We start from the raw sequence: 72,089 nt of genomic DNA on the forward strand, positions 1-72,089 counted from the left end.
CAGACATTATTGCATAGAGTTCGCTTTCATAAGCAGAATAGTTCTACTGAGCTGCATCAAGCTTCTTGCTTTCAAATGCAATCGGCCGTCCGTCTTGTAAAAATAGGACTGCTCCAATAGCACGGTCACTGGCATCCGTTTCCAAAACGAATGGTTGCAAAGGATCTACAATAGCCAGTATAGGAGCTGTAGCTAATGCATCCTTGAGCGTATCGAAACTGTGCTGTTGAGTGGATCCCCACTGAAAAGCTTTACCTTTGCATTTTAGTTGATCCGTCACATAGGAACAGCAATTTGAGCATAGTTTTTAATGAACCTTCGGTAAAAACCTGCAAATCCTAAATATATATGTAGTTCTTCTAGATTTTTAGGAGGAGGCCATTTCCTGATGGTATCGGCTTTGGATTGATCCATGTATAGGCCGTTAGATGAAATAACATGCCCTAAATAATGAATTTCATATTTTAGAAAATCACATTTAGATTCCTTGGCATATAACTTGTTTGTGTGTAACAACTCAAACACCTGCCTGAGATGTTGTAAGTGTTCTTCTTCAGAAGCACTATAGACTAGGATGTCATCGAGGAAAACAATGACAAATTTGCCCAAATATGGCTTCAAGACACTATCCATAAGTGTCATGAATGCTGTGGGTGCATTGGTTAACCCAAAGAGCATTACCAAAAACTCGTAGTGTCCAAACCGTGTTTGGAATGCAGTTTTAGGTATATCAGCAAGTCGAATACGGACTTGATGATATCCTGACTGCAAGTCTATCTTCGTAAAAATGCGAGCATGAGTGAGCTTATCAAACAACTCATCTACTCTTGGCAATGGGTATTTGTTCTTAACTGTAACCGCATTTACGCCTCGGTAGTCTACGCACATGCGCATACTACCGTCCTTTTTCTTCACTAAGACGATAGGCGAAGCCCATGGTGAAGAACTGGGTTGTATAAACCCTCTGCTAAGGTAGTCAAAAAGCTAACGTTCCACCTCAGCAGCCTCTGAATAACTCATATAATAAGGTGGTTTACTAGCAGGTTTACAGCCTGCAGCCACGTCAATGCTATGTTGTACTGATTGTGTCGGTGGTAATCCTGATGGCAAATCATTAGGAAATACATCTTGAAATTCCTTTAATAATTTTTGTAATTGACTAGCAACGTTTGCTTGTTTAGCATTAACAATTGGTGGAATAGAGGAGAGAGAAGCATGCGGCATTGAGGAATGTTCAACAGACTCAATGTTAGAAAGAAAATGAGACAGTGAGTAACACAAGAAAACCTGATCTATTTCATTATCAGAAACGAGCTGCATAAGCTCAGCGATACAAATCAGTGGCGATGAAGGTATATCTTTTTCTCCTAACAACAACACATGTGTGCCATGGGATTCAAACATCAAGCTGTTGTGCTCATAGCTACGCTTCAATGATGGTCCTAGGCTATGCAACCACTCCCTACCAAGAACCACATAAGCCCTTTCCATGTTCATAACCTGAAAATCCAAACAGGTAGAGTACCTTGTACTTCCAATGGAATAGCTCGGCATTGAGTATCCCATATTTCAGTATCATGTCCATTCATCATTACTACCTTGTAGTGGTGGGTACTCGGAGTTTGAGGCAGTTTAAGTTTTTTCACCAATCCGTAATTGATCAAATTGTGAGTAGCACCATCATCTACCAACATGTGCACCTTGTGCCCTTGCAAATATCCGTGCATATGTACTAACTCATGTGGTCCAAAGGTTGGTTGCCACATGGAACTGTGAGATGACATTCATGCACCACCTCAGTGTGTGTTACTTCCACTGTAGAGAATCTTGAGGAAGACTCAAGAGGCAGCAGTTGCACCGTACGCACTGCTATCTCTTTTCCCTGAGCAACAGATTTCCCCTTGGGACAATCCTTTTTGCCATGACCTCTTCCTAAACATTGAAAACATAACTTTTATTTCTTGGCTTTATCAAAATCCTCACGAGAAAGAGGACGCCTGGACCCCTTGGGTTTTTTAGATGCATATGAATTAGCAACTAGAAATTTTCTTTTATTGTGCCCATACTGAGTGCGTGCATTACCATGTATGCTAGCAGGAACGTGACTATTATGTGTTTTATTCTCATCAGGATCATCATGAATATGTGCTTTCACTATGGCTTCCTCAAGTGTTTTAGGGTCTTGGGTCTTGACATACTTCTTAAGCTCGGGTGTCAGACCTCGTATGAACCCCCGTACTTGTTGAAAGGTATCCAAGCCTTCCAACTTGAGGATAATGTCCCAATAGTGAGAGATATATTCAAGGAGTGATGGGTATTGGCGCATGGAACATGTGTCCCAAGCCGTCCAATTCCGATCGGCCTCGTTTGTAGGAAAAAATTCCTTGCTAAACATTGCTTCAAAAGCTTCCCAACTCTGTGGTATGATGTTCTTCTCCTTGAGAGACATCCACCATTTGTAGGCCTTTCCTTCCAGAGTTAAGCTCGTTTGTAGAACTCTGACTGCATCCGGAGTACGCCATAAGGCGTGAATTCCATCCCAATTGCTGAGAAAGATATAGCATCCTTATTGCGGTCTCGGTCTTCTCCCTTAAAAATTGGTGGTTTAGTGTTCTTTAACAATTCATCCACCTCTTTGGCAGTGAGAGTATGTAACGTATCAACATTTGGGCCTTGCCCTAGATTAGAAATTCCCTGCTCTTGTGTGGCAACGTGCTCATGCATATGGGTGTCAACAGGACTCTTTGACTGCTGATACATTAATTGAATTACTAATGTGGATAGTTTAGTAACATTTTCATTTAAAGCTTTGAAATTTTCATCCATGACTATCATGCGTGTCTGAAGTGCATGAAATTCTTGAATATCGAGCAATTCGTAAGTATCTTCTCCTACCGTAGTGTGGCGGGTACTCTCCTTGAGAGGATCCGGCCGCTGGCCATCATTGGTAGGATCAGGAGTACTTTGCTCAAAATTAAATGTCATATTGATATCTAAATCCATGGCTACACAGTGCGGTGAAAGAAGTACTTAGAAAAAATACCTGATATTGAAAGCACTCGCAAAGTATAGGAGCCTTGCTAACTCCGTCAAAATCAAGAGTAGTCCGGTGGAAAGTGATTTGAATTGTCCGCCGTATATGGAATTCCACTAGTTCTTACGATAATTGATTGCACAGAAAACTTTTACTACAACTCCGCCAATTTGGTTGTCTTGAAATCTCCGAGTTTCTGCGTAATACGTAAGAAATTGTTATCGGAATGCGTATCGGATTCGTCGATGCCGTCCTTTCCGGCCTTGCTGTACTCGCACGTAGTGGAGTAGGGGGGGGTGGGGTACCCACTGTGGGTACCACCCCTTAAGCTTTAAAATTGTTGTGTATGGCCACTACCCCTAAGGGGGTGGGCGCCCTTCAAGTGGGAAGAAAGAACTCACAGTTGGCTATGGCGCCAAACGGGGAGCGCGCAGAGGCTTGGAGAGCTTGGGGTGGACGATGCGAAGCCTGAGGGGCTTCGGCCCTGTGTCGTAAAACCCCAGTAGGCCCTTGCTCCGCTAACGAGCCCGCGCGCCTGCGTTTTGGTGCTCCTGCACCCGGCGGCCCTCCCTTGCCAAGGTCGCGTGCCCACGGGCTGCGTCTTTGTCGACGACCTTGCTAAGGGGTGATCCCCACTGTGTTAGACCCCGACATGCAAGCCTTGAGTGGCTAGAAAGAACCACGCCCTTCCCCCTTTCCCAAAATAGACACAAGCTCTGATACTAGTGTAAGACAAGGGAAGCTAGAGCCTGAGAGTCCACCACCCAACCACCCATTATATAGGCAAGCCTCTGGCCCTTTGCCCTAGTTGGACTCCCCGTTCCACATCGCCTAGCTGGCCCTGCCCTTGTCTAGTTCGGCCTTGCCGGTGTCCTGACAAAGCACATGGAATTGCAGGTTGGCAAGCAATCAATTGCATCTCAATGGAGGTCGGGACTTTGAAGGCTTCAGAGCCTGTGAGTAAGCAAGCCATTTGGGCAGTGCCATTCAAAGGTGGAGTAGGAGCAACACACACAACTGCAACAGAGCAGTTGGAAGGGGAGGTAGCACCGAGTAACAAGGTCGTGAGCATTCCAAGTTGCAACACCAAGTCGGATAGGTAGCGCTGGCACACAACAGGCATAACGTGCACACACACACACACACACACACACACACACACACACACACACACACACACACACACACACACACACACACACACCCCTTCAGCCTCGCCCGTCAGAAGCCTACAGCTCTTGTCAGTTTATTGGCAACATTTGACAGTGAGTTAATTTTGTTTTAAAACAATTGAGCCCGCACACACTATTGTGTGCAAGGGTGCACTCCTATGACTGCCTCAACAAATCCTTCCCCCGATTTGTTTGACCCCCGAATCTTCGACTCCTCACCCCGAGCTTGAGTAGAAAGCTTCTTGAGTGAGAGAGTGAGAGTGAACAGGCTTTTGGTCATGGACATCAGACCTTTCAACATCGGTTTTTTGTTTAGCGGACTTGATATCGGCGAGCTCAACACCGGTTTTATCAGGATACAGTGAGTACTCCCGTCTGACGATGGGAGACGACATCAACATCGATGATTAGAGCCGTTCCGACACCGATTCTTGTGTTTCAACATCGGCTCCACAATACTTCCATTACGGGTGGATTTTCAATATTCGACCCGACATCGGTTTCAAGCGGACAACATTTTCCCCCAATCAAAAACTGTGCTTACGACATGCACGGGTGAGGTGCCTCTACCACAAAAGAGTGACACCCGGTATTGGCACCGAGCACTTTGATCATGCTTTACGGACGATTTTTGGCTACGGCATCCTTGGAGGATATTTTTCTAGCGTATTTCCTCCTTGTGGTGGAAATTGGTACAAAGCAACATCGACATGCAGGTTAGAAGGGGCTTTTCAGCCCGTTTACTCACATATTCTCCAGGTTTTCATACAGAACACTTTCATAGGCTATTCACTAGTCTTTTTGACAACAGTTTCCCCTCTGACAAATGCATTTTTGAGAGTAGATATCCCCGTAGCAGGATCACTCACTTTTACTGCATGCAGCAATTCTTGGGCATGTTTGAGCGCAATCACTCATGTACGTTGAGTTGCGGACACTGCCCATTATACTACGTGTGGAGCCATTTTTTGACTAGTTTGGCAGTTTTTCGCTCGTTCCTGAGACTCGGACCGAAAGAGCCCTTTCTAAGAGTGTGGCTTGTCCTTTTGTATCTGCATTAGCCTTTTGGACGGTCAATAACGTGAGGTTTTCTTTGAGCTATGGTATTCTTGAATGTTGAGATACCTTCAATGATGCAGGTAGTTGGAGTCATGTTACCATATACATGCGGTAGTGATGTGTGTGAACACATTTACGACAACCGGAGCATTTTTTCCGTCTTTAGGAGGTTTTTCCCCCCGTGCATTATATATACACCCATTCATTCTAGGGCTATCTATCTTTCCATTGCACACTAAGTAATATACTCTCTGTTGTGTGCCTTGATCTTCCTTTGTCTTCTTCGATCTGTGTGCATTTCCTTGCAACCATAATTCCAACAATTTCTATCAGAGCAGGTTGCATCCTCCCGGGCTTAGTCGCTAGCAGCTTCAACACATGTTTGCTCACTTTTTTCGTTTTCAGTGAGCTTTAGCGAGTGTTCGTAGGTCGATTTTTTTTTTGGGAGAGCTCGTGGAGCTTAGTCTGCTCAAATTTTTGATTTGGGCTCATTTCGGCCTTCCTTTTCCACTACAAGCAGGTCTGCACATGCAATTTTGTCATTTAGTGCAATTTTTTTTCAGTGCCGTTTTCTCCGTAATAGGTCCCATACAATTTACTGTAGGTTGTGCTATATCGCACGTGTTGGTCTCACTGAGTTTCTCCTCATTTGGGGCAGTTTTCACATCAGGTGCACACATTTTCCATGGCTGACAACAACACAGATGTGTTCAAGATGTTTGCTGTTGAGGACAGGTTGGATGGGGAAAATTACCCTATGTGGACTTACATGATGCAACATGTTCTTGTGTCAAAGGGCATCTAGAATATTGTATAGGGCATTGATGTACGTCCTGGTTTTGAGTATGTAGGCAATCATGAGGATGTTGCAGGTCTTGCTACAAGGATTGCTGTTGTTAGAGTTGTTTTGCCTACGGTAGAACAAGCTCGTTGGGATGTAAAGGATGCGCAGGCTCATGCATTGATTGTGTTGTCTGTAAAGCACACCATTACTCCTCACAGTTGTTCGGTGAATTTTGCAAAACAGGCTTGGGATATTCTGGTTGGCCTTTATGCAAGCGACAATGAGGTAAAAATTGCATTGCTGCGCGTAAAGAGCTGGAGTCGAAGATTATGCATGAGGAAGATGATATGGACACTTTCCTTGCGATTTCCTTGCTGGTGTCAAGGATATCAATGAGCAACTTACTTTTGCAGGTGAAGTCAGTTTAGACAATTCCCTTGTGCAGACTGTTCTTGATGCCTTACCATTTTCTTACCAGACTTTTGCTAATACTTGGAGACTTATCACCCAAGGAAATTTTGAAGCTGTCAAGTTTGATGCATTATGCACATTGCTATTGCAAGAGTTACTTTCCAAAAAAAATAGGACTAGACAATGTGCAGTAGAACATTCTTTTATTGCTTCTCAAAGAAAGGGTGGCAACAGCAATGCAACCACTTCTTATGGTTCTTCTGCGAGTGGAAAATCACATGTTCCTAATGCTTCTGCTGGCGGAAATTCGTCTGGAAATTTTGGTAATAAGGGGCAAAAGAAGATGCGTTGCCATTATTGTAAAGCTAATGATCGCTTGATCAAGCAGTGTCCTAAGTTGAAGGCCAAAGAGGCTAAGAAGAAAGAGGGTGGTTCCACTGCAAATGCTGGCTCCACTACAAATGCAACCATCGTTGAGTCTTCTGTGAAAGGAGATTGTGATGTTGATGTTGATGCAGAATAGGCTTTTAGTGCAGAGTGCACTTACAATCCTATTGTCCATGATGCATGCATGTCAGTTGCTGCAGATTCACATGTGTGGTATTTTGACAGTGGGGCTAGAAAGAACATTACCTCACATCGTGAATTGTTCACCTCTCTCGAGTCTGTCCCTCATGGGAATTCAGTCACTTGTGCCAACAATGCCTCTTATTTGGTTCAAGGAATTGAAAAGATTGTGCTTACTGCTACAAATGGCAGCTCTTTCACTCTTGTTGATGCACTTTATGTACCTAGGATCAAGAAGAATCTTTTGCCTGTATCCGCACTTGCTAGACTTGGACTTGTAATCAAATTTGTGGATGACAGATGTACAATTCATGATCTCAGTTTTGGTGATGAAATTGTTGCATCTGGCCTTTTGTGCCGTGGGATGTATAAGCTCACTTTGTATGATAAGTGTGGACAAAATTTTGCAAATGCAGTTGCAGATTCAAGGGCTGTTTCAGATGCAAAACTGTGGCATGTATGTTTCGAGCATCTGAATTTTGCGTGTTTGCTATGTTTGCAGAAATCTGATATGGTTGCTTCTTTTCTGCCTCTTGAAGCACCTGTCAAACACATTTGTGAAGGCTGTATTTTGGGTCAAATGCAGAGTTTTAAGTTTCCAAAGGATGGTTTGGTTAGGGCCACATGCAGGTTGCATAGTGATGTTTGTGGGCCCATGCAAACTCCGTCCTTGGAAAATTACCTTTACTTCGTGACTTTCATTGATGATTACTCCAAGCATGCATGGGTATTTCCACTTAAAGCGAAGTCCAAAGTTTTTATGTGCTTCAAATAATTTTTGGCTATGGCTGAAAATGTCTCGAAATGTACTATGGGCACCCTCCGTTTCGATCGAGGATGGGAGTATATGTCTCATGAATTTAATGAATTTTTGGCTAGTCGTGGGATAAAACACCAATGTAAAGTGCCTTATAGATCTCAGAAAAATGGTGCTGCGGAGAGGAAAAAAAGGTCACTTACGGAAATGACATGATGTATGGTCAAAAGTCAAGCTTTGCCGCATTCTTTTTGGCTTGATTCCATCATGTGTGCCACTTATGTACTAAAAAAGTGTCCTACAAAAGCTTTGCAATTTATTACTCCACATGAAGCATGGCATGATAGATAGCTTTCTATGGAGCACATACGTGTTTTTGGCTGTTTGGCAAATTGGATGATAAGGCTGTCAAATGAATTTTTGTTGGTTATAGTGCTAAAAGCAAAGGTTATAGGTTGTATCATCCGCAAACAAAGCGTATTCTGGTTTCACGGGATGTAGTGTTTGTGGAAGATTCTGTTCAACCCTTGTTGTCATATACTAGAGATAGTAATGTAAGCTCACAGGAAATTTATGACACTTTGTTGCCTCTTTTCAGTGGTGGAAGTTCAAATGTAAACTCCAATTGAGGCAAATGTAGAACCTATGGGGGTTTCTAAAAATGTTACAAATCAGCCTATTACTGATGCAGATGTACATGATGTACTTGATGAGGAAAGGGCTGAAAATGAGCAGGCTAGAGGTATGCCAAAAAAAAGTGCACACTTTGCGTGACAGTAAATTGGATGCACCTTTGTCTAGTCATACTTGTTCAGGTTCTTACCATGCTTCTGATGCATTAGATTGTTATGCTTCTAACTGGAACATTCAAGGGATTAGTTGGCTAAGCATGGGTGCCCAAGTGTGAATGGGGCGAGCTCATATGAAAATCAACTAAACCTAAAATTCACTCATTCTCTCATTTGTGCAATTGAAGAGTGCTCTTGCTCCATCTCCATCTTCTTCTTCTTCATCTCCCTGTGTGTGTATGCGAGAGAGAGAGAGAGAGAGAGAGAGAGAGAGAGAGAGAGAGAGAGAGAGAGAGAGAGAGAGAGCATTGCGACGACGGCACGACGGCGGCTCCTTCTTCTTCGCGGCAAGGAATTCTCCATGACAGCAAGCGTAGAGAGGTGAGCGACACACCATTGCCATCTTTGAGCTTACTAGTTTAGGCTAGTTGCGTTCTTGGAGCCATTTGTGGCTCGCATAGAGTGTATTGGAAAGTCCCTTGCATTGACACGTGCAACAGATGCGCACATGCCTTCCCATGATAGACTGGCCTTCCCTTTTCTTCTTTAATTAGTAGCGTCAAGGTTACTACCACCAATGGAATTCAATTTTGTTATTTGTTTATTGTGTTATATGAGAAAATTCCTCTTTAATTACAACCCCAAAAATATATCAACTAGGCCAAACTTGTGCAATGGTGTTCTAGCTGTCCTTGATCCTCTCAAAGACTCAACAAACCCATTGCACATAATGTTTTGGTACATATCTTGCCACTGCCATTGATTGCCACCCATCAATCACCAACCATGTATCTACAAGGCATTTTTTGACCACTTTTTGACAAGATATTTTGACAAAAAGAGAATATTTTGGCGAATGATTTTTTGGCTTTTCCATGACTGATTTTTTCAATCATGATGGCTTCTTTTCTGGCGGGGGCCTTATAAATGTGATTTTCTAGAATAAGAATTACAAGAGTAAATCAAGTTCCATACTAAACACATTTCCATGTCCATCTTCATGATTTTTTTCAATCATGATGGCTTCTCCTTTGGCGTGGGCCTTATAGATGTGATTTTCTAGAATAAGTTCCATACCAAACACATTTCCATGTCCATCTTCAAAGGCAAATTGTCAAATTGTAAAACTTTAGTAAATCATAAATGTAGGTCATATATTGCTTAAATAGGCTCAAAAGTTTTTAAAAATTCCATTTCAGGTATGTAATACAATTGTGAATCTTCTAGAATATCTCAATAAAGATTGATGGCATTCAATAGTGATTTAAACTCAACAATAATTTGCAACTTAATGCATAAACTTTTATTTTTAGAAAAATTCTTTCTTTTGGGTCCTTTGAAGTCAAATATGAGGTTTATCATTTTTTTCACACAAAGAAATCATACTTTCACGACTATTTCATATCGAGCTGGTGTATAGTTGCGAATGTATTGCCCATTGGGTTCTCTTGAGCGCTCATGCATTTTGCTGTGCTCTGTTTCCTGCTTAGCTTATTGACTTTTGTAATCTTGCACTATTGCTCCCAAAGCGTGCATTACTCCCTTTTCATCAGTGCGCTGAGCTCTGTGTGTCTCTCACAAGGTTTATCCGATGTAAGAGGGTAGGATTTTCAGAGTCATTGGTTTAGACATTCCTAAAACTTCAACTAGAAAACTAGAAAAATGAGAAGATTTTTTGGGATGAATTTGCTCAAAAATTGCATAAGTTGTGAGGGTCTTGATCATTTTTGTGCTTGATTTAAATGCAAAAACTTTGTTCATAATGCTTGAGATCTAGAGATTTTCCAAAGATACCAAATAAAGTTGTTTAACTCGGAAAATTCTTGTCATCATAAGCTCTTGTTTTCTCTTGCATATATGCATAACTATATGAGAGCACAAAAACATTGAATTACATACAGCTAGTGTGTCACAACTCTAGTTAGCAATTGCCACATCCTCGTGACAGTATCAAACTTGATCGAGTGTTCTAAGGTCTAGAGACCTTCTTTATATCCTTCTTGGAATGACGGGATTTCTTGGCTATTGTTTCGGATTGATGTTCATGGATATTTTCTAGCTTCTGAAGGACCTTGAGCATTCTGCTCCTTGGATTCTCTAGGTTCTTGAGCATCATGCTCTTGTCACCTTCTAAGAGAATCCCAAGTCTTATGTCGACTTCTTTTGCAGAGAGAAAAAATTTCCAAACTCTGCAAGCTTTTCTTGCAGGGCTTAGAGTTCCGCCTGCTTACTTCTCTTTTGGCTTATTATGGCTTCTTCCTGTATCTTCCCAGAGTTGTCCTTCTTTACAGAGAAAGTAGGAAAGAATTTTTTGGGCTAAGACTGGTTGAATTAGGAAAGATATGATTGATCATCCTTAAGACAGCTTGTCTCAAGACACCTCCAACTCCATGGTATATTTTGATGAATAATGATGGCTTTCCAGCCACGGATAAGTCAGGTACCCCCATGAACGATGAGTTTCTACTCCGTGTCATGTCTTGATGTTTCTACATAAGTTAGAATACCGTTTTTATCCTAGGGGAGCCACCCAGTTGTATGGGTAACTGGTTTGGTGTATGGGCACTCCGAACCTTGGGTGAGGGTTTATCCACCTCAGATTGTGAACAAGGAATGGGTGCCGTTTTTCACGCTTAGGTGGTCTTGAGACAAGAAAATTACTGGTCATGGTTCTTATGGACAATGTTTTAATTGACAGTACCTGTCTTAAGTTTAAAGATGTCTGCTTATGAAAAGAATGCTTTTCAATACTGTCTTTAATACTTGAAGGAATTACTGTGATGGAAAGTTAAAAAAAAACCATTATTTTAAATGTTAAAACAATGTGATAGTAATTAGAAAATAAAAGAATCATGTGTGAGTGCGGGGTGGTAAGTGGAGATTGACTAAGGTTGTTAATCATGGACGGGTGACCCTGATTAGTCAGGTAACTATCCATCCTTGTGCACTAAAAAGTTTAGAAAACTGAGTCCACCGGCGGCTGTGCCCTCACATATGTTAGGGGAAAAAAGTGTTGGTTGAGGATACCTTAGCTCAATATGTGGAAGTTATAGGGCCGAAGGACTTTTGGGATTGTTAATATGTTGTCTCGTTTTCCTTGCGATACAGAATTAGGTCTTCTTCTAAGGCTATAGACCCAAGCTATTGTCAATGGTAAAGGTCTATTCCTTGGAGTTTTCTTGTTTAGAGACTCTGCTTTTTATTAGGCCTAGAGACCTATCAAGGACCCCATCCTGCTTTTTGGTGTCGGTGGGTAGGGGACCTCATATTTGGTTTCGAAATGACGCAAGCCCAAGAATATCATTCAAAGACTTCAGAAGCACAAGACACACAAGGGGAAACAAAAGATTAGGAAATTTTTCCAAAGCCACAAAATCCACTTGTGGTAACAAAGGAGATACAATGACCACTACCTATACCTATCACTTCTGTGCAACAAGGATGATGTTCAACCTGTACTACCAAACCTTACAAACGGTGGCCACCGACATGTACAATGTGGCGATGCAAGAGCATGCACAAGACTAGAATGGAGTCTTAACAGTACAGGGTGAGCTCACAGAAGTTTATGCCGAGATTCATATGCTAAAAAATGAACAAGAGGAGCTGATCATAGAGGCCCAGATTGCCCGTCAAGAAGTGTAAGAATTACCAAGTAGCTACTCCTCGAAAAAGAAAAGTTAGCTGAAGCCTATGAAGAAATAACAATAACTAATTGGGCTATTGCAACTCATAAAGAAGTGATCTACAATTAGTCTTTACAAACATCTACAACCAAGAAGATGCATTAGAAAACCATCTGGCAGGCAAAAATACAACTAGTAAGTGCTAAGGATGAGCTAATGGCCCAATGCCACATTGTAGAGAAAATCAAGGATTGTATAGCACCTTTCAATGCCAGTTCAAGGATCTCAGAGCTAGAGCGGGCTGTTAGAGTGCAGGAGAGGATGCGGCAGGATGCCATTACAACCACCCTAGCTAGAGAAGAAGCTCTCTAAGCAGAAAATGCTATCGTAAAAAAGGAGAATGAAGATATGAAAGCACAAGTGGCTACATTAATGGCAAAGATGGATTGCAAGCAACAAGCTTTCCTAGACATAGGTGAACATGGAGACGATGATCAAGGTAAACAAGATGATAAACATAAACAAGAAGATGTCCAACAGGGACCACAATAAACCCATCAACAAGGGTCCTCCTCTCAAGACACTCACCCTACTACAAGCAAAGATTAGGGTAAGGGAAAACAACATGCAACCCAAAAGTTTCCAGAGAGAAAAAAATTTCAACAAAGAATATTAGAAGAAAGAAATGAACCCAAGACAAAAACAAAAAAGGCGTTTAGGCTAACATAAGAAACCATAGCTGAAATGAAGGAGAGAATAGCAGTAACATAGGAAGAGCACTAAAGGAAAGCGATGTAATGGGAGATATGACTCCTCTATTTTGTCAATTTGCTGCTCCTCAGACCCACTATCATAAATGAAGATTGGTATACCTATTCTCTCCCCTTCCCATTCTATCAACTTGTAGCTCCTCTAATACACTACCATAAATTAAGGCTAGTATACCCGTTCTCTCCCCTTCCCAATTGATAAAGAATGAATGCATTCAAAGGAAGGTTGCCATTGAGCAAGAGATGCTCAACCTCAAGAGAGACAACCCAAATGGAAACTGTCATGGCTTGATAAGCATCCAGAATATCAATTTCACATGGTGAGAGCATCTATGGCAAGAGAAAAAGATGTCACCTTCTGCCCAGTGCCTAGAGTGCGAACATGGATCCAATACAAAGCCATACAGAAACAACATCACAAAATTGGCTAAACTACTCAATTTTTCTAGGACCCAAAGACAAGAAAATAATGGATGAAAAGTACATGCTCAACACTCTACATGCAATTGTCAAAATATATGAAGGGATGTTGGGGGTAATCATAGCATAGCCTAATCGATCAAAGACCAACAAAATTATCAATCCTAGGATTGGCAACCCCGATAGGGCATGGAAGCACGAGCATCGGATGTATCAAATGAGAGGATTCATGAGTATGATCATCCAATGCAATAACGATTAGTCATTAATCACTAACTCTAATCACATCATCAACCAAGCATCTCCTACACACATTAAGCCCACCAAAGTCTGACTTACCATAGACTAGAAACCCAAAGCACACTAATTGCATTGGTGTTGGCCTCTCCAATCACCACATGCCAATCAAGGCACTTTATCAAAAGCTACACACACAAGGTGAATGGTGCTAGAGTTTCATAAAACCTATCCACACACAAGCACAAAGTAGGACACACACACTAGTTACAAGATTAAGAACTAACTTAATCAATCAAATTAGTGATGTTAAATATCACAAATCGAACGCTCATAGAAGGATAAGAGTGGTTAATAAGTAAGAAGTCATCACACATACTCAAATCTAGAATAATGAGAAAGGTGAAACTACTTCATGACATAATGGAATAGAAAAATTAAGACTAATGAGAAAGTAGAGATTAGATTAAGAAAGCTTCTCTAATTACAATGTATTAGCACTAGCCTCTTAAGCATGGGCATTAAGCTCAAGGCTAGGCCGTCCATAGAGTGAACACTCAAGAGAGAGAGAGATCTCAAAAGTGGATCCTCAAGAGTGGATACTCAAGAATGAAGCCTCCTTGCATAAAGGATTCCTTATAAAGGCTTTCACCACAATCCCTTCTACTATGGGTTTAAGTTTGAGCCCTCTAGTTAGCATATACAACTTTGGAACTCCCAATGAGCCCAAGACCTTTTACAGTGTGAGTCACATCCATACCATATTTCTTGCTTGATGCATAATCGGTGTAGCCTGTGTTAGCCGCTGCTAACATTCCCCCCTTCCTAATTTGGCGCACCTCCTCGTGTGCCGGTGAAGCAAAACACGGTGACATGGTAGAAAGCAAGTCCATGGAAGAAATGTTGAGCTGCAAAAGATAAGAACAAGTAATGAGCATCAAAGGCCAATAACAATATGAAGTACAATAAACAATCATGCAAAGTGAATTCTTTTGCTTTTAAAATATGGGTGAATCATAGTCAAAAACTAAACATATAAAGCAAAAAAGACACCTAAACTATCGTGAAGATTAAACCACTTGAAATTTCAGTTCTATGCATGAAACACAAGCAATCAGTTATGACCCTAGGCTAATGCAAGTTCATAAACCTACTAGCCTAAAAACTATGTGACCAATATTAATAAATCATTCAAGTCTATCATGTTCACGGGCTTTAAAAAAGCTCCTTATCTATTAGTACATTGTCACAACTTTTTTAAAGCTCATGGAAGTTTTGTTTTTGTCATTCATTGAAAAAAGTAAAATACATCACAAGGCTACCAACCCACGGCAAGTCTAGGTACGACTCTCGGCTCCTTGAACCCTCAAGAAGGTATTCCAAGAATCTACTAGCCTACCAAGGCGACGACTAACCCCTATCAGCCTAGGGTATCGGTTTAGGGCCTTGACCAAGTGAGCCAAGGTGATTCCCCTCACCACCTGCCAAGTGCCAATAAGGCGCTAGGTCTCACATGGACACAATGTAACATAGAAATGTTCTTTTCATGTGTCTAGTAGTATTTTTGCTACTTTTTCTAAACACTTTTTTGCTTCATTGTTTCATCCTTTTAGCACTTTTTTGTTTCTTCCAATATGAGATGTTTATGGCAGTTGGACTAAAGGACTAAAACCTAATCATAGCCGTAGGTCATGTTAAAAACGAATGGAGTATTAAGACTATCACTAAGAGTCTAGGACTAATGAGAAATGATCCTACATTAACCTAAGTTCAAGGTCAATTACCTATGATTGACACACATAAAACCTAATTTTTTGATGAGTTAATATTCACAAAGCAAAATGTTGAAACTTTAGTATGCCTAGCTTTTGAATATAAAAGAACCATAGCTTAGAAGCAAAAATTACTTAAGCCAAGAATAGAGAATGGAGAGAGAAACAAAAGAGCAAAATCATGGAAGGATACCTATTCATGCTCTTTGTGCATCCTTGAGCAAGCATCCCCTTTGTGTAGAGAAGTCTCTTGATCTTTTTATTACAACCCAAGATGATTGAAGAGAAGTGAAAAAACAAGCTCCAAAAGCCATTTATTTGAAATCGAAAAACACACAAAAAACATTAATGAAAACCTAAAACTAGGGTCTTGCATACCCAAATTTGCCAAAGGGAAAAAACCCTAGGAAAAAAATACCTTTGGTTATGCACATGGTGCTCTGTGATAGCAAATTTATGTCTACACAATAAAAATGAGAGAGAATATGCTTCTACATAAGCATATTTACTTGTAAAAACCTCTCATGCATGATTCAAGAGTTTATTAATTGTTAGCTCACATGGAATTTCAAACAAGCCAAGACCTGAAAATAATGCAACTTTGATGAAATGAAGTGGCTCTTCAAGCCAAATTTTACAATATAAGGCTCCAAACAAGTTGGCTAAACACTAGCTCAAAAAAAGGTTTTATAATTTTCAGAGCAATCTATGAGCTAGAGATGACTGCAACTTGATAAAATGAAAATGAATGGCTCAATAGCCAAATTTTATACTTGAAAGCTCTCAAAAAAGTTGGGTAAACAAAGCTCAAATGAAAACATTTTCACTTTAAACTAAGCTATGAGGAGCTACCATGTATACAACTTTTAATCCAAAGAATTGGAATGGCTCTAACTAGCCACATTTTACAATATATTGCACTTCTTGGATCAACAAAATTTTTGTTGTCCATAACCCTTCAAAACAATTCAAATCATTAGTGCTCTTAAGCATTTGAACATCCAATACAAGCACTAAAAGCATGCTCAATCACAAACCCAAAATTTTAATGCTCTCTCTTGATCATTCAAGAAGCTCAAATTTTAGTGCTATATAGGGGTTTTGCATTTAAAGAAAGGACTAAGAACGTACAATCAATGCCAAGTCCAAATTTTAATGCACATTCTTGACCAAGCATCGATTTAGTGTCAAGGTAGCTTAGGATGAAGCCCACATGCATGCCAAAAAGATTTTTCCTTTTAGTGCAAAAACTTCAATCAAGCTAAGCACTAAAAAATTCATGTTCAATCATAATCTCAACCTTTTGAATGCCTTCAGTGCACATAATATCAATGAATCATCATAGTGGATGGCATACAATTGATGTTTATATGCTTTTTCGTACATATCAGACATGGCATACATAGGAAAGAGAGACAAAAAGCATATGATGACATAAATTTTATCTCTACAAAGGCAATCCACCCAAATTTTGCATCATCGAGTAAACTGTTGCCCAAGAGCTCCATAATTAGTGCATAAAAGCATATGGCGTTCAAAATATGCACTAAAAAGAGTCATGATTAATCACAAGCATTGCAAATCTAATGTAATCCATGCTAGAGTCATCACAACGGATATGCATAAAATCGATTCTTTGGCCTAGTCTCATGTAGCAACGTACAAGTTAAGAGAAATTGTCGTCGATCAATTCACGCATAATGCAAATCAAAAATTTTTGGCACAAAAAGGATGTCGTGTAAGCAATCGGCCCTCGACCCCACACTTTTTGCAAAACTCGTTTTTGACATAGTTTTATCCTTGTGATTTCTTCTTTCTGACCAAATTGAAACTGGCTCAAGTAGAATCTCATTTCTCTTTACGAGCTTGAAGGTAAAGAGGGTGTGAATATCCTTTAGTTTAAATTTTTCTTTAAAAAAAAGGACAAAATTCTTTTTTTTTTTGACGATGACGCGCTGCAGCTGTCGGGATGCGGGAGAGAGAGGGGGAGGGATAGCGTGTGTGGGGGGCACTGAGCAAGTGTATGTGTGTGTGTGCATGAAGTCAAGCCGACTCAGGCCAAGGCGGGACCAGCAAATGGCGGGCCAGTAGGGAGCCAGGCATTGCATGCGTGTGTGTATGTGGGGGGGGGTCCATAATCGGCAGCACTCGCAGACTCACAGTCGCATCACTGAGCAGGTTGTGTGTGTGTGAGTAGTGTGTGTGGGTGTTGAGAGCCCGTCCAAGGCGGGACAAAAACGGTGTGTGTGTGTGTGTGTATTTGAGGCACGAGGCAAACACCACCAATGTATTGCTACAGGGTGTGTATGTTTGTATTGAATTAGCAGTCTAGACCCACCATCAGAACAACAATTGCTGCAGCCCACCAAGTGCCATGTGGTTCATCAAGAGGGTGGATGAATGCGTGGATCGAGGCAAGGACATCACCCACCACCACGAGAGGGGAATGAGGCTGGTGGCTCGTATCGAGGAAGCAATTAATGGACTCCCAAGAAATGCATAGGAAGCTTTGTTTTGTAATTTGACGGAAAGCCCTTATAGGATAGCTCTGTGTATATAGGGATAATCGAAGATCAGGCTAGTGCCTACTCTACTGAAAGGTTTGTAACACTGCTCTCTCTTTAATCCAATACAATCTCGCGCCTTTTTATGGTTAAAAAAAATAAAAATAGAGAGTGTGTGTGTGTGGGAATCGGGATGGGACCTAGAGAAGTCGCCAAAAAGTGCCAACACGGGTAAGGCGAACTTGTATGGGTGTGGATCTTCACGATGGAAACGAGCACCTTCAAAATTTAAAGGTGGGCTTGCCAGTGAGCTGGAGCAGGTTTGCGCCATCAATTGGGTGCACCAATTTGAGCCAAAACTAGAACATGAGGCCACGATTGCATGTATCGGAGAGATTCCAAGGCAGCTAAAGATGGTGGGGCAAGTTTGTGCTTTGAATTTGGCATGGTTGGCTCCAGAGTGCATTGATTGTGTGTGTTAAAAAAAAAAAACCCTTAAGAAACGGTTCTCACGGCTATGCAAGCAAGGGATTGTGAGTGGTTTGAGAATGGGAGGACATGTGCTGGACTCAAGGTTTACCAAAAAATCAAAATGGACATACTATCAAGGGTATGCGAGGGAAATTAAAAAGAGTGTGTGTATGTTGCTCATACAAATGGGTACGGTGACGGGCTCAATCAAGTAAACATGCATTTTAAGGTCACACACAGTAAAAAATAGATCAACTTATCGTACACAATATCACCAAAATACTCTTTTGCTTTGGTTCCCGTTCATAGTCCTTTGAACACACTTGTAGAAATTAGAATTCGTGCCAAATTTCCCTCTTCACAATCATTTCAACCTTCACTCATTTGAGTTTTGCATAGTACACGTGCAAGCTTGTATTACACATTATGCAATCATGACAAAGAACTTGACCAAATTCAAAATCATAAATTTGTGCTTGAATACATTAGTCCCTTTTTTATTCACATATATCACTTCCTAGTGGAGATAATTTGGCACACTCTTGAAGAAGAAATTCATGCACAAGGATAGGTTTTAAATTGATCAATTGGATAGTGCATATACACCAAATGAGTGATCGGTAAATTCTCCTTGGCCCAATTCAAACTCAATTTATTAATCATTGCAACTTAAGTTTCTCATATTCCATATAACAATCATCCAAACCTAAGTTGGTTTGTCATCACATTGCTACACACTTTTGATTTATATGGCATGCACAAATTACCATATCCAATTAGCATATATAGCAGTTGTAATCATAAAATCATTTTCAATTGGATAACAATTGAATCATCCCAAGTCGATCATACACATCAACCTTTTAGGTCTTTCAATCATCATGATTAGTGGTGGCACCAATCATTCATTTTCTCATTGGATAGATCATGCGAGTGGATAGGCACACACACCCAAATTTAGACCGAATTTATATGCAAAAAATCCATCAATTCCTCATTGCAATGGCCAAATTGAAAACTCGATCAAGCATAAATGAATGCATGCATACTCAAGCTCAAAAAATAACACTATTTTGACCCAAACAAGCAATGCACACACTCCCAAATTAAGTACAAAAATCTAAATTTAGCTCAATTGGCAATGCATTTAGGGTATACTAATGATCGCACATACTTTTCATGCACATGTCACAATAAAAAATCATTTTGGTGCCCTGATTGACCATCAATCATTGAAAATCAAGTGGTCTTAGATGGGCGCACACACTCAAATTTTGCCTAATTTTTTGGCATTTAGATTTATCCAATGATTGAATTAGCTTAGCATACACATCAATTACATGATTGCATACTAATGTATCATCAATTTTATCAATTTCTATGCATGCACACACTCAAGATTAGGTGCACGCACACTTGAATTTTTTGGCAGTTTTTTCCCTCTTTGGTGCATTACACACACAATGATTTTTATGCACACACATAAATTCTTGATGATAATTAAGCATTATGTTGACACACACAAAGTTCATTAGTCAAAATTTGACCATCAATTTCATTCCAAGTGAATCAAATTAGGTGCAAAGTGTAGGTCAATTGATTTACACACCTAATTTTAGCAAATAATTAACACACATTGAACCACATTAATCAATCAAAAATTGACATGAGCAAGTGAGTGAACTTACATTATAATCATACTCCAAGCTATTCCTTTGATCTACGTGAAGATGCATCATTGCACACACAAGTGTGTGCACCATCAAATCGGCTCCAAAATTGACCATTGTAGGCCAAAAAACAAACACTCAAATCATCAAATTAAGCATAAATTAACACAATTAACTTGATGAGAGTGATGATTCCACCTCTTAGAAGGGGATTTAACATACATTACACTTCAAATGTTAGCGGTTAGGTTAGCAAAGTTAGTCAAAAATTAGTAAAATTAGCATGAAATTAGTACAATTAGCATGGAAATTAGGCAAAATTAGTAAGGGTTAGTATGAAACTAGTGAAATTGGGGGTTTGGGGTATTCATAACTCAAAAATTAGCTTTAATTTCTTGCAAAAACATCATCAAATCAAACCAAAATTGAGTTACACACACACACACTCAAAAACCAATGAAATTAGTAGTGAAATTACTCTATTCTAAACATCCTATTCTCACTAGCTTAGGTTATTGATCCACGACGGATCGACGCCAAATGTTGGGGGCAATCGTAGCATAGCCTAATCAATCCAAGATTAACAAAATTATCAATCCTAGGATCAGGAACCCGGCTAGGCCATGGAAGCATGAGCATCGGATGTATCGAATGAGAGGATTCATGAGTATGCTCATCCAATGCAATAGAGATTAGTCATCAATCACTATAATCACATCATCAACCAAGCATATCCTACATACATTAAGCCCACCAAAGTCCGACTTACCATAGACTAGAAACACAAAGCACACTAATGATAAGCACACACTAATTGCATTGGTGTTAGCCTCTCCAATCACCAAATGCCAATCAAGGCACTTAATCAAAAGCTACACACACAAAGTGAATGGTGCTAGAGTTTCATAAAACCTATCCACACACAAGCAAACAATAGGACACACAAACTAATTACAAGATTAAGAGCCTACTTCATGACATAATGGAATGGAAGAATGGAGACTAATGAGAAAGTAGAGATTAGATCAAGAAAACTTCTCTAATTACAATGGATTAGCACTAGCCTCTTAAGCATGGGGATTAAGCTCAAGGCTAGGACATCCATAGAGTGAACACTCAAGAGAGAGAGAGAGCTCTCAAAAGTGGATCTTCAAGAGTGGATACTCAAGAACGAAGCCTCCTTGCATAAAGAATTCCTTATAAAGTCTTTCACCACAATCCTTCTACTATGGGTTTAAGTTTGAGCCCTCTAGCTAGCATATACAACTTTGGAACTCCCAATGAGCCCAAGACCTTATACAATGTGAGTCACATCCATAGCATATCTCTCGCTTGATGCATAGCTACTGTAGCCTGTGTTAGCCGCTTCAAGATTTGTCATGCTAAATGCTAAGAAAGATCTATAGGATGATGGCTACGTGTCTAACTATGTATCACAAAACATGAATATAAGAAACCCCTTGGATGTCATTCCTAGAAGGAAATAAATGATTGGTTAGTAATCTCAGCTAGCAGAAAGCCAGATGAAAAAGTTCTCCATGGCTTATTTGCTCGTCTAATGTTCATGCCATCCAATTACATGATCGAACACATTCAAAGAAGCCTTCTACATTGGGTTTTTCACACTGAACACTACATTATTTGGACTAGAGGTCAACAACATCAGGGCGAGGTTTGTTAGCCACCATGCATTGGAGCTCTAACCCATAGACACCATGAGACCCTTTGCCCCTGAAGATCAAGATCTCGCCAAGAATATCGCGGTGAAATGAGGGAGCAAGCTATTCACTAAGGCAACCACGACTTAATCTAACCTCAAAGAGGACATGAAATAGGAGGGGGGAAGTGTTGGAAGATTCCAACAAAGATTCCAATTTATTCTATTACCCAAATGTACTCAGCAGCAAAAAATGTAATTATTTACTGATGCAATTATGGAAAAGCTAGCTTTTGTACCATAAAACCTGGAGCGCAAGGTACAAAAGGCAACATTTTAATTTTTTTGAAAAATCATTTTTATGAAAGGTTTCCCTCTATACGTTGTGTGCCATCTTGTCTCTTTTGTGTATTTCAATTGCTCACACTGCGCTGCACAATTGTCGCATCAAAATTCTGAGGGCACCATTGTGTCGATCTTGTCAAGCTCTACATATGGATACCTACATTGCAAGAATCATGCAAAAACCAAGCATCAATGTCTACAACCTTCTAAGGGATATTTCTACAACCTTCTAAGGGATATTTCTCTATATTTGAGTGTCATTTTGAAATTCCATCAATTTGAATCGTGCAAAAACCAAGCATCAATGTCATTTTGAATCATGCAAAAACCAAGCATCAATGTCTACAACCTTCTAAGGAATATTTCTCTATATTTGAGTGTCATTTGAAATTCCATCAATTGCACACAATTTTTGGCACTTACGAGAACCTATTAGGCACATTTGAAAGCCAAAAAAAGGAGATTTTAATTAAAAAATTGCATTTTTATGGGTGCTGTAATGCAAGTTTGATAACCTAGTTATGTTTTATATAGTCTTAGTATGTTGCCTATGAAGTTAGGGGTCAATTGGAGTTGATTTTCCCAAGGATTTGCATGTGCTTAGGTGAGAGGTCTAAAGAATAGAAGTTGAGAATTTGTTAGATAGAGTGAACATTGAGTGTCTTAGTGGAGTGCATTGTGTTCAGACAAGAGATTGACAATGTGTTGGCATCCCTCCATGCCCTAGTCAAGTCACTTGCTTCCCAGGATTGACATTTTGTCTTGGTTCCATCTCTTTTAGAGATGTGATGGGTGTTGACCCTTGTGGGACACCCCAGACAAGGAGAAAGCCCAAAATCAAGTTTGAGAAGAAAGATTAATAGAGGAGCTTAAAAAGAAAAGAGTAGACAAGGGAGACTTTGCTGAGAAATGGGTGTCATGCAAGATTCGCACCAAATCCCATCGACAACCCCTATCATCGGCAGAAGAACTGGAAGAGATGTGAGCACAAATGGAAAGAGCCAAGCTTGTAGAAGAGAAGGCAAAGAAAGTAGAGAAAGATGCAAAAAGGGCAGAGGAGAGATCAAAGTTAGATAGCTCCATAGAGAGCTTACAGTGTAGATCTGACAACAACTCTCAGGGGAATTTGGTTTTGAAATGATGCAAGTCCAAGAGTCTCAACCAAAGACTACACAAGCACAAGACATGCAAGGAGAAACAAAAGATCAAGCTAGTTGGCCCAAGCCACAAAATCCCCCAATGGTTCTAGAGGAGATAAGTTGGCCGGTGCTTGTACCTAGCACCTCGACGTGACAATGGAGCATGGTCGACCCTTACCAAGCCTTATAGAGGGTAATAACCGAGATGTATAATGTGGTGATGCAAGAGCATGCACGTGAACAAAATGAAGTCTGGACGTTGCAACTTGAGCTCATTGAAGTCTATGCTGAGCTACATACGCTAAAAAATGAACAAGAGGAGTTTATCATAGAGGCTCATATTTCCATGCAAGAAGCACAAGTTTCTAGAAATCAGCTATACTCCCTCAAAAGAAAGATAAGCTGAAGTGCCCATGAAGAATAGTAGCCACTAAACAAGATGTTACATAAAAGAAGTAATCGGAGATCTGTAATTGATCTTTATAGACATCCTCAACCAAGCAGATACGTTGGAAAATCAGTTGGCAATGGAAAAAATATAGCTAGTGAGTGTTGAAGAAGAGCTACTGGCCCAGTGTCACATTGTAGATAACATCAAAGTAAATCCTCGGTTGACAAGGCTAGTAGAGACAATTTCAGCACCTTCTGACACTAGGTCAAGTATTTCAGAGCTAGAGAGTGCTGTTAGAGTACAAGAGACAATGCGACAAGATGCCACTACAACTGCCCTAGCTAAAGAGGACCAAGTAGGGAATATAGCACTTAAAAAAGAAAACAAACATTTGAACGCCCAAGTAGGTGCTCTCCAGGAAAAACTTGATTGTTGCAAACAACCAGATTTTCCAGACACTGATGATCAAGGCAACAATGACCAAGGTAAATATGATGACACACATAAAGAAAGAGATGCACAATAGGGAAAACAATGGACCCAAAAATAAGGGTCTTCCTCTCAAGCCACTCGTTTGACTACAAGGAAAGATGAGGGTAAAGGAAAGAAGCATGCTACCCAAGAGATCCTAGTGACCAGTACAACTCAGCACAGAAGAGTAGAAAAAAGAGTCAATCCTGAGACAACAGCAGAAAAAGCATTCAGACTAACAAAAGGGGCCATATCTAAAATGAAGAAGAGAAGTGCAAGTGTAATGGAAGAAAGCCATGGAGTGGGATATCTGTCTTCTCCATTTGTCAATTTACAGCTCCTCATATCCACAACCATCAATGAGAAATGGTATACCAACTCTCTACCCTTCCCTTTGTTAAAGTATGAATGCATTCAAAGGAAGAGCCACCATTGAGCAAGAGATGCTGTCAATTCAACCACAAGAGCGACAACCCAAATGGAGACTGACATGACTAGAAAAGTACCTCAAGTGGAGGATTCATATGATGAGGGCCACCAATGGCAATAGAGAAGGATTCCACACTTACTAGCTAAACTACCCAGCTTCGCCATGACCCAAAGACAAACAAAGACTGGATGAAAAGTACACTCAACACTCTATATGAAGCCATCAAAATGTATGAAGGACTTTTGAATCTATCTTGCCAAATGCTAAGAAAGATCTACAAAATAATGGATGCCTTTATAACTATGTATCATAAATCCTCGGTCGCAAAAATGCCATGGATGTCCTTCTTGGAAGGTAACAAGGGATTGGTGTATGATCTCAACCAGCATCCAAATGAACATATTTTGCATGGCTTCTTTGCTCGATTGATGTTCATGCCATCATACTTTATGAATACCTTTGAAGAAGCTTTCTATACAGGATTCATCACATTGAACAAAACACTTTTTGGGCCTGAAGGCAGCGACATCAGAGCGCACTTTGTGAGCTACCACACAATGGATCTCCTTTCAATAGAAACTATGAGGCCATTTTCTCCTATAGATAGTGCTTTATCACTGGAATACTAGGAAGGATTATAAGAAAAATCAAGGCGCTACCTCAAAAGGCAACCCTACATCGGCCAACACCTTGATTTTGATTCATGTCGAGAATGGCATGCAATGGGGGGGGGGGGGGGGGGGGGGGGGGGGGGGGGAGTGTTGGAAGATTCCAACAAGGATTTCAATTTACTTATTTCATCCCTCTTGTAATTGTAACTATAACTCCAAGTGATAGTGGCATCTTTCAAAGTTGGAAAGATAATTTCTAATTCTATTACAACAGAGATAGATTTTGATCCATAAAACCCGGAGCTAGGGTATGAAAGGCAACATTGTAATGTTTCTTGGACAATCATTTTTTATGAAGGAGAAGACAAGGGTTTTCTTTGTACGTTGTGTGTCAAATCTTCTCTACTATGTATTTCAATTGCTCATACTACACTACATGGTTTTCCCATCGAAATTCTGAGGGGACCATTGTGTTTGTCTTGTCACGCTTTACGTGTGGATACCTAACTAGCATCAAGAATCAATGTCTACAACCTTCTAGGTGAAATTTCTCTTTATTCAATTGCTGTTTTGAAATTCCATCAATTGCACGCGATTCTTGACACTTAGGAGAACCTAATAGGCACATGTGAAATTTGAAAAGTTGACCTGCATCGGGTTACTAGAAGAAAATTGCATTTTTGATGTCATATTGCAAGTTTGATAATCTAACTATGCTCTATATGGTCTCAATCAGCTGCTTATGAAGTTTGGAGTTAGTTAGAGTTGATTTTCTCAAGGATTTGCATGTGGTTAGGTGAGAGGTCTAAAGAATAGAAGCTGAGTTTGGAGTTAGTTAGAGTTGGTTTTCTCAAGGATTTGCATGTGGTTAGGTGAGAGGTCTAAAGAATAGAAGCTGAGATTTTGATGGATAGAGTGTACATCGAGTGTCAAAGTGGAGTGTGTTGTGTTCATACAAGAGCTTGACAACCTCTTACCATGCCATCATGCCCTGATCGAGTCACTCGCTTTCCAGGATTGACATTTTATCTTGGTTCCGACTCTTTCAAAGTTGTGATAGGTGTTGACCCTTGTGGGGTCTGAGACAGTTATACAGAGAAAGTCTATACGTAGTGGCAAATTCATAAAATTGGAAAATTCTTTTGTGAAACTATAGGAATGTCTTCATTAAACCCTGTTTGAGAAAGAATTGTTTGGATGATTTTTGAAGGGCTGTATGAAAGAAACCATGCCCAAAATTAATGTAGGAACCCTGATTGTACATGTAAAACAATGTGGTAGTAATAAAAAACACAAGGAATGGGTGAATGTGGTGTGAAAAGTGGGAGACTAGTATCCAAATGTAAGTATGTCTACGGATGGGTGGACTTGATTACTCGAGTACTTTTCACAAGTCCACTTGTTAGTTAAGGATAAGTTTCACATCTAGGACTTTATGAGAATGGTGGATGTGCCTCTTAAAGGTGGGAAAAAGGCATCATTTATAGATCTTAGGTATGTAATTGAGATTTTATTTTTGGGATATAGGAACTTGCTCCCATTATAACATTTGATTTATCAACCAGGCTTGTGGTGTATGACCCTTACATCCATGACCCCGAAGGATAAAGGACTTCCTCTCTTCTATTGCTTGTATCTTTGCTTCTTTGAATTGGAGTACGGTGTGTTCAATGGAACTTGAGAATAAAAGAAGGCCAACCATCAAGTAGCCCCAATCACTAGGTTGGGGACCTTACAAAATCACTCGTGGAAGATGTGATTTGCTGTTATGGTTGTGTTGGGAAAATAAAACAGACAAGTGAGTTAGATGCCAAATCCATGTCATCACCTTCCCTCAAAATTCGGTGTATGATATCATAGATTTGTGAAGGCTAGTGATTTGGATTCCACTCTTCAAGAGCTATCCGGTGATATTTGGGTTGATAGCATTTTGAAGTGGAAGGTGTCTGCTCGATTGAAGATTCTATTTTGGCCACTATTAGGACGTAGATTCTAGATATCTTTTCTAATCAATTTTTCTTGAAATTAAAAAAAAAGAAAACCAAAAACTAAAGAAGAGAGAGAGAGAGAGAGATAACCAAGGGGAAAATAAGGAAAACTGAAGGAAGATTGCAAAGTAGAACTTTGTCCTGGTAGGTGTATTCATCATCTCCATAAAATGAAATTTATACATGTATTCTTTTTTCCAATTTAATGATGCTCACCATTACTTCCTAATTGATGACACTGTTAATGATGCTAATTGAGAGGGCATTTCATCTAGTTCCTACATGAACAATATTGCACAAGCTTGATTATGTGGTTATGGTTGGCTTCAATGGTCAAAATAGAATCTTCCATGTAGCACCCACCGAGCACCCACCTCACACTTCCAAACTCTATTGATGATATATCACCAAATAGCTCCTAAAAGATGGAAACTAAATCATCAACCTTTGCAAAGTTTGGAGCTTGTTTGCAAAAAAAATACTAGACACGCAATTTAAGGGGAGGTGATGTCATGGATTTCTTTAGAGGGCCTTTTATAGACTCCAAAATTTCCCTAATGCACACACCATTGAATTTTTGATTAGATATGGTAAAAGAAGACAATCGAGTTGTAATTGGGATAGAGTTAACGCATAAAACAAAGATTATTTACAAATAAACTATCTAATTAAGCATTACCACAAGAGCTAGAGTAGTGGCTCTAATCATAGATGCTCAACAAAAGGATATAGCAACACTCAAGAATGAAAACCAAAGGTTAACTAAAAAAATTATGATTTGCTAAGGAAGAGAAAGAGAAAATTTAGGGTACGTTGGAGGAGAAGAAAGCCACTATGAAGTCATTAATGGCAAACCATCACAACCTTAGGCAAGTAGTAACAATTGAAAAGTATATATCACTCTTTGGTAGATATCGAAAATCTTGAGGGCAACCAAGAGCCAACAACACACCACGCCATCATTGTGTATACATCAGGGAATCAAGATAGGGATAAGAGTCTTCCAGGGGAATCAAGCTCTGACTCAAACTTTGAACTTTTGGCACTAAAGAAGAAACTAAGAAGGTAGAAAGCCATTCAAATCAGAGAATTCCTTCACGATGAAACAATATACTATGATTTAGAGAAACTTTAGATGCTATTTGTGGGAGATAAACACATGGTCAATGACTAGAAATCACTCAGCTACCATTATCATCAACCTCATCCTACATGTGTCCAAGTATTGGAGAGGATACTGAATGGGTCGTGACACAAGAGGACATGAAGGTTAACCCTCATTTAAATAACCCTTCCACTATGGACTTGTAGAGCCTTGGCTTAGAGTTGGAAATGCTTTTAAGAGACAAGCCAACCTATAAATGCATGAAGAATATTAGAATGCAGATAAAAGATGTGCTGGTACAATTACAAAGTTCCAGGAAAATCTTAAATCATGAGATTAATCTACTTCTAGAAGGCCATGCCACTACTAGCAGGGGGGCAAGGATTAGAATGTGCTTGGGAGAGCTGGAGAGGGATTTAAAAAGCATTTACCACCTAGTTCAAATATCTAGAAAAATGATGCAACAAGAAAATTAGGTAGTGATGAACTTCATAGAGTTTGTCCCATATTCTCTAGCACTAATATATACCCTACCTACTAAGGAGGCTAAACTACTCAGATTCTTTCCAGCTCTGTATCTAGTATATCAAGAACTAGCTGATCAACAAAGCTACATCAAGATAGTCAACGAAATCAGAGATTGGTATGAAGGACCACGTAACTGCAGAGGAGGATTTTTTTAACAAGTTATATAAACGTATAAGTTAGAGGTAGGCCCCCAATAATTTATCTCCCAAGATTAAAAATAAGGGAGGAGGGTATCATGTTTATTGGGGGGGGGGGGGGGAGGAGAAGTGAGAAAATGGAAAAATGAGAGGAAGTTTTTGTGTTTCAAAATCATGGCTTCCCAAAAGAGTCTACCCTTGAACTTGTGAGTCATAGCTACATAGATATATGCAAGAACTAACAATGCTTTGTGTCAATTGCTTGTTTTGTGATTACAGTTTATTTGTTGAGGGATGAAAGCTATAAAGAGTTTATATAGATGCAAATTTACATGGAGAACCTAACAAAACTTTATAGCCATGTTTTTTGAGTAATTTAGATGGGCCACAATTGGATGAGTAGCTAGAGTGTACGTTGAACAAGCACATAGTTTGAAAGTCAATGTGAGATACATTGAGGGTACATCTAGTTATCAACAGAAGTGGTTCTTTAGTACCTTAGTACGTTGCCAGTCACTATGCTACACGCTCTTTGATTAGTTTAATCAGCTAGATCATGTAAAACCTAAATTTTATATGTAAGATAGGGGTATGATAGTTTTTTGCATTGATTGTCATATTGGCGTAGAAAGGAGAGTCATATTCCCTAATATGAGTTGTATATAGGGGTTTTATCAAAGGTTGTCCACTCACAAGTGACATCCTGTTTTGTATATAGAGGGAATCCACTGGGCATGCACTACACATATCCACCACTTTAACTACTCATCAAGAGTTTTTTAAAAGTCTTACAAACTTTTAACTAAAAGATTAAGAACTATTAATCTGAACAATTTTTGTAATTCCTTAAAATTAATATATTGAATGAATATATGAAAAAATCTTATTAATTTTGAAATGCAAAGAACTTTTAATTGATTCTAGTTTTTCTTGTGACATTTAGATGTTCAATTCTAGTATCACTTTAGTTCTTTTGTATGATATCTATTCATGGGAAATATGCCTCTTCTTTTGTCTGTCACAAGTCTCTTCTTTTGTCTGTCACAAGTGAAGAAGGTCACTTTGTTTTTATCATATGTGAAGAAGGATGGCGTGCATGCATTTAAGGTTTGTGGGTTGGTCTTTGCCACATTATCATGGATCTTCTCTATTCTAATATTATTCTAGAGGAAGGGGAAACAAACTCCTCTATGGCCCCCCCCCCCCCCCCTCCCCTGCGCGAGCTTAGGGGATATTGAAATTCTTGCATGCAACTCAAGAAAACCCAAAATATGAGCATTTTTACCAATATTGATGAGGAGAAGTGTCAACATTCAACCATTTATTATCCCACGGCTTTGTCAACATGCAAGAGGCTATCGATTAAAGGGACTGCCTCTAAATTCTACGAACTACTATTTGTGCAAGAAGTTCCTAGAGAATATAATGGAAGTGTCTTCCATTTATGGTACTAATGGCTAGGAATCTATAAAAAATTTCACCACTGTCGAAAGACAGTACCACTCATAAATATTCTTTCTGTAGGAATTTTCCAAAAATCACAAAGAGAATTTGTGTATATATATGTGTGTGTGTGTGTGTGTGTGAGTGAGAGAGAGAGAGAGAGAGAGAGAGAGAGAGAGAGAGAGGAAATGAAATGTTTATTTATGTCTACAAAGAGCCTTAGACACATACATATGAGACTAGAAAAATACATCATTGACATATGATACAAATGTCTTGTGTAGAGAGAGAGTTATATAGTTACGAGAGAGACAATTACATAATCATCGTGTCATCCTATGTATATAGTGTATGCACCATGAGAGAGTGACATACAATACAAATGTCTTGAGTAGAGAGAGAGAGAGAGAGAGAGAGAGAAGATTGATATTGATGAAAATAGAACTAATTACATTAAATTGAACATTTAAAATTGCCCAAAATGAGCCAAAAATGAGAACAATTGGGAACAAAAACGTCACTGTCGTGAGAGCAAGCAACACAAACGGTAATGTAGTCATCATATGGGTATATGGCATGATGCACCATGTGTGTGTGTGTGTGTGAGAGAGAGAGAGAGAGAGAGAGAGAGAGAGAGAAAACATGCAACTCTTTGAACATGCCTTGAAGAGGTATGTTTTCAATTTTTGTCCAATCGTTGAAAATTGTATTTGAAGGGATTTGAATTGTATTAGCCCATAATTAGAGCTGAGGTTAATCCATGAGAAAATCTTGCAAGTCATAACGTTTTTAAAGCTAGGGAAAACAATTCGAAAGTTCACATAAGGCATTGAGGCTTCTGTGTGAAAGAGAAAATGAGAAAGTGACGCTAGCCTTTGAAAACATTGCTTATCACACACAATATTTCCCAATATCTTTAAAAAGGGAGGTTAAAAGGCATACAAATATTAGTAAAAAAGGAGGTTTGTTATCATTAGATTTCCACGTGGCACTAATCAACAAGCTTTATCCAATGGTCCACAATTTTGTAGTCCAAAAAGAATCTCATTCACTTTTGAGAGCATGTTAAAAGCTTGAAGACTAGGCAAGTTCCAACGCTGCCATCTACTAGGTATTGTATACCATTTGCAAAATTTAAGAAAGTAGGTTGGGGATTCTTTTGTGCCAACCTACAAGTTGACAAACTTTGACCATATGGTAACTTCTTGAGGATGCTAACTTTGACCATATGGTAACTTCTTGAGGGCCAAGTGACCCATGGCTAGAAAAAAACAATTTTCCTAACCGAAGAAAATAAGTGCAAACTTGAAATACTCCCAGTTTTTAGGTCAAAATTTGAAGCTTTTGTTGGTAATTACACTAAAACTTATGAAAATTGCCCGGTTTTCTTCAAGGCAAGCTCAAAATCTAACCGGGATTTTAGGATTTCAGCTGATTAAAATACACTGGACCTGGCTTTTTTCTAACACTGGCCAAGTCTATAAGCTTTAGATAATGAGAATGCCAATCTTTGTGGTCAATGCCAATCTTTGTTGTCCCTAAGTTCTACTTTTAATATTAATCAAAGAGATTAGTTTTACTCGTTGATGTCAAAAGATACTTGCTTTGATGTTTGTGGATCACTTACCCCTGTGATGTGAGCTTTGAATATGATGGCATTGTGTCATTATGAGTCTAGAATGTGTTTCTTTTGAGGATTGTGAAGTTCAAAAAGTGCCTTGCTGTTTTGAACTCATCCTTGATGTTTGTATAGTATGATTATGTGCTAGGAAATCACAACACTTGTGGGTGTATCATTTGCTTCCTTTCTCTTTCATTGGATATATATCCTTCCATATCTTGGACTAGACCTAAGGTTTGAAATGGGGACACTATGAAATACTAATATACACACCATTTAACTGTTAATATAGAGCAATCAAATGTTGTTAATATATGAAGACAACATACCCACTAGGAACCGCTCCGTGTTTGAGGGGGATCTGGCTGTGGCAAGCTTTTGTGAAATCATACAAGAGAGCAAAGTGACGATCCACATGATTGGAGGCAAACAAACCTCAGAGGATTGGTATAGAACCATACATTTCATGATGACAACTTGTAATAAATAAAACTGTGGAGTAGTTGTGGTCTCTCTATCAAGCAGAAAACTTGTAATCTTTTAACCCTCAAGGCTTAGTTTGAGCTTGAGGTGTATTTTTCTAATCTAATTAATACTATCCACTCACAATTGTGAGTTTTGCAAAAAAAAAAAAAAAAAAAAGAGACAACATACCCACTTACACACAAACTAAGTGTATAAGTTTCTTTGCACAAAACATACACAAAACTTCCAAGTTTCCTAATCGTTTATTTAAGAGGTGCAAGCACACAAAAACAAAAACATAGATTTGCATGAATCTTCTTTTGTACATTCAAGATCAATAACTTGATAATATAAAGTTTGAGGGTAATACTCTTCTCAAGAGCAATTTTTTTTTTTTTTTCCAAAACTCACATTAGTGAGTGAGTTTTTTTGTTGTTGCAAAACTCACATTAGTGAGTGAAATGAACTAGAAAGACAAAAATCTTACAAAGAAGTCCTATTCGGTAGCCCGGACGACACAGGATTCGACCATACTAAATGACACAAAAAAAACCAAATTCCTGGCTTTTACAAGGAGCCATAACAAGCGATACTAAACATACCCATAGGGTACCTAAAGATAAGGGTAAGGATTCTTAGATTTTAGCATCTCCAATGTCACGATACTTAAAATTGGTAAGATCCTTTTGTAGAAAATTTAAAGATGTTGTATTAGGCCAATATTGTATCTTCATGAGTAATTTTTAGCTATGAGTAGTTATAAATACAAGTAGATGTTCCACACCAGCAATGGTGGTGTCAAACATTGCCATCATGTGTAGTTATGTGCAAACAATGTGTGTGTGTGTGTGTGTGTGTGAGAGAGAGAGAGAGAGAGAGAGAGAGAGAGAGGAGTAGAAGGGGGATGGCATACAAGAAATAGTCACAAATACACCTCCAAATATTGAAGCTCATCTATGTCTATAGTATGGTCATCTTCAAACTCGCCCAAGTATGCTAAACTCTCATAGGTAGATATGTCTCACACAATGTACACGCGCGCGCACGCACGCACACACACACACACACACACACACACACACACACACACACACGCAGTATGGTCATCTTCAAACTCGTCCAAGTATGCTAGCTCTCCTAGGTAGATGTCACACAATGCACACACACACACACACACACACACACACACACACACACACACGCATGTCATACTAGAGGTTTACAAAAAAAAACATGCATCCAATATTGACATGTAATATATATATATATATATATATATATATATATACACACACACACACACACACACAAATGATGGCAGCCCTGAAGGCAATATATATATATACACACACACACACACAAATGATGGCAGCCTTGAACTTGCCTTCGTGGTTCGACACATCCCTCCCCAACTAGACATTTCCATTTGTGCTCACTCATTGTCATTCCATTTGCCACCTTTTTGACCGCGCACAAATCTACACACAAGCAAGCTTCCACCAAATGAAAAAATTATGCTCTTTTTACTTTTGATTTCAAAAATTTTGCCCTTTCCTTTTCCCTTTCTCTTAAGCCTAAGGGATCTTTCAAGATTCCTATTAAGAAGACATGGATATAGACTAAGTAACGTTACTGGGTCTACGTCGCTCCATTAAGTGGAATCTCGTGAGATCCCTCCCCCCCCCCCAAAGAGTCCCTCTCTCTGCTTTCTCTCCTCTCTCTTGCCCATCGTACTTCGCCATCGCTTGGTGCTCTGCGCCTGGCTGCACATCCATGGACAATATATGACTTCAGATCTCTCGCTCCCCTTCGTGCCTCCACTGCACTGCCCTGCATGCCATTGGAGCTCCCCTTGGATGTCGCCTTTTTTCACGCTCTCCCTGGATGCCTCCTTTGCCTGGACCAACTCCCGCAATGACTTGCTCTCTCTCTCTCTCTCTCTCTCTCTCTCTCTCTCTCTCTCTCTCTCTCTCTGTGGCGGTGTCCGACTTCTTGCTGATGGCAACCAAGAGAAGAGCTCGGGTATACAACCAAAGCTCGCAATCTACCTTTTTCTCTCGCCTCCACCTGTCTCCAACTCGCTTTTTCACTTCAAACCTATCGAACGGATCTCCCAAGATACCCCTTAATCAACTTGCTTCCAAGATTGGGGCAACCTACTTTGACTTGTAGAAACTTCATATCTATAGGACAAAACATTAGAAAGCAAAGAAAATGAAGTGGAAATTGAAACTATCAAGTTTCACGTGTGAAAAATTAAACATGCAACGAGTGAATAAGAAAGAAGGCAAGATGCAATTTTTCATAAAAACCATTTTTTTTCTCTGTGTGTGTGTGTGTGTTTTGGAGAGAGAGAGAGAGAGAGAGAGAGAGAGTCTTTGTGTGTGTGTGTGTGTGTGTATGATGTATGATTTAGCATGAATAACAACAAGGCATTATACTTGAACCCTTATTTGGGTAGAGGAACTAGAGATGATGTTTAGAATCATAAAATAAAGCACAAGAGCACATGCATATATAAAACTATTACCATGATTCTATAATTACCGATAGAATCATAAAATAAAGCACAAGAGCGTATATTTTAAAATAAAGCACATGCGTCTGGTAAGAATATATTAAACTATCAGCATGATATGGTATCAATGTTTGTTCACACACTTAGGATTATCAAGGTAGTTTCTCCTCCACTAAGACACTTTTCCCCCTCTAGCTTGTATACACATCTAGATTACTAGGGAAGGCCTTATCTTTGTATTACCATAGTGAGGAATATTTCTTCCTACATTGTGTGCCCTTGAGCTTCTCCATCTTCTTCTCTAGCTTTGTGGGCATACATCAATATTTTCAATAATTGGTATGAAAACAAACTTCACACTCCCAAGGAACATTAGTTTTGCGGATACAAAGTCTACGGTTGATGGTGTAGATTTGAGTAGTTCTATTGCTAGAGTTGTTTTTGCTCAATGTTGACAAGCATGCTGGGCTATAAATGCACAAGCTTATGCATTGCTTATGCTCTCCATTGTGCATTTCATCACTCCAATCATTTTATTGGCAAAAATAGCAAAATAAGCATGAGATATTCTAACTTCTTTGTATGCAACTGAGGAATTACCTATGGAAGGAGTTTAAACCAAAGCCTTTGCATGAAAAAAATGATATGGATGTATTTCTTGTAGAGTTTAAAATATGACGGAGCCCATAATTGCTATTCACCAACTCATTCCTGAAAAAATTCCTTGTGAGAACATTTATTGATGCTTTGGTAGAGTCTTATTAATCAAAATTTTGCATCCACTTATAGACTTGTACAAACCAAATTCTATATAGTTTGATAATCTCCCGGGGGGTCACCACATGTAAAATCTATGTATGATGCGTGTTTAAGGACTTTTTTAAAAATCCCTTAGCTGTGAGTTTTCACCAATAAAAGGATCTTTTTTCTATTCAATCTGTAATTTATTTTTCAAGATCATTTTTCAACACCCTTTTGTATGTAAAAATGTGAAAAAATATAGAATAAAATAATCTCTATGTTTGACCTCACACAATATGCATTTAAAAAAAAAATTGTAGTGACCCTCTTGAGGATAATCTTGTCTCCATATTGCTACAAGAGGCTCATCCCAGTAGAAAAATGCTAGCATTGTGGCTACACAAAAGCAAAACACAAATGGTCCCAACATCAATTCTCCCCCTTTCAATAGCCCAGAATATGGCTAACAAATCATAATGCATTTGAGAAGTTTGGTGATAAAGGCAAGAAGAAGATGAAACAAAATAACTGTAAGGCTAATGATCAGGTCATTAAATGATTGGAGAAGTTTAAGGCAAAAGAGGCCAATGAGAAAGAGGAAAATACATGCATTACATATGCTTTGTATATTGTGGATTCTATTGATGTTGTGTTCATGCTACATTGTGTGATTATTATTGTCAACCCTAGGTGCATAACATGTCTAGAACATGGAAACATCTGATATATAGTGAGAGCATCTAGAAGATGACTTCTTGGAGAAGAGAAGCCAATAGAGAGGAGCCATGATTAGGTATCTCCTACTTCCTAACAGCCTCTTCTCACACCCATCTACTTGTTCTACCTTGGGATCCACCACTCTACAAGCGCGCGCGCGCACACACACACACACAAAAACAAAAATATGCCATAAGGTCAACAAAAAAAAAAAAAAACTATTAGAGAGTTCATATAGCAATATGTTGGATAGAATTAAAAATTCCCTCCCATTAAAAAGATGCCAGCAAAGTGCGCTTGCTCTTTACCTACATCAAATTGCTCTTTACCTACGTTTGATGTAGTTACATTAAGCAAAAGATGCTCGAATTGTATGTTTTGAGGAATATTTTATGACACCTATGAAAAAAATTAACCATTGTATATATGTATAGATTAAGCACAACTTTCATGAGCTCAATTTAAACAATCCTTAGCTGAAATAGATCAAATAGTCAACTAAATTGCCCAAAAATATCTATCATGGAGCCTACTAACTATATTTCAACTATGTTTTTGCAATACATAGTTTTTAACCTAACTTGTCGTATCTCAGTCTACTGGGTCAGAGAGAGAGAGAGAGAGAGAGAGAGAGAGAGCTAGCTACTGTCCGTGTGTGCCACTGTGCGTGTGTGTGTGTGTGTGTGTGTGTGTGAGAGAGAGAGAGAGAGAGAGAGAGAGAGAGAGAGAGAGACTGCACACTACTGATGTAGCCTATGTGTCATGAGCTTGTGTGCATGGGGAAGAGGATTGTTAGACAAAACAACCCGGATTTGTGTGTGTGTGTGTGTGTGTGTGTGTGTGTGTGGGGGGGGGGGTGTAAGAGGGAGAATCGTCCATAGGACTCAACACTATCGAGAGCTGCCGAGTGAGTTGTGTATGCGTGTGAGAGAGAGAACCGTCCATGACTCTATGCAACGCAACACGATCACGAGCTGCTGAGAGAGAGAGTGTGTGTGTGTGTGTGAAAGAGAGAGAGAGAGAGAGAGCACTAACTGAAGCGGAGTCCCCACTGTAGCTATGTGTGTCTGTACGTGCATGAATGAGAGAGAGAGAGAGAGAGAGAGAGAGAGAGAGAACCGTCCAAGTCAACAATACAACATGGAGCTATTGAGTGTGTGTGTGTGTGTGTGTGTGTGTGTGAGAGAGAGAGAGAGAGAGAGAGAGAGAGAGAGAGAGAGAGAGAGTCGTCCAAGTGACTCAATACAACATGGAGCTGTTGAGTGTGTGTGTGTGTGTGTGTGTGTGTGTGAGAGAGAGAGAGAGAGAGAGAGAGAACACTACATGGAGCTTAGGCCGATGTCACACTGGAACGGGCACAAGCAGGCCAAGCTGAGCTGGCACGCATCTATTCGCGTACAGCAAAAGCTGCAGGTGGCCGCGAGCGTTGTCAAAGGGACGGCCTATGTTGCCCGCCCCACTTTTGAGGTTGTGGCCAACTGCATAAAGTGAGCGCGAGAAGAGGGCAGATAGGGCTTGAACACTGATGCGCAATGTGGAAGCCGGAAAGCCCCACCATTTGGTTATCGTCGATTTGATGTCCTGTGGGTGTGACAGTTATAATATTTCCTTGTGTGACACAAAGCAGCCGGTTTCCTTCCAAAAAAGAGCTTGGGCGCCCCAGTGTGACATAGGCCTTAGTCTACGAGAGGCAAACAACAATAGAGGTTGAGCATTGCTGCTTTCGAACACTCACACACAGGGAGGGAGTTCTTATAATAATCAAAAGTCGACTGAATTCAAGCCGACGGAATCCAAGGTGCTCTATATTTGAAGGTCTTTACACTAATTTTCTTTTAATTTCATGGGTGTATCAGCTTGGGGTGTTCTCACCTTCAAAATTGTAATTTTTAGAGGTAAATCTCAAAATTAGTTACGCGGGATTACACCAAGCTGTTTTTTTAAGCACTCTAATAGACAATGCTTTTCCCAAACTGCAAGCAGGGAGGGGTTGCCCTTCGTTATATTTGAAGATTTTTGCACTAAATTTCTTTGAGTTCAGTGGGTGCTATCAGTTTGAGGTGTAATTTAGAGGTAAATTTCAAAATTCATAGGTGGGATTGCAAGATGCTTTTTCCCAAAATAAGGGCAACTATGGCAACCTTTTTTTTTTTGCAAAACCCACAATATGTGGGTGATTATATAATATTGACCAAAAACAAATTACATCAGAATTTGCGCTCATCACAAGCCACATATACCCCCCAACCATAGATAGCATATCACCAAACCAAAACATAGCAACACACAACCACCAAGAGGTTCCCACAGACTGTGCATGAGCTATCACCCCAAACAGAACTCTCCCTCCAGATGACAAAAATACAACATTACAATGGCTAATAAGGGAGCCACCCGCTAGAAGACACACAAGAGAAGATCGGAGAAGATACTTGCCGGCCGGACGGGGCCCAGGGTCCTCATCACTAGAAGGAGCCTCCCATGGTGCCACCATGCAGGTGCCTCTACCACAAGCACCATGCATGCCAATAGAAAGCCACCGAGTAAAGTCGAAGAAGAACCATACAGACAAAAGTAGGAACCAAAAACTCGAGTAGAAGCCGAACATTAGCAACATCAAAGTCCCACCCCTCACAAGCCAGAGTTGAGGCCGAAACACCACCAAAGTTGCAGGCTATAAATGGCGAGCCATGCGCTAGGGTAGAGGAGCCAGTATAGAGACACCTAACTTGGCAAGGTGGTATCATGCTTGATTTTTGGCCAAATCACACGGTTAGGGCATTGGTCAGCACCACCACGTGTCCCTAAACATCTGGAGGTAAGATGGTGAGATGGCAGTGAAGGAAAATGGATTTCCACACAAATTCTTTGATTCCTTTGTTAAAAAAGAGAGCGTGAGTGGGGATACCCCCCCCCCCCCCCATTGCACATTTCCACCTAGGATTCTCCCTTTGGATGATAAGTGCCCAGAAGAGAGAAGACTAATGCTCTAAGTCACTCAGTTTGGGATGGGGTATGTAGCCACTCACGGGTAGACACTTGGAGGCTCCTCAACGAGATGCTATCCCTTCACGCTATTAAGGTGCCAACCTCCAACACACGTGCTTCAACCCGTGTACATTGAAGGCATACTGTACGAGTTCCACCTACCCTTTCACTGCGTTGCCTCCTCACGCACTCAAGCTTTGCATAATGGGCCTCATCTTCCCTGGCTCGCCTATAGTCAAAGCCGAAGGTTGCCCCACGGTGCCCCCCTCTATTGTATCCCATGTCTTTGATTGCCTTGCCAATGATGAGGCACTGCTTGGCGCGTGCTCTGTGAAGTCCCTGCAAGAGGCCCTCTTCGCCTTACATCACTAGGTTTTTCCAGGATATCAACACCTCAAACCCATAGTAATTTGACCCAATTCTTGGCAATACTGTCGACAGAGCTAATGAGGTCGAGAGGGATTGGATGCCACTAGCCCTTGTGCTCGAGCAAAACCTCCTATGATGGAGATCGGGGTAGATATGGTAGCCGCAGCCTCTCAAGCTCTCATATCTGTACCACACCCCTCTCAGCCCTTGCAGGAGAATGCCAAAAGAGTCAGCCGACAGAGCGAAACTAGGCCCGCATCTACCATCTGCAGAGCCAAGAGTGATTTTTGTTCTCTGCATTTTTTTGGTTTTTGAGTTGATGTGCAGTCTATTGCCTTTGACTGTAAGGTTTTCTTTCAAGACTGCTAAAAATAACTTGTGGAGCTTGTGAAGCGATTTACTTTGAGGTGAGGACTCTTGAGCCTCACTCAACAATAATGGATGTTTGTGAATGTTTAGGGAGTACTGTTAATATGTGGAGCTTGTACAGAGATATACTTTTGAGCTGAGGACTCTCAATCAGCAATAATGGATGTATGTGAATGTTCATGTTTGAGTGCTTCTAATGTGGCCGAGATTCACCTTCATTGAGAACTAAAATCTTTGCGAACGTTCTTGATTTGACTACAGTCTACTGCTTGAAATGTGACTGAGATTAAACTTTGGCTGAAAACCATAATGAATGGCTAACAGTATTTGAAGGTTGTCCCAAAGAATAAACAAGCATTTGAAAGACAAAATGTAGCTGACGCATTGAAAGAAAAAATGCATATGATGCAGTAAGACTTTGATAGGAAGGGGATATTGTATGAAGAAATGTGAATGATAAACTTTGTGTTGTCATAATAGATAGTAGTTGATGTTGTGTGAGAAATGGGGATGTATCATGTGTTAACGGGAGACATCGTGTGTTAAACATACTAACCATAAAACAAAACTTTACCCGTTGCACCTTCAATTATTACATACAAGTACTTTTATACACCATAAAGGGCAGCTGGCATGTTAAGCATGAAACATAAACTGATTGGTAGTACTACGATTATTGCTTTGATAGAAACTAGGTATATTGCTGCAGGAGTACAACCCCAAGATTGGAATCGCGAGTAGGAGGGATTGAGTTTTAACATGTACTGTAAAACTTGTTGAAATATCTAACCTTGATACAAGACACTGCTCCAAAAAGTTACTGCTCGTCTAGAATAGTGAAGTGCTTCAAAATTGAGCTTAAGTAATGCAGTCATTCTCGAGCTCGTTTAGCACGCAACTTTTGCATTTGATGCTGTCGCGCCAAGGCGTGATAAGGCTGACCTATCTGAAGTGGCCTCAATTGTAAGCTTTCTAATGAACCTTGTTCCCACAAGACTGATTGTAATCTTTCTTCAAAGAGCTGTTGTTGAATCTCCCAATCTTTTCTCGAAAGTTTGGCTTCTCGGGCACGGGCCTTTCTTTGTCGAGCAGCCTCTTTCTCTGCAAGTGAATGAAGTCTCTTCTTTTCTTTTTCAATGCGCTTCTCCTCTTTTGCCTTGGCTATCTCTTCTTTCTTTGCATTCTTTTCTCTCATACTTTCAATGTATTGTGTAGATGTTAAAATGAGACTATTTGTGTAGTCTACAAAAGCCTCACGGTTTGCTTGACGCACACACACTTCTGACATTGGAACTCGGAGCATATCAATGATACGGTTTTGCTGAGATGTGCCTTCTTGAGTAGTTGATGTTGGACCTGCATTTGAATTTGGAAACCATGCTTCTTGACGAGCTGCTACTGTTGGAATTTGAACCACATTAGTGACACGTCTGTTTTGAGTGAGGCCTTCTTGAACAGTTGTTGTTGGAGCTGCATTTTCATTTGGAAACCTTGCTTCTTAATGACTTGTTATTGTTGGAATTCGAGCACTATCAGTGATATGTATGGTTTGAGGTATGCTTGCTTGAAAAGTCGAAACGGGAGCTGCATTTCTATTAGGAAATTGTGCGTCTTGAACTCTTTGTACCTGAGCTGCATTTTCATTAGAAAATCGCGCATCTTGAACTCTTTGTGGCTCTACTGGCAGAGTAGGAGAACTTACCTGGTTTTCCATGTAATTTGTGGTAATTTGGTTGGGTGTTATGTCCCAATTGCACTCGTCTTCTGTGAAGAAATGTGGTTATGAGTTGCAAGGTGTGTAGTTTGAAATTTTAGCTCCCTCCAAAAGCTGGGTGAAGCTTATTGCATGTGTCTGATTTTCTTGCTGAGAAGAAATTCTACTTTCTTTTTGGAGCTGAGATGCGAGAGTATTGAGAGCTAGTATGGCCTTAACCTCATCCTTTATGGGCTGCTCAATTGGCGTGTTGGGTACTTGTGACTCTGTCTCATCAAGTGGACTTGTCTCCTCAACAAGATTAATGTGATTGCAGGGCATACCTTCAAACTTAACTGCTGCAAAATCTAGTGGCCATATCCCTGTTGCTCGAAACCCTACTGTTATGTTAGCTTCCGTTAAAGATAAACTTATTGCCGTTGCCACAATAGAAGCCAGCTCTGTCTTTCTTGCTTGCTTCAAAGCTGTTCTCTGTTGCCATTTATCCCTCTCCTTCCGAAATTGTACTTTTAATGGCTTGAATATTGATACGTCGAGTGGCTGAAGTTTATGTGATGTGTGGGCTGGCAGTGTGACAATATCTATGCCGCTCTCTTTTGCTTTGGCCACTACCTCAAGTGAGACATGACTTACGTGTCCATCAAGGACCAAGAGGTGTCTGTTTTCTTTGCCTTGTAGTGAAATAGCATCATCGAAGTGTTTAAGCCATGCTTGAAACAACTCTCCTGTCATCCATGCCTTTTTCTGTACAGCCATGGCAGCTCCAGGCTCACAAAACCTAATTTAGTTAGTTGTTATGCGACTGCCCTTAAAATATAGTAAGAGGGTATTGCTTGACCAATTGCATTAACACAACACAGTACTGTCATCCACTCATGTGAATCGCATGTAACTCCATAAACTGACCTTGATCCTTTCTTGGCTAACACTTTCATACCCTTATCTCTAGATCCTTGAAATCCTGTCTCGTCTACATTCCAAATATTTGACGGCGGGTAGTTGTGTTTTGAGTAAAGCTCTTGAAGGTTTTTGTGGAACGTTTCTACTATTTCTGGCCTGAATCAACTTGCCCTTGACTGGTCTAGGCTCTCGGTAACTCGAAAAACCAGAGTTGGGTGCCGCTTACGAAATCCATCCCACCAGCTTCTGCCTGGAATGCCATTTGAAAAAAGTATGTTCCTTGTTTGACAAATTTCTGCAGCTTTGAGCTTTACATCTGTCATAGAAACTCCATGACCAGAGTCACACTTTAAAAAAATCCATTGGAGCAATGCTTCTTCTTCGGCTGTAGTGAGAGTGGTGGGGGGTCCTTTCCTTTTTGTTTGAGTCCTTCCCTCTTCCCAATTAGCAATTGCACCTCTGCTAATGCCAAATTGTATGGAACATTTGTTTAGAGAAAGTCCATGTTCTCGTGCATGGAGAGCTTTGGCCATATCTTCTGTTGTCCATGACAACTTAGTGCGGGTTGTTGGCCTCTTTGGTGTCTTTGGAGGATCTTCTCCTACCTCTGGAAGAGGTTGAGCTGGAGTAGTAGGTGTACTTGATCTTGACTTTTGAAGTATGGCTTTTGTTATGAGAGCAAGAGGAGGATTTTTGTTTGATCTTCGATGCGATCGCTTCTTAATTCTGCTGTCTTTGCTTTCAATTGGATGGTGTGGTTTTTTGATGCCTTTCTTTGGGACATGTTGCATTGTCTCCGGATCTGTTGGTTGCTCTTTTTTAGGGCTTGCTGGTCTTTTTGTGGTTTTTGGTGTTGAAGTGCTTTGCTTGATGCCGATGAAAGGAGCCTGCTTTCTTTTAGGGTTTTTGCAATGGTAAATGGGTTGTACATGTACTCTTCCGCAGCAACACCCTCGACCACCGTGCTTATGTATTAAAACAGACGTGCAAAGTAGACCTTCCAACTGTGGGTGTCTTTCAACTAGGCAAGCTTTACATTCGCAGGGAGCTACAGATGCCATTGAGGAGGATTTGCATAATGGGACAGTGAGGCTGGAAACTGTGAATTTGGTTTGCAGCGTAGGGATGAGAGTGTGTGTGCAACATTGAACTTTGCTCTGGTTAAGTGATATATGCTCTGTTCATACTGGTCATGTATGCTTGCTTATGGCTGGGAAACTGGAATCTAGTAGGGATGGTGTTCTGCTATTGCTTTTATGCTGGTCTGAGTCATGGTCAGGTTCTGTTTTGTTGTTAAAGGCTCTGCTTGAGGCTGGCGTGAAATTCTCATGTTGATTCATGATTATTAAAAATAAATGCATCGTTTATTATTGCTGAGATGGGGGTGTGTTGTCATTGAGCAGGTGGCGAGTCACTCCAAGAGATGCAGAATGTAGGATTTAAGGCTCTGGAGTGCACCGGTTAGAGGCGTACGCGCGTAAAGAGGAGCAGAGTGTGTATCGAAAGTTGGAAACGTGGCCTTGAGTTGTAATTCTGAAGCATTTTCAATTTTTTAACGAGCCACGTTGTAAATTTTGCCTCTCTTTAGGCCCTTATTTTAATACTCATTGGGTCATTTATGTCTCTAACTTTTGTCTCTCTTCTGGTGCCTTGTTACTTACTGGCTCCTCTACCCTAACATCAGATCTGAAGAACAAAGCCAGTGCCCAAGGTGGCCATGAACTGAGGAGTCCTTGCCACAAACTCCGCAGTCCTCCTTCGCCAGCCAGCCCCCAACAACGAAGAACTCCAAGTGCAACAAAAGCCGCAGTTGCCCCAAAACCGGGGAGAGGAAGGCGGCCACCCTTAGCTCATAAAAATAGGGGGAGAGCATAGATGAGGGCACACAAAAATGGTCGGGACTGCATGGGCCTCTATCCCCAAGGCGCACCCAGCCCCGTGAGGGAGAATCCACCAAGGAACCTGCACCAGCCAGCTCCGCCTGATGGAAACACCACCTTGCCCCGCAGGGCAACCTAGGCTTCCCTGCCCCCTTGCACCTCGTAGGCCGCAATGCCCGTCAAAGAAGCTCACTCACAACCCTACTACAGTTCTAGAAGTAGGACAACTATGGCAACCTTCCACTATATTTGAAGATTTTAACACTAAACTTATTTAAGCTTTTTTGGGTGCTATCACATTGACGTGAAATCCATACTATATATAATGCGGCTTAAATTTTTGAAGGCCAAAGAGACCCTCCACGTGTCGATCCCTCCAAGCCTCTACGCGAACTGCAGTGCCACCAACTTTTTGCGCCTACCTCACTGTTGGGTTGTCCCGCCTACCACAATCGTCACAAACTTGCATGCAGCTGCACATTGCCTTGAAGGTACCATTTTCTTTTCTATGAGAACAACCTATAGTCGTTGACTCCTGGGACTTGGACCCTGGAAGGATATGTGTGTGTGTGTGTGTGTGTGTGTGAGAGAGAGAGAGAGAGAGAGAGAGAGAGAGAGAGAGAGAGAGAGAGAGAGAGAGAGAGAGAGAGAAGAAGAAGAAGAAGAAGAAGAAGAAGAAGATTGTTTTAACATCGTAGGAAACCATCCCAAGAGACCTTAAAGATCTATCCGAGGAGGAGAGTTGAACTCAAGACCTGTTATTCAATAGGGAAATGGAATAACCAATCTACCACACTTGGGGGGGGGGGGGGGGGAGAGAGAGAGAGAGAGAGAGAGAGAGAGAGAGAGAGAGAGAGAGAGAGAGAGCAGTACCCATGTCAACTCCTAGCAAGCTGTGTGTGTTTGTGTGTGTGTGAGAGAGAGATATACGAGTTTAAGGCTCTCTGTGTGTGACTCGTGAGAATATATATATATATATATATATATATATATATATATATATATATATATATATATATATATATGCTCTGTGTGTGGGACTCATGATAATATATATATATATATATATATATATATATATATAGAGAGAGAGAGAGAGAGAGAGAGAGAGAGAGAGATGTATGACTGGCGATAGAGAAAGATAACTTATGGCAGGCCACGATAGCCATGCGCACAACCTCCGTGTGTGTGTGTGTGTGTGAGAGAGAGAGAGAGAGAGAGAGAGAGAGAGAGAGAGAGAGAGAGAGAGAGAGAGAGAGAGAGAGAGAGAGAGAGAGTCTCAGTGATACAGTGGAGTGCTAGCGAGTCTCTGATGAGCAGCTCTTATCGGAGTTCGGTGAGCCAGTTAATGTAATCCTACCTCTACATTTTAACTATGAAGGTGATAAAACCTAGGTTTACTCTAATCCCACCTACAAATTTAGATATTTGTGTCTACATTTTAACTATGAAGGTGAGAAATTTACAAAAAATTAACTTCAAAAAACTTTCAAATGTAGTCAATTTACCTCAGAAATTTCTCTTATGCAGGTTTGTCAAGTTTTTGGAAGAAAGTTTTTTTCGAGCACTGATGCCAGTGCAGTGAGGCGGGCGGGTGGGCGGAGAGAGAAAGAGACGGTGAGAGCCAATGTTCGGGAAATTCTTTTTCACCGTGCAACTGTGTTGCTTTGAAATTCAAAATGGTATTTGAAAACAAGAGGAAAAGGAAAAACGACGCTTGCAATTTGAGGAAAATAGTGTAAAAATGTTACAAAGTAGCTCATTTTTCAAAATTTCCTTCTGGAAACTCACCAAAAGGAATTGGATAAGGTTCGTAAAATGGAATTTCTAGAACAATGTGAGAGCGCTCAATTGCTTGTGTTTTTAGGGCGCACACACACACACACACACACACACACACACACACACACACACACACACACACACACACACACACACACACACACACACACACACACACACACACACACACACACACACACACACACACACACAAAGAGGGCGGGGAGGGGGGGGGGGGGGGCGGGGGGTGCAAAATCTTCCAACCAAGAGCTTGCTCCCATAGGCAATAGAGACAAAGGCTAGAAGTTGCATTCGAGGACAACCAATGGTTTCTGGGAAAATCTGAGAAGGGACAGCTTGCATCATGGTATTGTCGGGGCATCGGAATGATATACACAATTCGCACAGACATCCGCTTTGTGAGGTGAGCACAACTTTGCCTTCTTTATCAACCGCATTGTTTTAGAGGTAGCTTGAAGTTTTTTCAAGACATTTCTCTATTTATAGGTTTTCTTGCCTTCAAACTTGGAATTTAGTGGTAAACCTAAAACTTTGTAGTTGAGATACACTAAACTGGGGGTTTTTAAGCACTGGTCGATAGATACGCGATCCTCTTTTTTGGAACCTTGGAGAACCTACATATGAGAACATTTTGAGGTGAATTGACTACATTTAAAGGTTTTTGCTCTAAGTTTTTGTTGCCTTCAAATTTAGAATTTAGAGGTAGATGGGGTTACCCTAAGCCTAGGTTTCTTGAGCACTACATGGTACACAATTCTTTCCCTTCAAATTTAGGTTTTAGAGGTAAATGTTAACATGTGTAGGTGGGATTACAAAGAGCCTATATTTTTTTCTAACACTTTGATACACAAAGAAAACATTTCTACTTTATATAAACATTGCTAATGCATATTAAGAGCAGTGCTCGAGAAAAACATATTAAAGACACTCCTGATGCATACTAAAGGAAGTGCTCGACAAAAACATATTAAAGTTAGTGCTACTTTGTAGAAATAAAACATTGATGATGCATATTAAAGGCAAGTGCTGCTCGAAAAAAAACTTTTCTCCAAAACCTTGGCAAACCTATTTATTAGAAATAGTAGAGGCAAGTTGACTAAATTTCTTTAGACTTTGTAGGTTTTCTTACCTTCAAATTTCGGTAGATGGGATTACACTAAAACTAGGTTTTTTGAGCATTAGCCAATACACAGTCAATCCTTCCCCTTCAAATTTAGAATTTAGATGTAAATGTCAAATTTTTGGTGTGGATTGTAGTTTTTTTCTCACTGTGATACATTCGCAAAACATTGTTAATGCAATAAATTAAGGTATTGCTTGAAAAATATTTTCTCCAAAAACCAATTTACCACATTTGGGTGATAGAAAGTTTTTTCAAGCTGCATCTACTTCTTTATATAGGTAGCCATGAAAATCATGTTTTCTAGCGTCATTGGGAGAACCCATAACAGGGGAAGTTTTGAAAGCCATAAGGATAATGCTAAGAGACTTTTCAACGATTTTTGAACTACATGTAAGTCTACTATTTAAGTGTGAATTGGAGAACCAATCTACCGTGTTTGGAGAGGGAATTGGTAGAGTCAGTCTACCACATTGGGGGAAGAAATTAACAAAGCTAGTCTATCACACTTGGGTGATAGGACAGTGATCGATCTCATAAGGCTTGAATTTGTTTGGTTTGTATCTTCCTTCCTTAGGGTGTGCTATAATTGATACTGTAATGTATTGAGACTATTTTATGCTTGCAACACAATGTTTCAATATGGAAACATACGCACTTATTATGAAGTTGGTGTTTTCACTATTGCTTGGCATAATCATTCATGAGGATAAGGGACACGTGCCTTTGTGTTCCTAACTCTCCAAGTCATTCCTCACATGTTTGTACATGTCAAAAGGTTGCATGGCATTATCGTCGCTAATTTCCTATACAACACACTACATACTTGCCAAGAGATACCTTGCCGTCCTCAATGAATGATCATGGTCATGGTAGGAGTCCCTTCCCATTTGTGGAGGGTCGTGTCCATGGTGATGCCACTTTTTCACAAGCCCTACGAATTGTCATGTAGCAAGGACAAGAACAAAGAACACACTCTATCATGTTTGGATGGGACAAGAAGATATCGTCGACAACGCATCCAAATGTATTGAGAGATAAAGTATTGTTATAGATTAAAGAGTTTCAGTGGCATTAATAGTACACTCTTTGGGTCCACACCAATGCATCGTTCACATACTTTAGCTATATGTTGATTCAATTCTCTCACTTTCCATTGTCACGAAAACCTAAACCTAATGTTATGTTACCAATGACTAAATGATTTAAGGCAATACAATAAAGGATGAAAAACCTTATTACTTGGATTATTTCTAATCTTAATGTTTTTATGAAACATTTAAGATATGGCATTACCTTGGATTGAATGTATAGAGAATAATTGCAGATGTTATCAACTTGGGGGAGAAGGGTTTGCCTAAACTAGACCATACTTTTTCTCGGCTGTAGCAATGCGCGGGTCACATACTAGTAAAAATCTAGCCGGACGCGCGAGCGAGAGAGAGAGAGAGAGAGTTCCATTCAAATTAAAGCCCACAACGCAACCATTGTCTGTACCATCAAAAAAAGCTTTGCCTCGTGACTCATGCTTGTGCCTTCTTTTTTCTTTTCACCCATCTAGCCAATAGTGCATATTTGGAGATTCTTTTTAATTAGCCTCTCAAAAATGATTGGCAAGGCCTACTAGTAGCAACCGTCTATAATATGACAAATTTTTTTGGTGGGAAAAAATACAATTCCATTTATAACCGCAACAACAACAATACTAAATAAACACCATACTGGCTAGCATGGACATGGTAAATGGAAGTCAAGTAGACTATTAACTTCATAGGCCTTCAAGAGGAGGCATGGTGGTAGAGGTCTTTTTTTACAACCACTTATGGAGGGCAGCAAAGGCACATCCAGAAAAACCATAACACTTTTTTCTGTAAAGAAAGGCAAAAACATGATTGGAGATTATCTTTTTTCTTGTGTAGCACATTCTTTTGTAATAAAGTTATAAAATAAATTCTCTAAATAGTGATGCTAGATACCATTAGAAAAGCAGGGTGGTTGAAGGATTGTCTGCAAGTTGGGTACAAGTCAGAGAAGGATGGAGTGGAAGCAGAAGACCATTGGATGAGATCACGCTAGGGGGTTGAAAATAGATGGGCAATGGGGTAGGGTTGTCTCCTATTACGAAAATGTGAAATAAATCATATTTTTACTTTTAATCCATCTTAAATATTTTGTTGGTGGGAAATGTGTGTGTGTGGGCAGTAGATGAGTAGATGCAACTATGAAGGCTCATATACTTTGGGTAGTCTCTACCTCCATAATAAAGAACAAAGTCTATCTATCTCTTACTTGAGTCTTAGCAAAGGGTGAGAGAACATTTTCAAGCAAGGAAAAAATCAAGTGAGCACTCCCCAAGCTACATCCACATTCATCATTAATGAAACATTATGTATGTAGCACTATCAATCCTCCATGTGATAATCATAGCGCTTGTTGGAAGTGATCAATGTTGCCAGTCTTTCAATTTAATGAAACCTAAAACAAAGGTCAAAACAAATCCACTACATAGAGAAACTAGCTATACCACAACCTTAACAAAATCCAACTAATCAAATTGAAATATCATGTCCATCAACAAATAGCATCCAACAAGCCAAAGTATGTTCAAAAGGAAAATAAAGTGCCATAACAGGAGTCGAGGACTCACTAGTCTGTCAAATGGGTTGAGGCTTGTACTCATGTCCACCTCTACGTGCATCTATCAGTAGGGAGTTGCATTACTACTTAGCCAAAAAAGGCACCTTGAAGACGATTCTTGAAAAACAATATTAATAAGAATATTTAAATATTTAAAAACACCAACACATCATTCATTACCATTTTACAATACGTTTGGCATATTTGCATAGTTATGAACTAAAAAAAGTAGAAACCTATACACCAATCTCAGTGCTGCCATGTGTATTGTGTCAACCTTCTTTAGTGCCTTATTTGCATCTTTGTTTCTAACTTCTAGGAGGGTCCTAGTAGGGTAAAGATATGGCCTAGCCTCAAACATGACCTCCTCAAAATAGATATCTGGTGTACAACCATGAGGAAGCACAACACCCACAGACACATCAATGAAGTCGTACACCAACTTAGAGTCTCTAACAAGAATTATTTGCAGCAATGAGTCCTCTATGAAGTCAACTAAAAAACAATAACTTACAAAACATCTATTCTTGAACTTTGTGATGATCCATAAACAATGCAAATTTGTTTATAGACATTTACTTGCAAAATACACGATTACCGTTTTTCAAAGTTTAAAGAATTATTTGTAGTTGTATTTCTCTACAAAGTCAACTAAAAAACAAGAACATACTAATATAATAAAACATCTACTCTTGAATTTATGATCCATAAACAAGGTAGAATATTTTATAGACACTTACTACAAAATACATAATACATAATACCAAAAGAATAATAGTAGTTAGTATGCAAACCTATAAGGACTCTCTTCTCTTTGCAAGTCGAAATTGACACGATAAAATCCCCTTTTCCCTACGTGTTTCCTTTTTTTGCAAGGTGGATTAAAGGCCAGTGATGTCACCTCTCCAACCTTGTACTCTTGCATACGGTATTACCCAACATAATGGTATCAAAGGGCACTCAAAGTAGTTGAAGATGCAACTATATGTAATAGGTCTTCCCCTCTATTCATGTAAATCATGTTTTCATCTCCTACTTGGTGGCTGCTGCAACTTGATCTTGCACAACATATGTCACTATTTGAATTCATGTCTCCTGTTGTGCAAGAGGTTCATCCACCTCATGAATGAATCATATGCCATGCTATGGACTTGTATTTCTTCATCTTGCATATCCAAGACTTTGATTAGATTAGTGGTGCACACAAAGCAAATTTGATGAGTGCTCTCAACAAAAGTTGAGTATTTTGAACCTAGCTTTCTCCCTCTCCTTCCTCTTCTCCAAGACACATGACTTGCACACAACTAAAGAAATAAAATTAGACAACATTTTCAATAGGAGCGCCATGACATGGATAGCAAACCAAAGCATGCAATATTAAATAGTCAATCATAACATTGAAGAGCTCGGGTTCTCTACTTTACTCACAGATGCATATGGCTAGAAGTTCGTTATCTCCAAGTTAGCAGAACCGCCACATCACAAATAGTGAGTTGAAGGACATAGTAATCAATAATCAATCATGACGCACCATGGTCTTCTTCTATCCTTTACTTATTCTTCAAAGCAGTATAGTTCACTCTCTTTTGCAATGGCCATGTGATGCATAGCTACCAATCTGCATGACTTTGGAAGGGTGTCTCACTTGAGTTGTTGCATATGTTTAGAGAGAGAGAGAGAGAGAGAGCGAGAGAGAGAGAGAGAGAGAGAGAGAGAGAGAGAGAGAGAGAGAGAGAGAGAGAGAGAGAGAGAGAGAGAGAGAGAGAGAGAGAGAGAGAGAGAGGAACTTAAGTCTATGTAATCTTCTTGATGCTAATTAAGTAGGTCTATTATGAAGGAAATCATCTTTGGTGCAAGAGAAACACTCAAGGGGGAAGTCTTATAAAAGTCTTTGTGAAAAGTATGTCTGAACTTACACTTGTGCTACTTGGAATCTCAAAAATACCATTCAAAAGAAATAACAAAATGAAATTTCCATCCAAGTCTAGGTGCAATCACCTATACTTACACCCCAAAAGACATGAAGTTTTTTCAAAAAAGCTATTATGAACAAAACAAATTTATTATGATAATATGGTTACAGAGGGGATTTTGGAACAAAATAATGAAATGACTGCCCCTCATGCATGGTCACACATGCACCTAGTTATTTGTCTTGCATGCAACTATGGAATACCTTTTGTAACTATGGAATACCTTTTGTATATAACTATTCCAATTTTGGCATAGATGCACTAGTAACATTTTATTAATAACTATGCTTTGTGTAACTACAACATTACCCTTGTCCACCCCCATTCATATTTCCTCCGTTATCTTCAGACATTGTCTGCTTTGTTCCAGTTCACATTGTACTCCACCTTGTCTTCTAACTTTGTCATTGAAGGTTAGGACATAAAAGACTCAACCATTTCAAAAGTTTCTCATTACTAGTTCAAGTCAATAGGAAACTTAAATGGTTCACTAAATATACTTTAAGGGACTGATTTGATGATGTAGATTGGTGGCCGCCAACATTAAAGCATCCATCATGTGAAACGGTGGCTTTGCCTAGATAAGCGTTCAGAACACACAATTTTTTTTTTCAATGTTGAAGTTTTTGTCGCTCAAGCCCAAAAGTATTGATATGAAGGATTAAAATGCATACTTGAAAGGCATGCAAACATTGATTGATTCTAGCATTCAAGACTTGGTAGAGAGATTCCTTAATAGACCATCATTTAATGGTGCTGCAAGGAACTTGGTGGACCTTCACCACTCAAGTATGCAAGAGATAGGGAGCAAAAGACTTGAAATGAATAGTGGAAAACACACAATCATCTCCAACCTGTAGCTATAGTACATTGAAAACAACCTCTCTAAAATATTCTCCCCACTTTCTCTATCGTAGCTTGCCACAACATGATCAATAGGATGCAAAAGACACATTGTAAGATCAAGCACCTATTTGGATATGCAATTTTCAAATATGATATTACTAGAAAACCTCTCTAAAATATTCTCCCCACTTTCTCTATCGTAGCTTGCCACAACATGACCAATAGGATGCCAAAGACACATTGTAAGATCAAGCACCTATTTGGGTAAGCAATTTGCAAATATGATATTACTAGATTTAAAATCTTTAAACAAAAAATTTGTTTGAAGCATCAATAAAACAATAGTGATCTTACTGCCTCTCTAGTGATAGGATGTTGATATGCCTTGGAATCACACATAAGTATCCAAGAAGCACAAGCCCTGCTCTTGTTGTGCCTGCAAGAAACTCACCTATGTGCTCAGCTAAGCACATGGTGATCAAGAAGCCCTCGTTGTCCATATACTCACAAGCAAGATCTGAGAGGTCCCCATTCTGCTGACTCTTAAGTCATGATGGGGTCCTTGACAGGTCTCTAGGATTAATAAAAATTATATCCTCTAAGTAAGAAAATTCTAGGGAATAGACCTTTGCCATTGGCAATGGCTTGGGACTATAGCCTTAGAAAATACCTAGTCCTGTCTCGCAAGCAAAAACGGGACAAAATCTAAAAGACCGAAAACTTTTTTGGTTCTATAACCTCTACAAATGAGCTAAGGTATCCTCGTCCAACAGTTTTTCCCCTTTACATGAGTGAGGGCATAGCCGTTGGCGGAATCCTCTTCCATTGAAGAAGTCTTCTAACATTAGTGCGTGGGGATGGATAGTTACCTGACTTATGAGGTCCACTCGTCCATGATCAACAACCTTACTTGATCCCCACTTATCACCCTGCACTTACACATGATTTTTGTTTTCTAATTACTAGTATAGTCTTTTAATACTTAAAATAATGGTTCATTCTAACTTCCCATCACAGTGATTCGTAAAAACAAGTATTGAAAACAGCTGACAACATTTTTTATCAAACAAGCATCTTTAAACTTAAGATAGGTTATTGGCAACTAAAAACATTTACCATAATAACCATGACCAATATTCTTCTTGTCTGAAGATCACCTAAGCATGAAAAATAGCACCCATTTCTTATTCATAATTTGGGTGAAAAATATCACCAAAAGTTCAGGGTGCCCATGGACAACCGGGCAGCTCCCATTGGATAAGAAAATAGTATTCTGACTTATGTAGAAACATCAAGACATGACGGAGTAGAGACTCATCATTCATGGAGGTGGCCAACTTAAGTGGCCTTATAGCCATCCTCATTCATCAAAATATACCAAGGGAGTTGGAGGTGCCTTGAGACAACCTGTCTTAAGGATGATCAATCATATCTTTCCTAATTCAACAAGATTAACCCAAGAATTTATTTCCTAGGTTACAAACAATTGCATGATTGTTTCTTGGAAGATACCTTTCTGGTTTATGGTCAATTTTAACACTTCCTAAGTCCTTATCCACTCCTTAACGAATGCAAAATTATAACTTAAAAAGAAATGAGCTTAATTTATAACCAAAATTCATTGATCAAGGATTTGCTGGGGCTCAGGGACTCAAAAACTCTCATTTGTAGGTCTGTTGCTCGGACCGGCCTCGTGATCATGTATAGCCCTGACTCTCTTTGTGTTGCTATCATCCTCCTCACTTGCCTGATTGGCTCGGACCCTCTTAGGAGCCATGATCTTTATCCTTATAAAAGGATGTCTAACCATTAGGTGATTTTTCAAAACTCAAACTTATCATAGACGTACTTTCCTCAATTATCTTAATTCCTTTTTACTAAAAACCTAGGACATTTCATTGGTTCATAGTATTATAAGTAGATTCTTGTGGGTGATATCATTCTCAAGGATTTCTTATACCTTAATTTAGCCATATGAATTCTTACCTTATTTTAGAAAACTAATATGCTAGGTTTTCCCTTTATTCTATAGTAAAAGAAATACTAAACTTTTACTATAGTAACTACCAACTTATTTATAAACTTCCAAAGATCTAGTAATTATTTTATAGTTTTTTGAGTCAATTTCTTAATTTTCCTTTTTTTAATTAAGGCCAAAAATGACATATTTTTGGCTTAGTAACTATTATAGTAATTATCCAATGAATATATATTTATCTCAACTTTCTAACAGGGTGTTAAAACTCATAATTATCTCAAAAATTTTAAATGGATTTACTATTTATCCTCATTGTTTTACAGCTAAAAACCGAGGTCTTAAGCCAAGATAATCATAATATAACTATTACAAAATATTACTAATATTGTAATAGTTTTTTGATAATTATCTCGTTAACTTCTAAACATGTTTTCTAATTATCTCACTTACGTTTCAACTAAAATTATATTTTTTAGGCCAACATAATTAGTAAAACGAATAAAATAACTATAAGATAATTATCATGAGTTTCTAACACTATAATCTTTCTTTAACAAACATGTTTGCTAATATTCTCAACTGATTTTCATTTGCAAATAGAATTTATAGATCAAAATAATTAGTAAAACTAATAAAATAGCTATGAGATAATTATTATGAGTTTTTAACACTATAATTTTTCTTTGACAATTATCTCACTAACTTCTAAAATGTTTTCTAATTATCTCAATTTATTTTCAATTGCAAATAGAATTTATAGATCAACATAATTAGTAAAAAAATAAATTAACTTTTCACGAGTTTCTAACACTATAATATTTCTTTAATAATTATCTCACTAACTTCTAAACATGTTTGCTATTTATCTTAGTTAAGTTTCATTTAGAAATAAAGCTTTTAGGCCAACATAATTTATAAAATTAAGTAAATAATTATAAATGCTTGCTATCACTATAATCTTTCTTTGATTATTATCTCACTAACTTCAAAATATCTTTGCTAATTATCTTACTTAACTTTCAACTAAAAATAGAGTTTTTAGGCCAAGATAATTAGTAAACCTATGTAACTAATTACAAGGTAATTATAATGGTTTTTAAAATTTAAATACTTCTTTGATAATTATCTCACTAACTTTAAAACATATTTACTAATCATCTTAATTAATTTTTAGCTAATAGTATAATTTTTAGGCCAAGATAATTAATAAAACTAACTATCTAATTATGAAGAAATTATCACCAATTTTCAACATAATAATATTTTTTAATAATTATCTCACGAACTTGTAAACATTTTTGCTAATTATATTGATTAAGCTCTAGCTAAAACAGAGTTTTTAGACCGAGATAATCAATAAAACTAACTAACTAACTATGAGGTAGTTATCATGGATTTTTAACACTATAATATTTCCTTGATAATTATATCACTAACTTTTAAATGGGGATTTTATTTTTCCAAGATTTTCTTTTCGTGCTTTTGTAATTGTGGCAGTGTTTTTCAAGCTTTTTGCCTATATCTCAATGCAATTTGGTGTGTACCTCAATGTCATGGTTTAAGATTTAAGATATGCCAACCCTTTGCTCCTAATATGAGTATTGTAGTTTTGACTCTTCTTCTTAATGCCGTTACTAGGTCACAATGTGAGAAATGAAATGCAAACTTTGTTAAAATTTTCTTGGTGTGGGACATTTTTTTTTGTCTTTTTTTTGAGATTTTTATTTTATATGGATGTATTTAAGGACATTTAAACCACTTTACTTTGTTATTTGGTACTTTGATGATGAAGGTATGAGGGTATATTGTATATTGTATCTAGTTGTGCAAAATCCCTATATTGTGGACAAATGGGGTTTGATAGGCATAGAGGAAAAAGGTGACATAGAGCCTAAGGAAAAGCCGCCTAAGTTGGACATTCCAAATGCAAAGCTAAGCACTTAGACGAGTGAACAAAACAACTAGAGTCAACACGAACAACACTCATGTGGGGTTGTACAAGTACAAAAATGGTGAGAAAATGCTCTAGTATAAGTGCGATGAGCCCTACATTGGAGAATTGTCAGCAGAGAAAAAATGCTTGTATGTATTTATATCCATAGAAGGCAGAGATACCCATGTAATTATGCTTGATAAATATGGGCAGAGATACTGTGCAATAGATCGTAAGGAGCTAGAGAGATAGTCACTCCAAGCATACTATATCCAAGATCAAACCAAAATCAGAGAGAGTGAGTTCAAATAGAACGAGAGTCGAAGACCCATTTAGTCGACCTTAGGTAAGAGAACCTATAGTTGTGAAAATTGTTTCCAAAACATGAAGAATGAGACCATCACAAGTAGCAAAGTGTGTTGCTAAAAAGTACAATGGGTCAGGGGATCCATATGTACATGTTTCACTCTTCAAACAATTTTTGAGAGCTGAACAGGTGGTGGATTCCCATACTCAATACGAGAGATTTGGGTTGACATTGGAAGGAATAGCCTTAACATGGTTCCAACCATTGAACATCAGATATTTCCTAAACATAGGGAAACTTTTTTGAGAATTTATTGAGAAATTCTAAAAAAGGAAAATCAAGCACAATACAATTTCCAAATCTATGCTTTTAAGCAAAAGGAGAACAAGAGAGTGAAGGAAGCTTCGTTTTTCTTCAAACAATGCATAGAGATATGTACTATACTACAAGAGCTACCACAAGATGAGAGATTATTAGTTCTCTTTATAGAGGTCTTGAGAAACGAGTTGCTAAAAAAGGACTTGCACTTGAATGCGTACACCACATTTGAGCAAGTCACTAGAGAAGCATTGTATCTAGTCGACAATCGTAAAGCATAAGGAGAGGTAACAAAAGATGTAGAAATGCTATTAGTAGTGCCTCTTCTACCACAAGTGAATTCACAACAAAGCCAAGCGTTCAAGCTCCAAACCAAATTTTGATCACATGGTCAAAGAAGTGATCATAAGGATGAACCAGAGCTATCGACAAGCTCCAAACATACAACAACCACCACCGCCAAATAATGTACCGTGAGTCTTGAAGTAGTGTGTGATTGGGCAAAACTATACCAACCACAAGACAAATGAGTGATTTTACAATAGGAATTACATGAGGGAAAGGTTGTATGGACCACCAATGTTGTAACCTTTGCCACCACCACCAAGGTACCAAATAGGCTCAAATAATGCAAGACAAGGGGGAGACAAGCCTCAACTAGTTTTGGGTCAACAACCTCCTTTGCCTTAAGAGACCCTAGAAATTGTTAGATATATGTAGCCTATAGAAACACTCACAAACTACCAAATGATGCCGCTGACTTTATATTACAAAGAGCCAATAGAGACTTACAAGAGATAACTAGAGGGTATTTCAAATACCAAAGGAGGTTATCCTTCTTGGGTAAGCTGAGATGAAGCTGCAGAGCCATTATACATTGCTCAATCAACAAAGAATCATTATATGATGGACAAAAACACACCCATGTTTATAGCAAATTAGAATTACAAACCTAGAGGATATCACCCCCATGACATAGAACAACCAATGGGGCTGAGCAAGAATCCCAATGGGAAGGTCCTTACTATGAATGTGGAGGTAATCATTGGGCAAGAGTTTTTCAACATAAGGGTGAGTGTAAAAAGATTTTAAGATTTTGTGATGGTTGTGGGATAGATCATTTGTTAGGAAATAAGACGTAGTTAAATAGATAATTGAGTAGATTACTTAATGGAGAGAGATAAATTTACATACACGAGATTATAGAGTAGAGAGAGAGAGAGAGAGAGAGTACACACGATATACGTGGGTCACCCAATGTGGGTTACGTCCACGGGAAAGCAGCCACTCAATGGCTTTAGTACTTCAAAACAAGAAGTAGTTTACAAAGGGATTATACCCTTAATGGAGCTCCCGCCTTGCTTCACTCTCACCACCTCACACTCACCTTGTTGCATCAACTTCACACTATGAAATGTGTGTAGAAATGGCCTCCTTTTATAGGACAAAAGGGCTGCCCTCTCTCATGAGAGGCAGCCATGTGTAGCCACGCTTGTGTAGTTAAGTCCAAATCGGACCCTTCAATCCGCCCATGTGTGGCTGCCCTTGAGAAGACAAGTCCGCTTTTGCATTCGGCCACCGGCCATTGAATTCGGCCACTGGCCACCGGCCATTGACTTCCGGCCACCGGCCACCGGCCACCGTCCATTGACTACCGGCCACCGGCCAGCTGACCGGTTGTTTTCCGACCACTTTTCGGCTGCCGTCCGACCATAATATTCTAGCAAAAAAGGAATATTCCTGCGAGGCAAAAAGGAATATTCCGGCCCCTGATTTTTTGCCGTGAAAATTTTGGTTTTCTGCAAATGATTTTCCTTCACGCACGATGGCTTCTCCTCATAATGGGGGCCTTACAAATGTGCACTTTTACCACAGAAGATTACAAGGTAAATCAGGCTCCATACTTAACAATCTCCCACTTGGAGACTGATCTCAAAACCAAACCTGTGTGACTGCTTTCCATCCTGGCTTCTTATGCTTGAATTCCGATTGAGGATGAGCAAAAGCTCAACTTCTCCTTGTTGACCACCTTTGTAAACATGTCTACAGGATTTTCACTTGTATGCACCTTTCCTAGCTTTAGCTGTCCCTCTTCCAAAAGAGTGCGTATGAAGTGATATCTCACCTCAATGTGCTTTGTCCTTGAATGAAAGGCTGAGTTCTTCGCAAGATGGATAGCGCTTTGGCTATCACTGTACAAGACACAATTGTCTTGTTTGAATCCAAGCTCTTCTAAGAATCTGTGAAGCCACATAATTTCTTTGCTTGCCTCCGTCATTGCTACATACTTTGCTTCCGTGGGAGAAAGTGAAACCACTTTCTGCAGCTTTGAAGCCCAGCTTACTGCTGTGCCTCCAGCCGTGAACACATAGCCAGTAGTGCTCCTTCGAGTATCTTTGTCACCTGCCATATCTGCATCAGCATACCCTTCTAGAAAAATATCAGTTCCTCCAAAATACAAAGCATTTGTTGTTGTCCCTTTTAGATACCTAAGTATCCACTTCACAGCTTGACAATGCTCTTTACCTGGGTTGTCCATGAACCTACTCACAACTCCCACTGCATGTGCAATGTCTGGCCTTGTCCAGACCATAGCATATATTAGAGAACCTACCGCTGCACCATATGGAACTTTAGACATATAGGCTATCTCCTTTTGTGTCTTTGGATACATATCCTTTGTTATTTTAAAGTGACCAGCCAAAGGTGTAGAAACTGGTTTTGCATTTTGCATTGCAAACCTTTCTAGTACCTTCTTGATGTAATCTTCTTGAGATAGCTTTATTGTCTTCTTCGTCCTGTCCCTTGATATTTTCATACCAAGTATCCTATTTGCAGCACCTAAATCTTTTATTGAAAAAGATTTAGACAGCTCCTCTTTTAGGTCTTTGATGTCCTGCATGTTAGCACTTGCAATCAACATGTCATCAACATACAACATTAGGATGATGAATTTCCCATCTCCCAAATTCTTCGTGTAGACGCAGTGATCCGAGTTGCATCTTGTGAATCCATGATCCAACATCCATCGATCAAACTTCAAGTACCATTTTCTTGATGCTTGCTTTAAACCATACAAGCTCTTCTTTAATCTGCAAACCATTTTCTCCTTACCTTTTACTTCATACCCCTTTGGTTGAAGCATGTAGATTTCCTCCTCTAAGTCACCGTGAGAGAATGCCGTATTTACATCCATTTGCTCGAGATTTAGATCATGATCAGCCACAAGGCTTAAGACAAGCCTAATTGAGTTCATTTTTACAACAGGAGAAAATATTTCATTGAAGTCAATACCTTTCTTTTGAGAAAAACCTTTTACCACAAGCCTAGACTTGTACCTTTTCTTCCCACCTTCTTCTTCCTTCACCTTGTACACCCATTTGTTTTGAAGTGCTCGCTTACCTTTAGGCAACTCAACCAATTCCCATGTTTGGTTGCGATGTAGTGAGTCCATCTCCACTTGCATGCTCTTCATCCATTCTTCTTTGGATTCATGTTGCATAGCTTCTTCGTATGATTCCAGCTCTCCAGAATCTGAGATCAAGAGATGGTTGAACGCAGGAACAAACCTTTCTGGAGTTCTACTTGCTCTTGTAGATCTTCGGGGAACAGTTTGCGGCTCCTCATTTGGTTGACGTTGTTGCACATTGTCACCGTTTGCAGTCCTTGAGTCTTCACCGTCCTCAAGATCCATGTACTCATCACCTGTTTCTTTTGTTTGATTTCTATTGTCAACTTCTGTAGTTGCTGCACAAGCTAAAGGTTGCGTGCTAACAGTACACAAGTAAAGTGTACCGACCTTTTCTCCTTTGGCAACCACCAAAGATCCCTTAGAGATCTTCCACCGTTTGTTTCCGAATGCAATGTTGTGACCTTCATCGTCTAATTGTCCTGTAGAGATCAAATTTTTGCGAAGAGAAGGAACATGCCTAACATCTTTAACACTAGAATCGTAACAGGACACTTTTATGTCCTTGGACACTTTTGTGTCCTATTAAGTGACCATTTTGCTTGAACTATTTGAAGAGTATGCAAATGAATTTCTAGGTGCTATATATCCACAAAGTTGCCTTATGAGCTGAAAAAAACTTACCATTTTTTTTTGAGTATCTATCTCACCATTAACCTTACTCTTGCACAACATTTTTGAACCTAAACTGTGTGAAAAAACGGGTCATGTTTTTGGCTTTTTTTCAATTTTTGGCAACTATACCACTCTAAACTTCATGTTTGTGAGGTTTAGATGGCTAGAGGTTAGGCCTTCATAGTTCTCAACATGTTTTGATGCTTGTAGGGAGAGCTAAGCGTTAAAATTGAAAGTTATGACCAATTTACAAGAATTGCATAATCCTTTTTTTTGGCCAAAATTAGCACTTTTATGATTTTTTTGGTGGCTTTCTTGATATCCAAATTCAATTTTTATTGTGTAAGTGTAATGTATAACATAAAGCTAATCTTCCTTGAGTTTTGGGGGACCTAATATGCTATATAGCATAGTATATGATGATGGTCGAGTTTTTTGATTGCTGAAGAATACGATACATTTTAGAGTAGCAAGTATAACTTTCTCAATATTGCTAGTTTCTTAGGCCAATTGTGTGTATTTTGTAGGTAGTGACCATATCTAATCATAGACTACAAACTTGGCTAGATATTGAGTAGTTTCTATGGGTTTCTAGAGGTCATAATGCTAAACCCAATTTTTTCATGTTTGTTGTATTTAGCACTTTATCATTTCCCCCAAGGTTCCAATTGTAAGAGATCCATTATCCTTTTCACATGCTCCATGGCTCCTTTTGAATCCAGAGGCGCAAAGGGAACTAAGAAAGTATATAGTATCTGTATTGAGCGTGACTATAGAAACTTTGATGATAGGTCCGGAGAATGGCAAAAATGTAACTTTTCTGTACCTATTTTTTTGGCCCAAAAAAAAAATAGTGAGGTAAAAGTAACCATATGTTTTGGTCACCAACCCATTGAAGTTAACGGGGCATTTTATCTCATGTCCTACAAAAATCTCCACTCTTATTTATATGCAATCAACCGTCGTAAGAAATTGCTGTTTTGGGCAAAATGCACTGGTCCATCAACTTTGGAGGCTTGTAGTGACCAAGGGATGAGAAAAATTACAAGTTTCTCATTTTTTCCATATGTAGTAGTTATTGAACTATAAGCTCATGAAAGGATTTTTCAAAATGAGTGGATCTACTATGGTTTTGGATTTTTTTCCCAAAACCTTGAAAGGACATTTTTATGTCCTATTAGGTTACCATTCTAGTGTTAAGCTTCCATTCATTTCCATTAGCAGTTTTGATAGAAACTGTACCTTTGCCGACAATCTCACAAGCTTCATCATCTCCCAAGTATACATACCCAAAATTACCTTTGGTGTAATCTTGGAAATGTTGCTTATGTAGTGTCGCATGGAATGAAGCCCCGGAATCTACTATCCAGGAATTAGACACATTGTCTAATGAGAGAATTAGAGCATCTTGCTCCACTTTACTTGCCACATTGGCCTCCGATGTTGGCTTGTTGTCTTGAGACTCTGACTCCTTCTTCTTGGACCAGCAATCCTTCTTGACGTGGCCCTTCTTGCCGCGGTTCCAACATTCAAGAACTGACTTTGTGCGTGACTTGCTCCACCTTGAGCGATCACGACCCTTTTGGTTTTTGAACCTCTCCTTAGGCCTTCTTCTTGTTTCTACTGACAGTGCAGCACTTGATGATTCTCCTGTGCTTCTCCTTCGTATTTCCTCGCTTAGGAGAACACCCACAACATCATCAAACTTAAGAGTATTTGTGCCAGAAATAGAATTACTTACAGCCATCACAAGGCTGTCCCAACTATCCGGTAGAGATGATAGTATAAGGAGAGCTCGCACTTCATCATCGAAATTGATTTTCACCGATCGAAGTTGACTTATGTTTGTGTTAAAGTCATTTAGGTGTTCTGCAACTGAACCATTCTCTGCCATCTTTACATTGAACAAGCGCTTCATAAGAAATACCTTATTGGGTGGATGCCAATGGTTTCTCGTAGAAGTCGTCAAGTGACTTCATCAAGTCCTCCGTGGTCTTCATCTCCGAAACATTGAAGACCACAGTTGACGCTAAGCTTAACCGGATTGTTCCCAGTGCCTTTCGATCAAGGACAATCCATGCTTCGCCTGCCATCATTGCGGGCTTCTTTGCAAGACCGCCTAGTGGCAAATAGAGTTCCTTCTAGTAGAGATAGTCTTCATTCTGCATCTTCCAATGTTGGTAGTTGTTGCCATTGAACTTCTCAATCTTGATCTTCCCTTCCTCCCCCATGACTCCCACTCAATTCAAGGAATCCTTTCCTTGGGATAATTTAGCTACGAGCAAACCTTGCTTTGATACCAATTGTTAGGAAATAAGACGTAGTTAAATAGATAATTGAGTAGATTACTTAATGGAGAGAGATAAATTTACATACACGAGATTATAGAGTAGAGAGAGAGAGAGAGAGAGAGAGAGAGAGAGAGAGAGAGAGAGAGAGAGAGAGAGAGTACACACGATATACGTGGTTCACCCAATGTGGGCTACGTCCACGGGAAAGCAACCACTCAATGGATTTAGTACTTCAAAACAAGAAGTAGTTTACAAAGGGATTATATCCTTAATGGAGCTCCCGCCTTGCTTCACTCTCACCACCTCACACTCACCTTGTTGCATCAACTTCACACTATGAAATGTGTGTAAAAATGGCCTCCTTTTATAGGCCAAAAGGGTTGCCCTCTCTCATGAGAGGCAGCCATGTGTAGCTGCCCTTCTGTAGTTAAGTCCAAATCGGACACTTCAATCCGCCCATGTGTGGCCGCCCTTGAGAAGACAAGTCCGCTTTTGAATTCGGCCACCTACCGCTGGCCATTGACTTTCGACCACCGGCCATCGGCCAACCGACCGGTTGTTTTCCAACCACTTTCCGGCTGCCGTCCGGCCATAATATTGTGACAAAAAGGAATATTCCGGCGAAGGAAAAAAAAGTAAGTTACCCCTGATTTTTGGCCGTGAAAATTTTGGTTTTCGACGAGTGATTTTCCTTCACGCACGATGGCTTCTCCTCATAATGGGGGCCTTACAAATGTGTGCTTTTACCACAGAAGATTACAAGGTAAATCGGGCTCCATACTTAACATCATTTACTTTCAAACTATCCCAAAACTCCTGACAATAAGAGGAAAGATATGATAAACATAATTGGGATTGAGCCACGCTCAAGTGGATCAAAAGTTGAGCCAATAGTTCTCGTGAATGTAGTGACTAGAGCACAAGCTCATGAAACTGCAAAAAACACATCGATGGAGGAAGAAAACAAACTATCAATTTAAAGTGAATTTGAGAGTTTAACAATAAGAACTCAGAGAAAATCATGGAAGGCAAAAAGATCTAACAAAATGAAAGGAAAAAGGCTACAAGAGAAAATTGTCTTAGAAATAGAGCTACAACAAACCAAAGAGATATTTAAACATGAAAGGAAAAATAAGAAACAAACGAAAGGAGCGGTGTCTTTCATAATATCATTGGGAGATTCAGTCTTAGTGGATAAAGTGCTAGAACCCTTAGAGTCTCTATTGTAGGCTTACAAGGCAAGACTAAAAACCAACCAGACATTAAAATAAAGATCATTTAATTGAGAGTAGGAAATCTATCATTTCTCCTACTAGTGTAAGTCCAACATTTATTGAATCAAGGAGGGTGGATTTAGACTAAGCTTGATACTTTGTCTCTCTTCCAACGTGAAGTAATGGACAACAATGATGTGTAAGTGTCTTGGTGTTTTTTAAAGTTCTTGATAGCTTGTCTCCGGGTGTTGTCATCAATTTAGCCATAAATCCCACATACTGTAAGAGGGCGACACGGTGGAGAGGACTCCCCTGGCCTTAAGACAGTGATTGGGGTGGCTTTTCTTGTGATGTGTTGTGATGTAATTTACTCACGCTATGTTGAAAAAATACTAATCTCACTTTGATTGGTCATGATAGATTTGTAAGAAGGTATTAATGCAACAAGCACCCCCTCTCCCTTCTCTCTCTTTCTTACATATATAATTGTGTTTGCTGGATCTCTGCCGATACATTTCAAAGCAGCCCGAGCATTATCTCTCTCTCTCTCTCTCTCTCTCTCTCTCTCTCTCTCTTTACGTGTCCTAGTTTGCATCCAAAACTAGGTGGTGCCCCAAATTTGTGTAGGGTTAGGTTGCGGGTTTGTGTGTGTGTTTGTTGTTTTTTTCCAACCCCAACCCAATTGAGCAGCACAAGAGCCTAGAAGAGTGCTTAGAGGCCACTCTTCTTGTTGCCCGCCCCGGACCGCCTTCAAATTGGTGCCCCCACGGAGGACTGACTTTGTGCTTATTGTTGTTGTATTGCATGCATGCTTGAATTTTAGCATAATCAAGTAGATTATATGAATCATGAAAACTTGTATGACCGAGTTGAATTTCAAGGCAACAAAAATTGATCTAGAATATGGTTTGGATTAGCATAACATAAGAAATGAGAAAAACATTTTCACATAAGAATCCAGAATTCATGTTGAAAGACTTTCAAAACTTTGTGTAGTTAGTTGATGTCATGAGAGAAAATGATTGTTTGGAACTAATCTTTGTGTGGTTCTAGCATTGAGTGACTAAGACACGCTATACCTTTGATGATATCTCAATCTTCTTTGAAAATCTAGAAGAAGATGTTGATGATTTTCTTGCTGATTTTAGAATGGTTTGTCGTATCCTTGGTAAAAGGGATGACATTGAAAAAGGAGATTTTCTATTGCTATGCCTTAGAGGCAACGCTGAACAATGGTTTTGGAGTATGTATTCTCAGATTGAAGATGGATATACCCAAATTTCCAAAGCTTTGAAGACCAGATTCTCTAAATTTCCAACAACAGAGAAAGCATGGGCTTCATTAGGGAGACTTCAACAACATGGTGAAGACTACTATGTTTATGAGGATATTTTTTCTCGTCAATGGGGAGGATGTGGGTTTAGTTCTACATTTCCAGATTATGTAAAAATGGAGTAATTTATTTCGGGTTTGTCTCCTTTCCTAAAGACTAAGGTTACTTGTAGTGGACCCTCTACCTTTGAAGAAGCGGTCACTATTGCCCGAAGGAAGTTTCACAAGTACTTCTACATCAAAAATAGTTTCCATCATGCTGGAAGAACCAACCATCATGAAAGTGTTTCTATCAAGGAGTCATCTCCTTTGCCATACTTGTCTCCTTCTACTCCGACAAATGTTGAAGAAGTTACTTACATGCCAACTGATTATTCAAGTGCTAAAGTGTGAGGCCAAGATTCAAATGTGGAATCTCTTTCTTATACCTTTATCACAAGCATGCAAAAATTGACACAAGATATTTCAAATGGCATTGATGATTCAATAATGGATACATCCAACCTTTTGGCAGAGGATTAATTTCTAGTCCGAGTAGACGAAGCTTTTGTGCAACATGACTCTATGGAGAATGAAGACCTTGAAGGTAACCTTGATCTTATGGAATGTTCTGAGAGTGTATCTTGTCTAAAAGAAGAGAGTGAAGAAGAAGATGAAATCATAGGTGGGGAGATCATAGACCACATTGATCATAAAGAGATGATTGTGTACATGGAATGCCAAGTCCAAAACAAAGTAGAAGAGTGTGAGTTTAATCCATGTGAGGATAATATTCAAGAAGTGTTTGAGGATGTTGAAAAGCATTGGTATGACCCATGTATGTTAAGCATGGAGGAACCTATCATGCAAGAAGCCAAAGTTTTCACAAAATCAAACAGTAATCCATCAACCTTTGAGGTGGTACAATGTGAGGAGTTACAACCTTTCCAAAGGGGGGGCTTAGAAGGGGATGAAGAACATGGGAGAGTAGTAAAAAATAAAATCATAAAAGGAAACTATCAGAAGGGTATCATTCTCTCCAATGGTGTTTTAGTGGGTGGCTCTTCATTCATGGGACAATCTCTTAGCAAGAAAATCCAAACTTTTGAAGCCCCAATCATCTTCACATTGGGTTTCACCTCTTCAAAGTCAACTTCTCCTCTCTTCACGTATACCTTTCATCGGGGGCACCATACCTTCTTAAGTGGAAGAGGACATGAATACTTGGTGATGAACGGATGTTTCCAAACCTTCTTCATTTGGTTCTTTGGTGTATGGAGGTTGAACATTGTGATGCTTCTGGTCTTCATCATAGATGAAAAACTTGTTGATTGCTACATGTGGATATTTCATCAATCAGTACCAAAATCTATTCTCTTCCAATGTGTTGGAAGCAATGGAAACCTTTGTCTATTATCTACTTATGTGGTAAACTATTTGCAATATCTTCCAATAGCAGTTGGAAGCATGGATCAAGATTTCCTAAATCATGAAGGTCATAGAATTTTTGACTTGATGAGCCTACCCAGGTTGAATGAATTTTATGAGCTACAGTTCAGGAATTTGCTCATACAAACTCTTGAAGATCGTAGCAGATACATCAACTTTACACAGGAGGAAGAGCAACCAATCTTTTATATCACATTCATAGTGATAGATGCAATGATGGACAACAATAAAATCTACAAGTTTCTTCAACCGAAATCAGTAAGTGATTCCATACCATACATCTCTCTTTGGGAAAGATATTTCAAGATCTTTGATCTTGGGGGGTGCTTATGGAAACTTTCTCAATGGAGGAGGTTTACTCAGTCACTTCATTACATCGTGCTATTGGCTCTGAGAACCTTTTATATCACACAAGGTTTTTTAATCATACAATAAAGGTTCTTCAAAGATGAGAGCAGACAAAGACAAACGTTACACAATCTACATGTTGTATGATCGGATAAATGGTACATAAATGTACCATTATCTAAGGGGGGGGCTAATGATAGCCGTTTTTTCGGCTTTCCATAATTGCCATAGTAAGCTACCTCACCCTATCAAATCACTCAAACATTTTGGTTATCCCTACCATTTCACTGTACATAGGCGTGTGTGAGTTAGGGGACTTTCTCCATATTTTCTTAAAAACCCTCAATTAGCTATTCACTGGGCTAGTTGAGCCAAAAAAAAAGAAGGTATATTATGGACTCTTTGTGTTTAAATATTTCATTGTATATAGGGCCTAAATATAAGGATTTTTCATCATTATTTTGGTATTTATTTAAATATTTATACTTAGGTGTGTGTTATTTATGCTATGTACATTGACTCACCATTACTATATATTTTCTTACCATTTTTCATACTCTTTATTCCATATAAAAATAATTTCATGCAAGCTTCTTTTATTTTTGGTGTAACTCCATCCCAACAAAAATCCAAAAAAACTAGTTCTATTTATGTGTATATTTTTTCACTATTGTGATTTTTTCCTTCCTACATCTATTCTCTATTACTCTCATAAATTAAACCACAAAAAATATTCATCTTTTTATGCTAGACTTATAATGAGAGAGATTTATTTTGACCCCTTTATATTTTTTCCACCTATATTATTTATATTTGACATGTACATATTTTTTTAGACCCCTCAATATTTGATTTTCTTAGTTGTACTATTCACTTATATCATGATCTCAACAATATCTTCAATTATAGACCTACCAAATAAGGTCAAGGGTATGTGACATGCATGCATGCACCATGGGGGGCTCACTCTTGGAGGTATTCAAAAGAATCATCCAAAGAAGGACCTCACAAGGACTTTGTGCAGTGGAAAAAACAGTTGGTTTTGCTAAATTTTTAAAGATCACATGCTCTCCGAATTTGAAAAGGTGATACAAACAAAAGTTGTAGCTCGTGGGCTGAACTTTTACCTCAAACGTTTTCATATTTTTTTGAGCTACGATCTGTGAGCTATGATTTTATTGGTGGACCCCAGTTTGCTCATGCTATGCAGCCACACTCCCTCTTCCACTTTATCATTTTCCTCTTTCAAACACACTTCTCCACTCATCATCCCCACCTCTCTCACCACTCCTCTCTGCACCCTACTCACCTTCTTCTCAACCTTGAAGAATAAGAGAAACCATGGTGAACTCATGTCTCCTACACACACTTGCATTCCAAAATTGACCACCTAGTCTCATTTTTCCTCTTCCATATTACCCATATCTATCAAGAAAACCACAAAATTAAGCCTCTTCTCTTGAAAGACAACACCATGTTGATTGATTACTCATATTCAATCACCTTAGATCTCAAGGAAGGTCAAGAGTGGAGAAAAAACATATCGTCAAAGCTAGTGGACCGTCAACAAGCGTCAAAATTGACCCTACTCAAGACACTTGGATCATCAACATTGTAAGAAATCCATAATTTCTTACCTATTAAGAGTTTTTTCTTCCTTATTTTTACCCTACATGGATACTTCCATTATAAATATCCAATTCCATTTGTAAATCAATAAAAATACTAACTCTACTAGTTTACTAACACTAACCTACTATGAAAAGTCCTATCACCTCCACTTCTCTCCTCTCTGTCTTCTTCATCTATCCCCACCAACTTCTTGATAATTCCAAGAAAAAGAAATTAGATAAGTGCTGAAAATCTAACCCAACCATGGTTAGAGGAGTAACTCTAGCCCTCAAAATTGCTATAAAAGGAGGGTGTACCTAGCACAAATGGGGGAGCCATAAGCAAGAGCACTATGCTATAGCTTGAGAAGCAAAGCTCAACCTCTCTAGAAGGAGCTCTTGAGTGGAAGCTCATTGTCTTATGCATATGCATATGTTGTATTAGGGGTGATTAGCAAGGGAACTCTATGCCATTGTAAGAGAGAGTGATCATTCAATTGAGAGTAGGAAATCTATCATTTCTCCTACTAGTGTAAGCCCAACATTTGCTGAATCAAGGAGGGTGGATTTGGACTAAGCTTGATACTTTGTCTCTCTTCCAACGTGATGTAATGGACAACAATGATGTGTAAGTGTCTTGGTGTTTTTTTTAAGTTCTTGATAGCTTGTCTCTGGGTGTTGTCATCAATTTAACCATAAATCCCACATACTGTAAGAGGGCGACAGGGTGGAGAGGACTCCTCTGGCTTTAAGACAGTGATTGGGGTGGCTTTTCTTGTGATGTGTTGTGGTGTAATTTACTCAAGCTATGTTGAAAAAATACTAATCTCACTTTGATTGGTCATGACAGATTTGTAAGAAGGTATTAATGCAACAAGCACCCCCTCCCCCTTCTCTCTCTCTTTCTTACATATATAATTGTGTTTGCTGGATCACTGTCGATATATTTCAAAGCAGCCCGAGCCTTCTCTCTCTCTCTCTCTCTCTCTCTCTCTCTCTCTCTCTCTCTCTCTCTCTCTCTCTCTCTCTCTCTCTCTCTCTCTCTCTTTACGTGTCCTAGTTCACATCCAAAACTAGGTGGTGTCCCAAATTTGTGTAGGGTTAGGTTGCAGGTTTGTGTGTGTGTGTTTGTTGTTTTTTTCCAACCCCAACCCAATTGAGCAGCACGGGAGCCTAGAAGAGTGCTTAGAGGCCACTCTTCTTGTTGGCTGCCCTGGACCGCCTTCACCAGTACCGGTGAATAAGGGTGATTAGTACGAAGGGAAAAAGAGGAACAACAACTTGCCAATGGAGCACAAAGGAGTGAAAACCATTGCTATACATATGTGTGTGTGTGTTTGTGTGTTATGCGACCTATTAATCCACGGAAGAAATCTCACCTAGCTAGTTATCTAGTTAGGAGAGATAAAAAATTATACATTTAAGTATTACGGCCAAGTTTGTACATAATATTTAACACTAATTTTGACCTAAGTATAGTGTGTGTTTATGCAAGTATTTTACAAATTTGTGTATATACCTATATTGAACTATGGGTTTTTACCAAGCATACGTACGTCAATTTTTATCATTTTATCTTACATAATAATTTGTTATTTTTTCTTGTATATACATGTGTATACTTATATGGAAAGATTGCAAATAATAATACCGAAATGGCTATACTTAGCCTTGGTGGAACACCACTCCAACACAATTTAATCATAAAATTTAGTTTTATTTGTGTGAATATATTTTTACTATTGTGATTTTTGCTTTCTATAATTATTCTCCTTTTCACTCTCATAACTTAAAACATAAAACAAATTCATCTTTTTATGGTAGCCTCATGAGTAGAGAGATATGTTTTTAAGTTGACCTCTTCATATTTTTTCTACCTATATTATTTGTTATTTTCACATATACATATTATGGAAGGCTCACTCTTGGAGGCGTTCAAAAGAATCATCCAAAGAGGGGCCCCATAAAGACTTTATGCAGTGGAAAAAGACAATCGATTTTGCAAAATTTTTAGCGTCCACTTCCTCTCCGAATTTGGAAAAGTAATAAATACAAGACTTGTTGCTTGTGAGCTGAAATTGTGTCTCAATTTTTTCATAATTTGTGGAGCTAGGAGCTCTGAGATATGATTTAATTGGTGGATCCCAGTCTGCCCATGCTATACAGCCACACTTCCTCTTCCACATTATCATTTTCCTCTTTCACACACACTTATCTACTCCATTATCCCCATCTCTCTCACTTCTCCTCTCAGCACCATACTCACCTTCTCCTCAACCTTGAAAAATAAGAGAAACG

General features: G+C 39.2%; 1 protein-coding gene and 1 pseudogene across 1 annotated transcript; both read right to left on the minus strand.

Annotated features, from left to right (window-relative positions):
* Positions 1-40,946: 40,946 nt before the first annotated feature.
* LOC147423854 (uncharacterized) lies at positions 40,947-42,724 on the minus strand (annotated as a pseudogene).
* Positions 42,725-42,850: 126 nt separating this feature from the next.
* Positions 42,851-43,480, minus strand: LOC147423855 (uncharacterized). Its single transcript, XM_086501519.1, has one exon. The coding sequence runs from the start codon at positions 43,478-43,480 to the stop codon at positions 42,851-42,853; it is 630 nt and encodes a 209-aa protein (XP_086357645.1).
* Positions 43,481-72,089: the final 28,609 nt, after the last annotated feature.

Source organism: Adiantum capillus-veneris, chromosome 26 (genome assembly GCF_014529385.1).
Source record: "Adiantum capillus-veneris isolate H3 chromosome 26, ASM1452938v2, whole genome shotgun sequence".
NCBI lineage: Eukaryota > Viridiplantae > Streptophyta > Polypodiopsida > Polypodiales > Pteridaceae > Adiantum > Adiantum capillus-veneris.

Bases quoted from the DNA above. Each gene is read 5' to 3' on its own strand.
- LOC147423855 (XM_086501519.1), bottom strand. From the start codon at position 43,480: ATGCAACATGTCCCAAAGAAAGGCATCAAAAAACCACACCATCCAATT.